The sequence below is a fragment of the Symsagittifera roscoffensis genome, chromosome 4 (genome assembly GCF_963678635.1).
Source record: "Symsagittifera roscoffensis chromosome 4, txSymRosc1.1, whole genome shotgun sequence".
NCBI lineage: Eukaryota > Metazoa > Xenacoelomorpha > Acoela > Convolutidae > Symsagittifera > Symsagittifera roscoffensis.
Genome location: NC_087065.1, coordinates 67,874,177 through 67,945,898, shown reverse-complemented (window position 1 = coordinate 67,945,898; position 71,722 = coordinate 67,874,177). Strand labels below are relative to the sequence as shown.

The 71,722-nt window shown below is 35.0% G+C and overlaps 5 protein-coding genes across 5 annotated transcripts; 1 reads left to right on the top strand and 4 right to left on the bottom strand.

The window, feature by feature from the left end:
* Positions 1 to 25,053: 25,053 nt before the first annotated feature.
* LOC134844495 (hydroxysteroid 11-beta-dehydrogenase 1-like protein B) lies at positions 25,054 to 26,827 on the top strand. Its single transcript, XM_063861201.1, has 2 exons — positions 25,054 to 25,528; positions 25,738 to 26,827. Exons 1-2 carry the CDS (start codon positions 25,325 to 25,327, stop codon positions 26,581 to 26,583), a joined length of 1,050 nt encoding a protein of 349 aa, XP_063717271.1. The 5' UTR covers positions 25,054 to 25,324; the 3' UTR covers positions 26,584 to 26,827.
* Positions 26,828 to 37,403: 10,576 nt separating this feature from the next.
* On the bottom strand, positions 37,404 to 38,483 carry LOC134844341 (protein N-lysine methyltransferase METTL21A-like). Its single transcript, XM_063860978.1, has one exon. The coding sequence runs from the start codon at positions 38,185 to 38,187 to the stop codon at positions 37,441 to 37,443; it is 747 nt and encodes a 248-aa protein (XP_063717048.1). The 5' UTR covers positions 38,188 to 38,483; the 3' UTR covers positions 37,404 to 37,440.
* A 374-nt stretch (positions 38,484 to 38,857) lies between these two features.
* On the bottom strand, positions 38,858 to 43,519 carry LOC134844218 (inositol monophosphatase 1-like). The gene is made up of 5 exons (XM_063860799.1): positions 43,286 to 43,519; positions 42,121 to 42,222; positions 41,307 to 41,433; positions 39,653 to 39,791; positions 38,858 to 39,306 (listed from the first exon to the last, which is right to left on the bottom strand). Exons 1-5 carry the CDS (start codon positions 43,437 to 43,439, stop codon positions 38,962 to 38,964), a joined length of 867 nt encoding a protein of 288 aa, XP_063716869.1. The 5' UTR covers positions 43,440 to 43,519; the 3' UTR covers positions 38,858 to 38,961.
* A 1,804-nt stretch (positions 43,520 to 45,323) lies between these two features.
* Positions 45,324 to 50,501, bottom strand: LOC134844192 (inositol monophosphatase 1-like). The gene is made up of 4 exons (XM_063860760.1): positions 50,338 to 50,501; positions 49,152 to 49,292; positions 47,853 to 48,109; positions 45,324 to 45,818 (listed from the first exon to the last, which is right to left on the bottom strand). The coding sequence occupies exons 1-4, from the start codon at positions 50,495 to 50,497 to the stop codon at positions 45,471 to 45,473; spliced, it is 906 nt and encodes a 301-aa protein (XP_063716830.1). The 5' UTR covers positions 50,498 to 50,501; the 3' UTR covers positions 45,324 to 45,470.
* Positions 50,502 to 54,260: 3,759 nt separating this feature from the next.
* Positions 54,261 to 59,235, bottom strand: LOC134844567 (peptide deformylase-like). The gene is made up of 4 exons (XM_063861304.1): positions 58,908 to 59,235; positions 55,255 to 55,343; positions 54,850 to 55,013; positions 54,261 to 54,451 (listed from the first exon to the last, which is right to left on the bottom strand). The coding sequence occupies exons 1-4, from the start codon at positions 59,091 to 59,093 to the stop codon at positions 54,300 to 54,302; spliced, it is 591 nt and encodes a 196-aa protein (XP_063717374.1). The 5' UTR covers positions 59,094 to 59,235; the 3' UTR covers positions 54,261 to 54,299.
* Positions 59,236 to 71,722: the final 12,487 nt, after the last annotated feature.

The window sequence follows — 71,722 nt, the reverse complement described above, 5'->3', positions numbered from 1 at the left end:
GAAATAAATAAATATAAGGTATTAATTTCCTAAGTTTGCTTTCTATTCCCGATTGTGACTGTTTAATACAGTATTTTTCTGCTTTTTGAACGGTGTGAAATAAAAGTTGTCTATTTTTTGACCGCACACCACCTAAATTTTTATGGAGCAGTGCTCGGTTTAAATAAAAACTGATAAGAAAAACTATTGATCGCCCGCGCTACATAAAGTACAAAGTGATAGATTTGGCTTCTATATACCTAGCAAACTTTTGGATCACATTTCAAAAAATCCTCTAAAAAATCGAAAATTGTCTGGAAAAAACCACACGGGCACAAATATTCTGTCACTTTCTTTGAAATTTGGGGAATAGAATAATTAAATAGTCATTCATTAGAATTGTCCTCGAAGCGAGGCTGATCAATTAAAACAAATATTATTCGATTGCATAGACTAAAAAGTCGAGTAATGGATTATGCGGCTCAATATCCTTCAAAGTTTTTTTTGCAAAACTCAATAAATTCTGTTATACTTATTTGAAAACAGTGTTTTTCAAAATATATAGTTGGTTTGTTTTATAAAAAAACCTATGAAATTGAATTTTTTTTTTCGGAAAACTGTTTTGCTTACTTGCTTGAAAATTAGGCACTTTTCATCAAATCCCTAACGTTCATTCAACCTCCAAGCTGCCCTATCAGTGCCGCATTAAAAGTTGAAACTGAATGAAACATCGATAGCCACCTTAAATTTAAAATGATTAAAAAAAAAATATATTCTGACAAAAACAAAAAAAAATTTAAATTTTCAATATAGTTGATAAAAATAGATAAAAGTTTGATACAAATCAATAAAAACATAACATCAGATTTCAAAAAGATGAAAAAGTAAATATAAACAAACATAATTGATTAAAATGGATAACAATTTGATGCAAAAACATTGAAAAAAGAAACATAAAATGGTCAATTAAAATCAGTTGAAATTGAAATATTTTCCTGAGAAAAATTTCAAGGTTAAAATACGCTTTCCAGCAGTTTTTGTCCGAGTATCGACGAAAACGGAATAATTATGTTGGGGTCGGTTTTTTTATTCAGTCAGTTTTTGACTGTTTAGCTGAAGAAAATTTTGACGGAAATTTTTAAAATCATCTAGAAATAATTGCTACCGGGATCTCAAAAATAAGCAAGAAAACACCTGTTTTTTTATATAAAGGTATTGGGGGTTTAAAAATTGCTATTGGCCTATCTGGGAACAATCATGGGATGCGATCATGTTTGTTATGATTTTAGTACAATTTTGACAACAAAGTTCAGTATAATTGACTGTTATCGTAAATGATACAGTGCAAGACTGCGCTTAGCTTCTTTAACAGGCAACAAGTTTTAACAATTATTAAAAATTTACTTGTTAATCGATGCAACTTAATATCAAATTGAAGGTCCAACAGCTCTGTAGTTGTGTTTATTTTATGAAAGAAAACAAGGTATCTATTCCTGTAGTGTTGAGTTCGAAAAGAAATTTAAAATTTGTTCGCTGGATAGTTTTCTCATAATAAATCAACCAAACAGTTCTCCCCAACCATAGAAAAAATGCGTACAATAAGCATGTAGAATCTCAATTCAGAGGAACAATTAGTATAAAACTACATTTTAAAAAAAATTGTTTCCGGTCTAAGTAAGGTTTTGGAGATGTAATTTTAGCGTAAAAAAAATAAGCCTGTTTCTCGTGAAAACATTTGAGGCCAATCTGTGCACTAGATAGGCGCTCTACTTTGAGTCTGGAGTGTACGGGATTCCAGAGAAAATTCTTTAAACATGTTCCAAAATTTAATTGGATACCACATATAAAGTTTCCGTGAATTCCGCGTGAAAATATTTGTAACGTAAATTTTGTCAGCGCTTTAATTTTGTTGCGGAATCCGCAAAAATCGAAGATAGGTAGTTGTTCCGGATTCCGCAAACTTATGTGGATTCCGCAAATGTAGTGAATTCCGAAAATTCAAGCGACTTCTGCTTACAATTTACGGATTCCGATTACGATTTGCCGGATCTGCTTGCAATTTGCGGGTTCCACTTACATTTTGCGGATTCCACTTACAGTTGCGGATTCCTCGACAGCTTAAATTTACTAAACATATATTTTAATAATTTTTCTCGGATTCCGCAATCTTTTTCGGATTCCGCAAAATTTGTAGCTGATTCCACAAATTTTGTTGCGGTTTCCGCAAAGTTGCCTGTTTTTGCAGCGATTTTGAGCAATACAGTGTTATAGCTTTTTGTCTGTGAAATCCAAAAGGGCCAAGAAGATCAAAGATTAGTAGCTTAAAATAGCGCGGAATTCGATAACAATTCAAAAAATGCACAGTTTGGCCTCGCAATGATAAAAAAAACGAAAATGTAAATTATTGGTTTTTTCTCTCGTGCATGAAACATTGACCACAAGCCTTCATACAATTTAAATATTAAATCACAGCAGAATTGCTCGTATCTAGATTAAACCCTGATTGTTCTGACTGGGCATTTAGGCGTCCATCAAAAACGACTGCCCTTTACGGTTTTGTTTGATTTCAGGTTTCAATTTTATCTGATTGTGTTTTCGGGGTCTCTCTTGCTTGCTCACTGGTAGCTAATATGAGAGGGAAAGTGTTTCGTCTGCGGAAGCAAAAAAATTATTTACCTTCTGGTTGGCTATTTCTTTGTGTGAGTCGCTCGAGATCAGTTTTCCATTGTAATTTTCGCCTCGAAAACCTATAGTCATACAAGTTTCATATATGAGAAAGTTCTATATTTACAATTTTCATATATTAAAAACGCTTGTCATAAAGATTTCCTACAATTTTCTGTACGTATGAAATTGTATGGAATTGTATGACAAGAAGTTTTTCATACATGGAAATTGTGTGATATGAAGTTTTGGTCAACCCGGGAGTATTCTACGCTTAAATATTCAGCATCCGATAGAAAATTTTGAACTAAACTTTAAGTTTATGAAAAAAATTAGAGAACGTTTTAGCCGTGAACTAAAATTTTAGAGTAAATGACAATTTTTTTTCAAACAAAACGCTTTTTAAAATTAGGCTGATTGTTTTCAATAACAATTTTGCAATTGATTTGATATTGTTTGCATGAAAAAACCCTCACTGTCTTTATGGAGAGTAGTTAGGCAAAGGTTTCAATTAAGTTTTTGGCAGAATAATGACATAAAGTCGTCGTGTCTGTTTTCCTTTTTCAGTAATTGGCTTTCTTTCATAAAAACGTTGCCACAAAAAATCAATCAAGATATACACTGTTGATTTCATACATTTACCCCCCCCCCCCCCCACAAGCGTCTAGAAAATTTTGCAGAGCTGCAAAATTTTAATCTTAGGGGTATACAGAAACTTCTTATGTTAAAAATTGTCTAAAAGGTTTTATAACAAATTTAGTTAATTAAATAAAAAAAGAAATAGCAAGAACGATAACAAAATAAGTTCATGAAAGGTTTGTGCAGAAACGTAGCAGAATTTTGCTTCAATTAAGGGTAGGAAAGTTTGGCTGTCGGTCTTTTTTCTCCCGCAAAATAGTTCATAATTATATCAACAACAGAATCGTTCTATTTTTTCCTTAAATGAAAATTAAATTATTTCTTTTACACTTTCTTGTAGATGCATTTGTTGTTCAAAGATAGATTGTATGCATTCAAACATAGATCAAATTAAGTAGTTTGGCTATTTTTGAATATTTCTTCAGTGACTGACTAATAGCAGGGCAATTATAATCTAAACATTTTATTTCGATCACGACCATAATTGCCCCATTTCACAAAAGGAACTTAGACAAAATTTAAATCAAAAATCCTTACAAACATTTTTATTATCTAAATATTCGTTTCGATTTTTTAAACCAAAAAACAGAGTTTACTCTTCGTTGCAGTCTTATTCAAGCTTTTTGAAGGCTTTTTAGTTTCGTAGGTGGAGTTTTTTTGTCAAAGAAGGCGGCAGATGTTTAGGCAAAAACTATTTCCACTGAAATCAAAAGAATTAACCAATCACAAAAACGATGCTTAACTCAAGTCGCTTGAGATTGCGGGGACCAGTAAAATCGCAAGAAATTAAAGAGTCCTGATAAAAAAGTGTTGTCCTTTCGTAAACATAGCCGAAAGACAGTTGGCACAAACATTTGGTAAAGTCGATAAAGTCAAGAAAACCGAAAGCCAAAAGTTGATGATTAATTGAACTCTGATTTTACTTATATTTTGAAATTTCGAAAAAAAAATCTCATCCTTGTTCAGACCAAGTTTCTCAATTATTAGGACCGAAGTGTAACTCATAGAGTAATTTCGGATAGGGTACACCGTCTGCTCGTCACGCTATCTTATTTTTGGCCGGATAGATTCGTGCAACTTCTTAGTCGAATACCGATCCTAATCTTACTCTTAAATCTACTAGTCTCAGGGTGTTTAACTAGTCTCTGCTAGGCTCAATAGATCTAGAGTATACTGGCTTGTTGCGATTGCTAGAAGGTCTCTTGGAAACTAATTTCTAAGTTAAATTCAAATCTCTCTGGTGCTGAAACTACAAGTAATTTCAGCACTTACAAATAAGTGGGTTATTAGTTAGATGGATCATGATTGGTTAATATCAAATATTTTATAGTGATAAAATATCCAATTTATAACCAATAATAAAAAAATAGTTTAGAACTGGTTCCACCCAACCGGGGTTTACAGAGTTTTGAATCTTAGATGAAGGATGGATGTTGGTCGTTGTTATTTGGCGAGCATCATTTCTTGTTTTGTTCTTGGAGAAGAAAACTCCGGGAAGCTAGAATCATCGACATGAACTTGTTAGTTGTTTGTTCGATGATGACTGCGACCGCCGGTCAAATCAATCTGATTTCAGAATGTTTTGCTACGATTGTTTGTCCTGCTTGGGTGGAGAAATTGATCGAGTATCACTCTTATCTGGGAATGGCGTGAAGATCGTGTTTGGAGGGGATGCCTTCTAACTCAGATCTGTACGTATAGTTGAACATCGAGGTGGTCATTGGTCTGGTTCAATGAAGTCCTTTTCTGCGAAGTCAGGTCGTACTCTAAATCCTTTATGAGTCGTGATTGTGAGCGGCATGTCAGTTGTGTTTATCCATTCTGTAGGTTGTGTGTGATGGGGTCGTCTAGTCTTTGGATGCTCGTCTTTGCGGTTGTTCGTGATCTATGTACTGCATATTATAATTTACATTTTATAAAATTTCGTTAATTCTATTTTTAGTTATGATTTTGGTTAATTGTTTTCGCAAAAGCGTTTTAGTTTTAGTTCAGTTATTTTTAAGAGTTACTCACCCTTGAGTACCTCTTCTCAAAAATATTTATGTGGTCACAAAGCGTGGATGTAGCACGGTGGGTTAGGCCGGCTATAGAGCATGCTCAGGACGTCCTCTCAGGACGTCCAAACATTTTTATTATCTAAATATTCGTTTCGATTTTTTAAACCAAAAAATAGAATTTACTCTTCGTTGCAGTCTTATTCAAGCTTTTTGAAGGCTTTTTAATTTCGTAGGTGGAGTTTTTTGTCAAAGAAGGCGGCAGATGTTTAGGCAAAAACTATTTCCACTGAAATCAAAAGAATTAACCAATCACAAAGACGATGCTTAACTCAAGTCGCTTGAGATTGCGGGGACCAGTAAAATCGCAAGAAATTAAAGAGTCCTGATAAAAAAGTGTTGTCCTTTCGTAAACATAGCCGACAGACAGTTGGGACAAACATTTTGTAAAGTCGATAAAGTCAAGAAAACCGAAAGCCAAAAGTTGATGATTAATTGAACTCTGATTTTACTTATATTTTGAAATTTCGAAAAAAAAATCTCATCCTTGTTCAGACCAAGTTTCTCAATTATTAGGACCGAAGTGTAACTCATAGAGTAATTTCGGATAGGGTACACCGTCTGCTCGTCACGCTATCTTATTTTTGGCCGGATAGATTCGTGCAACTTCTTAGTCGAATACCGATCCTAATCTTACTCTTAAATCTACTAGTCTCAGGGTGTTTAACTAGTCTCTGCTAGGCTCAATAGATCTAGAGTATACTGGCTTGTTGCGATTGCTAGAAGGTCTCTTGGAAACTAATTTTAAGTTAAATTCAAATCTCTCTGGTGCTGAAACTACAAGTAATTTCAGCACTTACAAATAAGTGGGTTATTAGTTAGATGGATCATGATTGGTTAATATCAAATTTTTTATAGTGATAAAATATCCAATTTATAACCAATAATAAAAATATAGTTTAGACCTGGTTCCACCCAACCGGGGTTTACAGAGTTTTGAATCTTAGATGAAGGATGGATGTTGGTCGTTGTTATTTGGCGAGTATCATTTCTTGTTTTGTTCTTGGAGAAGAAAACTCCGGGAAGCTAGAATCATCGACATGAACTTGTTAGTTGTTTGTTCGATGATGACTGCGACCGCCGGTCAAATCAATCTGATTTCAGAATGTTTTGCTACGATTGTTTGTCCTGCTTGGGTGGAGAAATTGATCGAGTATCACTCTTATCTGGGAATGGCGTGAAGATCGTGTTTGGAGGGGATGCCTTCTAACTCAGATCTGTACGTATAGTTGAACATCGAGGTGGTCATTGGTCTGGTTCAATGAAGTCCTTTTCTGCGAAGTCAGGTCGTACTCTAAATCCTTTATGAGTCGTGATTGTGAGCGGCATGTCAGTTGTGTTTATCCATTCTGTAGGTTGTGTGTGATGGGGTCGTCTAGTCTTTGGATGCTCGTCTTTGCGGTTGTTCGTGATCTATGTACTGCATATTATAATTTACATTTTATAAAATTTCGTTAATTCTATTTTTAGTTATGATTTTGGTTAATTGTTTTCGCAAAAGCGTTTTAGTTTTAGTTCAGTTATTTTTAAGAGTTACTCACCCTTGAGTACCTCTTCTCAAAAATATTTATGTGGTCACAAAGCGTGGATGTAGCACGGTGGGTTAGGCCGGCTATAGAGCATGCTCAGGACGTCCTCTCTGGTGGGTTTGGCCAGGAGTGGGAGTATGATTTCGTGCTGGTTTTTCAAGGGGTCCTGTTTTGTGTTAACGTTTTTGTTATATTATTTCTAGTTTTCCTTTTGTTATTTTGGTTGTGTCCTTTTTTCAAAAATCAAACTGTTTTTTGTTGGAGTTTGTCTTGCGACTTTTTGGAGTTTTATTATTTCTTTTTTGGACTTGGTAGTAGTCTTCAAAAGAATAAATTATCCAGTTTTAAGCTCGTTTAATCCGGTTTGGGTACCGTAGGTGTTTTTTTCTTAGTCATGCTGTTAGTTTGTGGTTTATGGAGTTTAGTTTGCTGCATTGGTTAGTTTGGTTATGAGATAATTCCATTCCAACCGGGTTAAAGGAAAGTTATTGCTTATTTGAGTTGTTGTTAGTGAAAACTTAAAACTTGAATTCACTATTTTAAACAATTCTTCGTGGGCGAGCTGTGCGATTGTGGATACAATTCTTGTGCGTTTGAACAAAAGATATAGAAAAGGTTAGTTCTGCATTTCTTTTTTATGAATTTACTTACTGCTTTTAAGACTAAATTTTACTGCTTTGTGGTTATTTGAAAATTATTAATTGATTATCATCGTATTGAATTTTACTACATTTAGGGAAAAAATTTATAGGTGAATTTATTGCCTTCGAATTGATTTTTACTGCATCATTTAGTGCTATAGATTTAATAGAGTTTTTGCCAGTAGAGTTTTAGCCAGTATAATTTTATTTGTTTTTTCATCTTGTTGTGATCACGGGTGAAGACTAAAGAAAATGTAAGCTAATTACAAAGAATGGTTAGTTTTATTTTAAATTAGTTAGTCGTAAAATATTAAATTCATACTTTTCTTAGTCGTCGGGGAAAAAGCCGTGAGGGAAAACATCGTGAATAGCGTCTGATGTAGTTAGTAATTTTGCTAGTATGCGTATGATGTTTTTAGTTTGTGGCAGTGGCCAAAGCAATTGAAGTGCTTTTTATGGTTTTTAGTTCTTCGGTGCCTACTGCAAATTCATGAGGTGTATTTTGGATTAGATTGTAAATTTTATGATTGCATTTAGTGTTATGGTTGAGTTCTAAAATGGGTACTTCTATAGGTTGAATATATTCATGCGGAATGATCAGGGGTCGGGATTCTTCGTCGTTGAAGGTCTTCGTGAGGGGACAAAATATATACATTTGAGTGATTGGTCATAATTCCGGAAGATGCCTTGAAAATTAGTATTTTAATGCAATACGTGAAGTTTAGGAAAAACGGTGAGGTGTATTTGGAATTTTTGAATTGAAATCTGTGGTGGGATTGTCGCGATGGTGTGTGTAAATGAAAATGATTTTGGATAAATCGATAATAAGTGTAGGTGTGCGTTTGTTTAGTTCGTAACATGATGTCATGTGAACAGTACAAATCACGTTCCTTTGGTGTGAGAAAATAAAAGGTTAGTGAAAAAGTTTGAAATTTTTCGTGAAATGATTCGTATGCTTGAATATCTGAAAGTGCTTCTGAAATAATGTGATCATGTTTTTTATCTAAGATGTTAAGTGTGAATAAGTAAGGTATTTTTATGAAAAATTTCTATGTGAGTTGTGGGTTAGCAAACTGATCGTCGTCAAAAAATTGGTCTTGATTAGATCTAATGATGTTATGATCATAATATTCAATCGAAAAGTCGTTAGCTCGGGGTGCAGTGAATGTTTTTAAAAAATTTATATATCCTACATTAATTGGTTCAGGTCCTATATTTAAAATTAGATTTGCTGAGACTGCATTCAAATTATCTTCTACGGAGTATTCAGGGTCTGTACCTGTAAATACCATCATTGGTTTATTTGATGTTATTGATGATCCACCCATTAGGTATGGATTCATTGTCATTTGTAGTGATTCTGCGGCATTTGGCATTTGTGAAAAATTTGTGAGTTGATTTTGTGTTATTTCGTGTTGTTGTAAATAATACGGTAATGGTATTTCATTTTGAATTTGTGTTGGTTGATAAGAGGGCATAATGGCTGGGTTTTGTGATTGTACTGGTTGATAGGATTGTGTACTTGGTTGATTTTGTATGTTCATCGGTTGATAGCTTAGTATATTAGCTAATTTTTGTGGGTGATATTTTATATTTTGAGATACTTGATTTTGTCGAGGTCTTTGTGTACGATATTCTTTTGTGTATGGTGCAAAAATATCTGGTTGGTAATAATCGTCATCATCTGATGATAAATAGTTTGATGTGTTATATGGTGTTTGTTGTTTATTCCTATTTTGTTGGAAAAATGGAAAATTTTCACTGTGATCTTGAGAAGGATGTGGATAGTCATGAAATTTTACTGAATTTGTTGATGTCATTGGAAAAATCGACTTTTGTGAAAATAAATGATTTTGTTTTTGTATACGGGGAGGATGAGTTGTTTTCGATGGATTTACATAATTATAATTGTGTTCTGCGAAATTACTTCTTGTAAATGTTCTTTGTCTGTGTGTTGGTTTTGTCATAGGTCTATATGTTTGATAATCCATATGTGAATTTTTTGGAGCAACCGAGGGTTTAACCGTAGATTGTAATGTTACTTGTGGTAACGTTTGATTTTTAGTTTTTGGTGTTGTTAGGTTTGGATGTATTGGTGAAATACTTTGTTGTGTAGTTGTTACTATTGTTTCAACTACCTCTTCATTTACAAAATGCGATGGTGTTTGAATATCTTGTTGTGTAAGATTTCTAGTTCCATTCAAATTTTCTTGTTGTACAAGGGTTGAATTTAAGCTATTATTTTGTCTAATTTCAGGTAAAAATGAATTATAGTTCAAAGGTGTTGCATCTATCGTAAGTGGAAATACCTTTACATAGTCTTTGTGAATAGAAATTGTACTAATTGCTTGACTTGAGATGTCTATTGGTATGTTAAGAAATAATGGATGAGACCATTCAGGGTCCCAAATATAGTCTGATTGTTCTGCAATGACAGTGTCGTCATTCGTACTTTGAGGTCTGAAATTTTTTCTTGCTTGTGCATTTAAATCAATATTATGTGCAAAATAATCAATTATGAATCATGCTAAGATTTTTTGTAAATCGTGTTTAACATTTTGTGAAATTTCTTTGCTTGTAAAATTTTCACGGATTGTGTTTAAAAATGTTGAAAATGCGGCAATTTCATTTCTTACTTTCGTGTGTCTTGATGTTTGTACTGGTGATGTACTGTCAGTTCCTATATGTTCTAGTATAGATACATAAATATATATTTGTGAAAAAACATCGTTGGTGAATTTTGAGTTTGCTCTCTGTGATTTTTGGTGTTGTATGTTTTTAATGAATTCTGTGAATACTTTTGAAAATTCTATGTCGACATTTTAAAGAACCATGACTAATAAAAATTTTTCAAATCACTCTAACCATTCTAATTAGTCTAAACAGTGAAGAACTTTGGTTTTTCATCCTTCACTTGTAAGTCAAGTGAAGGATGAAAAACCAAAGTTCTTCACTGTTTAGACTAATTAGAATGGTTAGAGTGATTTGAAAAATTTCTATTAGTCATGGTTCTTTAAAAGGGTTGGATAGTGAATCGACGTTTGAGGTCGTTAGACACTTTATTAATAGGGTGGGGGAGAACAAAATTGTTCTATTCGATCCAAGGATAAGCCTTGATGATCAGGTATAAATTTTAATGGTATAAAATGAATTAAGTTAGATAATTTAAGAGATCCAAGGAAAGCCTTGATGATCTATATTTAAGGTGTAGAGAAATTTAAGTGAAATATAGATTAAATTTAGGATAAGCCTTTTAAAATAATTTTAGGTTTTATTTAATGGAAAAGTTCAGTTTTTAATGATGTCAAAAGTTTTATGACTGCTATTATGTTTACGTGATGAAGCTAAGATGACACGATGACTTATATATACTAACAATTTATAATCATGTTAACAAATTTTTATTTTCCTTTTAGTAAATTATTTTTCAGATATCTTTTTGAATCTTACTGCAGATTTGGAGGAAACAATTTGAGATGTTTTTATCAATCGTTATTGTGCAATAGTAAATTTTGTATAGCGCCTGAATTAATCATTGAAAATTTGTCTTCAAGTTTTTATGTTTGCAAATGAAAATCTAAATTCATTGCTAGTAAAATTCTAAATATAAAAGTTTGTTCTGGCTTTCGCCGTACGACCATGAAATTTAATGGTAAGTTTCTTCGTAGTCGTAGATCGTCTCTTGTCCGAGGTCTTCTTCGAACACCTGGTAGTTCTAGTATTGTACGGAATAGCGGCTCTGATCTATTGAGTCGTAGAGACATTTCAATTAAATTCTTATCATGTAACAATTCGGGAATTTTTTTTTGTCTATTTCTAATTTATCTTGTTAGTTCTAAGCTAATTTTGTTTTTTAAGGTCTTTTTTGAAACTTATGGTCGCACCAGATGAGTTAGGACCGAAGTGTAACTCATAGAGTAATTTCGGATAGGGTACACCTTCTGCTCGTCACGCTATCTTATTTTCGGCCGGATAGATTCGTGCAAATTCTTAGTCTAATACCGATCCTAATCTTACTCTTATATCTACTAGTCTCAGGGTGTTTAACTAGTCTCTGCTAGCCTCAATAGATCTAGAGTATACTGGCTTGTTGCGATTGCTAGAAGGTCTCTTGGAGAGGTAACTAATTTCTAAGTTAAATTCAAATCTCTCTGGTGCTGAAACTACAAGTAATTTCAGCACTTGCAAATAAGTGGGTTATTAGTTAGATGGATCATGATTGGTTAATATCAAATATCTTATAGTGATAAAATATCCAATTTATAACCAATAATAAAAGTATAGTTTAGATCTGGTTCCATTAGGACTGAACAGAATGAAAGATCGCTTTCAATGACTTTACTATGAACTAAAACAAAAATTTGACAAACAGATGAATGTGAAATCAAATAATAATATATATTGACAAAATAGCAATACCACTCTAGTGATTAAGACTGTATTGTGAAGAAAACATGTGGTTGCTTAAAATGAGGGCAACTGACTCAACTGATTTTTTTTTTCATCTTGAGCAGATGCTTTGTTTTTGCTTACGATACTATAAATTGCAAAAACGCGTTGTGAAAAAAAAATTGTTTGGAAGAGCTTTGCGCTTTTAAGAGCAACGCAATACAAAAATTGACAAAACCGGCACAATTTTTGCACAAGTTTTTTAAGCTAAACAGATAAAAAACTTATGGATGAAATCTTCGTGTTTATTGTCCCTATCAGACACAGTTGTGCACACATACAAACAAGCATGCCAATTGTCTGTTTGAGTTTGTTGAAACTTGAAAATTTTGACGAAAGGGCGTAGGATGAATGTACCAACACGTCAGAAAAAAAACCCTTTTGGTTACTTTTTGACCTTCCCATAAAAACGCTTTATGGATCATAATCGATCATATCCGATTTTCGTGGTCAAAAACGTTGGCATTATAATCGGTTCTAATTATACTTTGGAACGACGCAATAGATCATAATCCGTTATAATCTATCATTTTAAAATAAAAATAATCGCTTATAATCCCTTTAAAATCCATTATAATGGATTTTAATGGATTATAATCTCTATAATTTTTTCGAACTTTCTTCAAGCTTTTTAAACCTATTAGTTCACAGTTATTAACACAGTTAGTTTTTTTTACAAACCATTTGTTTGCACATATCTCACCAGGAGCACCCAACCCCTCTCATCTACCGTACCCTCACACACCCCTGCCCCCACACGTACTTGAAACGTCTTCTAAATTTTTTTGGCGGCGTAAAAATCGAAAATCGGTAGATTGGGGAGGGGGATTGTTAAATGTGTGTGTGCATTTTATGGGGGTAGGGGGCACGCGTAAATATTTTTCACGTATTTTTACGGTAAATGTAAGCAAGGGGTAAGTGTAGGGAGAGGAGGTGGTGGTACGTTAAGAAAGTAAGAATGGCGGGAGACAAATAGAAAATTGATAAATAAAGACAATACTTTTCCCTGTAGTAAAAAAAAACACAGTTTAGCGATTGCAATGTTAAAGTTTTGAATATTTGATTTCAAAGTTTTGAAAAAACCAGGCTCGTACTCATAAAAATGTATTTTAATTCATTCAACTCTTTTATTATCCATTATAATCTATTATAATGGATTATAATGGATTAAATTGATTTCTACTTTATTTGTCAAATAATCGCTTATTAATCCATTATATTCAATTATTTTGGAAACTTATGGAGACAGACCATAAAAATCCATTATAATCGATTATTATTCATGAAAACTCATTGCGGGTTAATTTGAACATTTTGAATATATTGTTTCTCAGTAAGAATGATCATTTTATCATTTTTCTGTTCAAATTGAAAATCGCTTAGGCAAAATAAAACTAACCAAAATAAATTTCCTTTACTGGAGACACCGCGTTTTTCTTTTCTGTCTTCAGATGAAAAAGGTTTCAAGATCTCAAGGTTTCTTTTTCAGCTGTCCACCTAATTTACAAATCTGATGAATTATAAAGACTTAACATTTGACGTTCGGCATATGACGTTAAAAAACGACTATTCCTCTAGTTTTGAATGGAAGGCTATAAAAATATCGCTCCCAATATAGAAACCATACATGAATGTTTAATGCTCGGTCAATTATTTTAGAAATTTATAGAAACGAATCAATTGAATCAGCTGTTTTAAGCCGGGGCTAAACTTTATCAAATCAATCAGATGTAGGTGAGCATCATTTCAAAGAATCAATCACTTTTTATTTTCACAGTTTCAACCAGAATACCAATAGGATAATTAACTGTAACTTTTGGTGACCAGTTCGCAACATTTTTCGTTCTTAGTTGAGTTTATTGTATGAAAAGAACACAGGCTCGGCTGGATGGGTTACTGGATAAACGCCTTTTTCAGAGATTTTAGGGGATTTGGACAGGGGCGGACACCCCCCTCCTCAGGGATTCGTTCACCTACCCTCCAAAAGGGTCCCCCATTTTAAGATATACATTTTTGGGTGACCGAATTATTATATATATATTGGCGCTAAAGGCGCCTTTCGATAAACTTTCGAAAGGCGCCCGTTTCTCGAAGGGCGCCTTTAGCGCCAATATATATTAATTTTGAGAAAGGAAATGCCCACCGAAAAAACGCGATTTTCTGGTCAAAGTTTTCTAAAACGGCTTTTTTAGACTTTTTTTAAATAAAATTGGCCTATGGCGCAGAAAATTTAGTCTATATAGGGTCTTTATAGTGATTTGAGAGAGCTTAAAAATTCAATTCGGTCGACCTATAAAAAGAGGTTTCTGATTTTTTGGCAACAGAGTCTGGTTTAAAATATCAAGCTCGTCTGGGTTTAGGACAAGGTCATCCGCCATTCATCTCCCCTGACCAAGTCCGTTTAACCATTGCTTTTTTGCATTGGAAAGGTCGAAAAGCATCTAACGTGTACTAATAAGAATGAAAATCGATTAATACACTCGAAAGTTTTCTCCTCTGTATTTATAAAATCAGAGCAGCACAACAAAAAACTACCAAATTTCGAAACTATATATCTCATCCAATTAGTATTCTTATCAAACAAGACTGCTCGTATCAGGGCGAAGCCCTGAATGTTCCGACTGCCTTTTAGGGTTTATGGAGCAGCAGTAATAACATAAAAAAATTAAATGAAATAAAATAAAATGAATTTTTTTTTAATTTGAAATTTTTTAATGAAAATCATCCCCCCACACGCCATATAAAGTACCAAAAGATAGATTTCGTTCCTTGTTACAAATCAATTATGGCAAATAAGCTTCGTTCAACCAATTTGGAACGATTTATAGGACGGATTACATCTCCGCTTACGCGTTAATAGCGCGAATTATATCGCTCGTTAATTGTCCCAAATTGGTCAAAATGGCAATCTTTAAACCCTCATAACTTTACGAAAAATGATCACAGGTGAAATATCTTTTCAAATTTAAGCTCAAGACAACAGTACCTTTTCAATTATATAAAAAAATTCCGTCAAAATGGCTAGTTAAAAAGTCGAAATTTGTCTGAAGAAAAAAGCCCACCCCGAGCACAAATATTCCGTTACTTTCGTATCGAAAGTCGGAAAAATAAATTTAAGATAAAATAAGAGTGATAATTGTACTTTTTCCTAACGGAATAAAGAAACAATTTGTATGAAGAGTAGAACCAAGTAAGTATAAAGTTGGTTATCGACAAAAATTTGAAAAACTTTTGCGTATTTGTATTAGCCTTACGCCAGGAAACAGCCTCAAACAAGTTGACCGAAGTATTCCGTTTTTAATTTGAAATTTCAAACATTCTTTTTTTTTGTTTTCAAAAGCAGATGCCCGAAAAAGAACCAATACATTTTCAATTTTAGTGCAAACTGCCAAAAAGTACTTTCAACATAAAGTATGGAATTATGCAGAAGAGTGTTTACTCAGAATACAGAATCTTTTTGTTTTCAAATTTTTTTATTTGAATTCCGCATAAAAGTAAAAAAAAATTCCGTCAAAAATGGCTAGTTAAAAAGTCGAAATTTGTCTGAAGAAAACAAAACCCACCCCGAGCACAAATATTCCGTTACTTTTGTATCGAAAGTCGGAACAATAAATTTAAGATAAAATAAGAGTAATGATTGTACTTTTTCTTAACGGAATAAAGAAACAATTTGTGTTAAGAGTAGAACCAAGTAAGTATGCATAAAGTTGGTTAACGGCAAAAATTTGAAACACTTTTGCGTATTTGTATTATCCTTACGCCAGGAAACAGCCGCAAACAAGTTGACCGAAGTATTCCGTTTTTAATTTGAAATTTCAAACATTCTTTTTTTTGTTTTCAAAAGCAGATGCCCGAAAAAGAACCAATACATTTTCAATTTTAGTGCAAACTGCCAAAAAGTACTTTCAACATTAAGTATGGAATTATGCAGAAGGGTGTTTACTCAGAATACAGAATCTTTTTGTTTTCAAATTTTTTTATTTGAATTTTCCGTAAGTCATAATTCGAACGAGTCCATCTGTTCAACAATTGTTTGGAAGGTTATCGATCTTTCGTGCCAAAAACTTCAGTATTCAGCATTCGATCTAAAACTAATACAAGACTGCTCGTATCAGGGCGAAGCCCTGAATGTTCCGACTGCCTCTTAAGGTTTATGGAGCAGTAACAAAATTAAAAATTTTAATGAAATTTTAAAAAAAATGAAAAAAAAAATTTTCTAAAATTTTTTAAAGAAAACCATCTCCCCACACGCCATTTACAGTACAAAAGAATCTAATTTGCTCGTTGTAAAAAACCAATTATGACAAATAGGCTTCTTTGAACCAATTTGGAACAAATTCTAAGACGGATTAACTCTCCGCTTACGCGTTAATAGCGCGAAATATATCGCGCGTTAATTGTCCCTAATTGGCCAACTTTACGAGAAATGATCACAGGAGAAATATCTTTCCAAATTGGAGCTCAGGACAACAATTTGGACATAGGCTTCTTTGAACCAATTTGGAACAATTTCTAAGACGGATTAACTCTCCGCTTACGCGTTAATAGCGCGAAATATATCGCGCGTTAATTGTCCCTAATTGGCCAACTTTGCGAGAAATGATCACAGGAGAAATATCTTTTCAAATTTGAGCTCAGGACAACAATACATTTCGGATGAAGTAAAAAAAATTCTGTCAAAAATGGCTAGTTAAAAAGTCGAAGTTTGTCTGAAGAAAAAAAACCCACCCGAGCACAAATATTCCGTTACTTTCGCATCAAAGTCGGAACAATAACTAAAATATGAACTTAGACAAACAAGAATAATTGCTTTTCGTCGTGAACTAGTGTTTTAAATTGATCGATTAATCGAAAAACTGAATGACTATGCTAACTCAACCAAAATATTTTTAAGATTATTTGGATCCCTATGTTGTCTAGTAAAAATTAACCAACCTTATAAAAAAATAAGACCAATGGCATATGGATTTTGCACCCACAAAAATTTTTCCCCCTTTTGCAGTAAAAAAGGATCATTAAAAAATCTGACTGCATAAATCAATCTCTTATCTTTTTAGGTGACTATTTCGCAGAACAATTTGATATTAGATTAAACATCTTACGTAAAAAAGCCACAAGTCGGTTGTATAAAATTTGATCAGCCTTTTTGGCAATTAATTGGCCGTAAAATTCTATGAAGTCATTCTTGTCAGTTTTCGTATTTTAGCAATTATTCAAAGCATTTAAGATCAGAGCTGTCCATCCAAAAAATGTCGCCGCAAATTTTCAAAAAATCTTAGAGGGAACTAGTTCTTAGGCTGAGCAATCGAATAGCTGAGTAATTATCCAAATTCAACTATACTCAATCCAAGATTATTCGGATCTCCCCGACCCCCCCCCCTATATAGTAGCTAGAAAAGATTAATCATCGTATACAGAATTGCACATGACAACTGAATTGCATTCAAACACAACTGGTTCAGCATGTGACAATTTTGTACTTGGTAACGAAATTTCGGATCAATTGAGCAATCTCCCCCCCCCCCCCCCCCACAAAGACGGTAAAACGCTACAAAAAGACGTCAGCAAACGCAAGAAGATTGTTGATGTGTTCGTAGCACGCTATCAATTGACTGACTGAAGTTTATTTTATATGAGCATCGAGAAAAATTTTGAAAAAGAAAAATATCGAAATTTATTTCCAAGTTTTTTTTGAAAACTTTTATTTGGGCGACCATTGGCTCATCGAGCAAAGCGACTTACCAGGGTTGGTGCTCTAGCCTTGTAACTGAATATCAAAAACTGTTCTCTGCAGCACAAAAAAATTGCTTCTTTTCCATTAAGGGCAGAAAAAGGCGCTTAATGCGACTAAAGTTGTTTCAGTTTCATTGATCCTTTTTTCACTCTGAATTTAACTTTTAGCATCTCGAAATTTTCCCTTTTTGCAGTAGAAGTTAGCATCTCGAAATTTTCCCTTTTTGCAGTAGAAGTGTTTCTTAAAAAGATCCGATTACTTAAATCTAGTCTATACTTTTTTGGTAACCAAAACACAAAAATGATATAACGTTTGCATGTCTTTTTTTTTTAATTCTTCAGTGATTTCTTGCCTAGAGGCGCGTGTATGACTTCCGAGGTTATTTTTGGCAAACAATTGGCAGTTAAACTCTTTGAAATCCTTCTGTCAAATTTTCAGACTTTTATTCAGATGTTCTGTCGGTTTTAATAATTATTTAGAGCATTTTAGTTCATACCTGTCAATCACAAAATTGACGTCACTAAATTTCAAGACGTCATAAAATGTTTCCGCATAAATTATGTTCAACGCATACGTCTAAAAAATTACAGCGCTAAAAAATTCACAGTTCAGGAAGCATGAATAAATTTCCTAATTATGTATTGCTTGAAGAGTTCTAAAATATTCATTTTGACAAAACACTAGAGGGGAAACATAAGCTTAATGGAGCAGTTTGCAAGAAGTTTTGTGCAGAAACGTATGACAGCTTCTCGTGACATTTTAAATGGTTTTTAATTAGCATAAAGTAAATAGGAGCAAAATAAAAAACATTATTCCCCAGAAAAAAGTTCAGCTTTAACAATTAACTTAAGTAAGCAGTTTGTTTGACTAGAGAAAAAATTTCAATAAATGAAAAAACCAAAAAATAGAGAAAATTTAGTTCAATATTTGACGCGTATTTTATGTTTTGTTGTCTAGTTCTAAGGGAGAAGGGTTTGCTTTGCTAAAGCAACAATGGCGTAAACATAAAACAATTATATAGTTAGGTTTAATTTTTTTAAAACTTTTACAGTGACTGATTAATAGGGCGGTTACTACGCGAAATACTCAAAATTATCTAATTTTCTTTTTTAAAATACGGTTCTTTAAAAAATTGAATTGTTTAATAATTTCTCAAAACAAATTTTGAACCGCAAAAAAAATAAAAATTTACTTGTTTTGCGGTCTTAGTCAAATATTTGAAAACTGTTCATAGGCTGTGATTTTTCTAGCCTTGTGAGTGATGTCTATCAATTAAGGAGGAAGCCGTTCAGACCATAACTACTTCCATGGAAGGTTTACAATAATAATTCAAGATAGCGTATCTGCAAATCACTTGTGACACAGATTTAGTAAACTTTAGATTACTAAAGCCTCAAAACAAAATTTAAAAAAATGGACAATTAAACGTATCTATCAGAACAAAGTGTGGGCAACCGGAGATGGAATTCTTATTAAATAAAAAAGAATGGCTGATTTTATTCAAATTGGAAGTAAATTAGAGTACAGCCGCTAAACGCTTCTTGTAAATCTTTTAAAGAACTTTCTTGAAAAATTTTTATCGAACAAAAACTGAGATCAATTTACTTGATGTTTAAGACAAAAGAACATCAATGAAAAAGTCTTTCCTAAAATTTCACAAGTTACTGAAATAAAAATCTGACATACAAGTGAATAAAAAGTCAAACTTGAAATCATAACGAGACCAAATCGAGTTTTTTTATGAATTGTAAGCAGATTCCGCAACAAGGAAGCTCTCTTTGTTCTGCTTTTGTTCTCTCGTTTTCATTGATTGTTCTGACAAAACTTAAACATGTTGAAAGACTTGTCTCTGGACTCCAAAAACCTTCAGACGCCAAAATGTGCACCTATCCAGTGCTTAGTTTGCCAATATTTCATTTAATGATTATCACTACAAAATCAACGCCTCGTGATGATCACCACAAATTAAAAAATTTAAAGATCTTCAGCTTAAAAGAGTTGATTATTTAAAACAAAAAAAAACTTAATAAAATTTTGAAATTCAAAATTAGTTTTCGCTAGTTGCCCAGTTTATATTGCGATTCTCTAAAGATTAACAAAAAAGCAAATCAGCTGATAAAAACTACGCGAATTCAATTTGGCAAAAAAGCCTTACAAAATGTATGTAAGAAGTCTACTAATGACTTATAAATCTATTACTCTACAAAAATTCTTATAAAACATCAAAACTAAACATATTGTGAAAGAGTATCGTTATCCTACCTCAAGGTGCTTTTAGTAGGTGTACTGAGTCAAGCATATAAAATAACAAGACTGCTCGCATCAGGGCAAAACCCTGAAAGTTCCGACTGCCCAGTAATTGGTCTCGAATAGTTTTTGGTAAATGAAATATAGGCAAACTACGAATTTTAGGCTGACAATATCAAAGGGTTAAAATTTGAGTTGTTTGTGGAATCAATAAGACCAATCAATTTGGATAGATTATGAGAGCGGATATGGTTCACATTATTAAAGTATTATTCCCTCAGCAAAGACGCACGTTAGTCTAGTGCAAACATACTCGCTTGGCAATTCCAAGTTTTCCGGATCAAAGCCTTACGCAGTCAAATTTTCTAAAACTGGTCTGAATAAAAAAAACACCTCGGGCATATATATTTCTCACTTTTTTGAAAGTCGGAAAAAAAAGATAACTAATCAGATGAAAGGAGAATTTACTTTTTTGGGAAGCTCGACCGCTCAATTCAAGTTTTTAAATGTCTTTATTATTTTATTCTTCAAAAGTCTATAAAAATCGTAATGAATTGATCCGAAAAATCAAACATTATATAAAAATTTTCCTCAAAGTAAATTCTACTTGTACATTCATTTTTTAAAATTTTTGCAAGTTTGAAATTCAGTTTGAAGCAATCCAGCAATCTTGTCATTCCGTGAGTTTCCGCATTCAATTAGCCATTTTCTCACCTCATTTTTAATGTGTGAACCGTATCTATGGATAAATCTTCTGCAGCTTAATCGTGATCTAAATAAGGCACTATATTATGGCTTTATTCGCCATTCAACTCTATAGCAAGATTGTCAAAATGAGGATTAGAAGTATTTATTTCTGCGTGAATGGGTTCTAGATCTAAAAGAAACCAAAAGATGTTTTGATATTGTTTCAGCCAATAACATGTGCTTCGCATCTAGGTAACATTGTTTGGCATGCTTTCTTCTTTTATTTGAATATCTAATATAATTTTTCTTCGCTCGCAAAAATAAGTGACAGTTTCCGTTCGTTTTGCTTTCTTAGAAAACAGTTTTCTTATTTTGGTTGAGTCAGAATTCATTTTTGATGCTGATCCACTAAAACTAAAAATATCCTGTTTTTTCTTTTTCTGTCTAAGTATTTGCATGCCAATTCTGTCCTCGTTCTTCTCTTTCAGTTAGATATTTTTCTCCATTCGTAAAATTTTTGGTTGCTAGCTTTGATCCTTGCCCATATCAATTATCTAGTTTTTTTAAAGCAGACATCAATTTTTGAAATTTCTAGGCACGTGTAATTTCTATATATATTTTCTGTTCCGACTATTCAAAATCGGGATGAACTTAGTATTCGAGGATAATTTAGTGTTTTCTTTTTTTTGCTTTCCATGCAAAATCAAGTACCAAAAAACATCGGAACTGGTTGAAAGAGAATCATTATAAAGCCTTTTCAGTCGTGGTTTGAACAATGTTCAAAAATTTTTAAAACTGTTTCAGTATCGAGAAAAACTCTTTGGAATTTTTTTAGATTTTGTCCAATTTTAAGCTTGTAACGCATTCGAGTAACGTTCGTGGTATAAAAATTGATGGAGACTGGTCAGCTGAGTTAAATTTTAATAAAAGAAAAACTAGTTGTGGAAGCTTCATTTACGGCTCCTTTGGCGATAAATCTTTTCTAAAAATATAAAAACATTATCGTGCAAAAAAAAAAATTTTAGAATTTTTTTGAATAATTTCTCAAATTTGTTTATTTTTCATTTTTGAAGATCTCTGTTGTTATGACTTTGCTTACTTCGCTAGTTTTGTACGCGTTTGTATAGTTCTGTCACCACGCCACTTACGAAAACTACTTTATATAGAAAAAACAGAAAAAAAAACATGTTTTTTTTATGAATGTGGTCAGAACATTCTGTGCTAGATGCACAGCAACCGGTTGTCTTTGTTCATAATTGAGAATGCTAGTTTTTCTTGTTAGTGAATGATTTTCACTAAACTTTTCTCTAACCAATAACTAAAATTTAATAGTTGATCCGACAGCGTGATTGATCGTGACGGCAAAGAAATATGGCGTAAAGTGATTTTTTTGCACAATTTTAGGTACCTCAAGGAATGTTTGTTCGTCTTTAGAACGGTATTGAGTTCAAAACCTATCGTCCATATTAAACGGAAATATGGATGAAACTTTGCTCCCAATTTGCAAAATTTAATCTATTTCAGCAATTTTAATCCATTTTGTAGCTTCTTTACTACTTCAATTGCTCTTTTATCCGAATGATTTTTTCTGAATTTGAAAAAAAAATTATTTTTTTAAAAGTTTTTTCTTGGTCTTTGATTGCATCAAAAAAAAATAGTGTGTTGTCTCCCAAACTCTCGCTGAAGAAGTATGCAGCCACTATGCAGTCAACCAAGTAAGCAGACAGGTCAAAGAACAGACAAACCAGACAAAGTCAAATTAATTTGCCGAAAAATAACACCAATTTCACTTTCAACATTTTATTGAGAGCAGGTTAAAAAATTAGAATCGGCCGTACTGTCTCCTCTCTTAAATGACCTAACGTAGAATCTTCCCCTAGCCATTTATCAATTCTGACAGTTGATTTTGCATTAAAATTTTCAATTCAAAGAAGCGCACAGAATACACTGTTTGAGAAATTTTTTTAAAAGGAATGCCTATTTTAGTTAATGAACCAAAAATTATTTTTGGATGAGCTTTTAAATTCTTTTGACCAGTTGATTTTGCCCTCAAAGTTAGCTAGGAAAAACCAGTTTTTCCCCTAAATCGATTTGGATGGCGAGGAGGGGAATTGTACATTTAATAGGAAAAATACTTTTTGTTTGGAAATCATTCGAGATATTGTTGAGAAAGAAAACAAGACTGCTCGTATCAGGGCGAAGCCCTGAATGTTCCGACTGGCTATTTAGGTTTATGGAACAGTAAAAACATTAAAAAATAATTTAAAAAAATTTTTCTAAAATTTGATATTTTTTATGAAAATCATCCCCCCACACGCCATATAAAGTGCAAAAGGATAGATTTCGCTACTTGTAACAGATCATTTATGGCAAATAGGCTTCGTTAAACCAATTTGGAGCGATTTCTAAGACGGATTAAAATTCGCTTACGCGGTAATAGCGCGAAATATACCACGCGTTAATTGTCCCAAATTGGTCAAAATGGCAAGCTTTAAACCCCCATAACTTTACGAAAAATGATCACAGGTGAAATATCTTTTCAAGTTTGAGCTCAGGACAACAATACCTTTCAAATGATATTTAAAAATTCCGTCAAAAATGGCTAGTTAAAAAGTCGAAATTTGTCTGAAGAAAAAAAAACCCACCCCGAGCACAAATATTCCGTTACTTTCGTTTCGAAAGTCGGAACAAAAAGTTATTTAGAATTGTCAGGGGCTTCCTATGCACTTAACGGCCCAAAATCAATTTTGCTACATCTTGATATTGGTTGAGTCTGATTGGCTAATTAGCCAACAAACTTCAAATAACATGGTTCAAATAACATGGAATTTCAATTAAAACCTCAAATAGATAAAATGAATTAATTGCCGAAATAACCGAAAGCATAAAATTTTCGTTCTGTTGAAAAAAATTTACAGAATTTTTTTTGGCTGGACGAAATTTCAAAAGTGACCGAAAATTCGTTGGATTGAATTTCACGTTGTTGGTAATTTCGGCTTATGTTTTCATCTACTGGAAATGTTGATTGAAATGCCTGACCTTCTTTGCTTGGTTAAAATTAGGCAATTCAATTCGACCGCATAAATTTCAGCGCAAGATGTAGAAACACTGATTTTGGGCCGTCTAGTGCATAAGACCCTGTCAGGGAATTAATATAGTAGTTTTTGCTCGGCAAAAATCACCTGAACTTTATAAATTGTCTAATTATTGACCTGTGAGCTAACTCGATTGTCTGCTTACTGCTTCTTAACCGCTCAAATTTCATTGGCTGAAGTTGACGGCGTTGCTAGAAGATAATTTAAACAACTTGTTCAACAATCAAATGGCGCGTTGGCGTTGGTAAGTTATTTTGGGGGCGAATAAGTAAAAACACCTACGTTTTTGTATGGCTATTTTCGTTTATTTACGCATCCATTAGAAAAAAAATATTTTTAGAAAAATATTAATTTTTAACTCCTTACTTGTTGTGCTTGACATTTTCTTTAGTGCCTTTATGTAATCACCACATATAATTTTAGATTTTTTAAGCATCCACTCGAGATATTTTTTGAGTGAACTTAATTCTCTCTCCCACTTAATGTCCTCCAATTTTGATGAACTAATTTCGCGCCTATACGTGATCGCTCGTCTACCGTTCGACCTCAGGGAGAGCACTATGTCTCAATCTCACTTCAAGAGGCGTTCAATTTGGACGAGCATTCAGTAAGTCGAAAATTTTCACAAAATAATAAAGTCGAAAAAATAAACTAATTATAATGTAGTGTAGAAATGCTTTATAAGTTTTCTTCAAAAAAAAAAGATTTCTAAATCGGCTTATTTGTAGCGGATGTTTTTCGGCCAAGGGAACGTAGCATTGAAATACAAATTAAGTACATTGAACTACATACTTGTCGTGCTTACAAATATACTACCATCCACCACGTACTACGCAAAAGGGGTGTGCGGCCTATATGTACGTGAAGGTCACGAGCAGACAAGTCAGCATGAAGACAAACTTTACAATATTCCAATCTGATTGGCTGAAAAAAGATATTAGACGTGATTTTGAAATATTTAATCAAAGCACTCAGAATTTTACTTTTTTCGAGCCGAAATTTTTCAAATTCAGTGATTTATGAGATAAATAATTTAAGTATTTGTTAATTGGAATTAATATGCAGGTTTTTGTTTTGCAGAGAAATTGGAAGTTTTGTCTGCTTACAACCTGTCTGCCTACAGACCTGTCTATTGGTTGGTACGTAACCGAGAAAAGGTATTGTATTTCATCAAACAAAAGACGCCTTTCGTACTGAAATAATTACATTCAAATCTATCAGATTGTTCAAGTTCAAACAGCGATGTCGGTTATGCAAATGGAATATCTCCATTTTGAAATCGCATCCAATAAAAATAAGGTCCTCTACCTATATAAAGGATCGTGCCCAATCAAAAGTAAGAATGGTAAAAATTTAATTTAGAGGCATACAACCGCGAGACTATTTAATAATTCATTCAGAGCTACCAGAAACACTTCGCAATTTCCTCTCTAGAAATCAGTTCACTATTACTCAGCAGAAAACGCCCTCAATAATACCATTGGAAGTAAATAGTATTTTGAAATCAGTAGAGTTCAAAATACGAGAAAAACGCAAACATATTTCTTTGCTACTTTCAATACGTCGAAAAAGTTCGTTTTATCTAATTTAGAGGAAACACAGAAAAATGTTTTGGAACAATTCGAAAACTGAATCCACCGATACCTCGAAGACCATTAATGGTCTAACAATGACCATGACTATGGCTCTTTTTGACGTGAAAGAGGCGTCACTATGGTCGATCATGGTCGCGGCTCTGCCTCTCATCCTGCTGACGTGGCTTATTCTTGTCCTACTGAAGAAAGTGTCGAAAAAGAACTTCTCAGTTCAGGTAATTTATTCCTTCAATTTTAACAAAAGAACCCTAGCCTTAAAGCTGGAAAAGCTGGTAAAAAACAAAAACAAGAGTGTTGTTTATAAAAATAAATTGCAAGTACCAAAAAACGGTATTAAACTTCTATAAACTATAGTAAACCAGTAGTCCAATTTTTATGTAGCAGGAGTCCAAAACCGTTTTCTCATATCTTCCTTATTGTTTAGGGTTCAAACATCGTGATCACTGGAGCTTCCCGAGGAATTGGGCGCCAAATTGCGTTGCAGTATTCGGCTGCGAATGCTCGGCTTGTAATCTCCGCAACTAACAAGCGACTCCTCGAGAGCGTCGCCGAGGAGTGCCGAAACGCAGGAGCGGCCGACGTCTTTGTTTTTTCGCAGCGACTCGGAGGTCGGGACTCGGCAGCTGCTCTGCGGAACTTCTCCCAAGAAAAGTTGGGAAGAGTTGACACTTTAATTTTGAATCACGTGCTACTCCCGTCACTCAATGGAAACTCGCATTGGAAAGAAGAAAAGGACTTCGATGACCTAGAATCGAAAACTCTTGTGAACTACATGAGCTACGTCTATATAGCATCGTCGTTCCGGAACCTTCTAGAAGCTTCGTGTGGAAAAATCTGCATTGTCAGTTCCATAGCAGCACTTGTGCCCATGTTCAAAAGCAATACCTACGCAGCAACGAAGGCAGCTCTTAACGCTTTTTTTCTGTCCTATCGCGAGGAACTTCTGGAACGGAGATCCAACATTACAATTTCTCAGGTTTTCTTAGGTCTCGTAACAACTGAATCCATCACAAATGCCATCGGAAAATTCATGAGCAATGTCACTTCAATCACCAACAACGTCGTGTTCAGACAGTTCGTCCTGCCGCCAAAAGTAGCCGCTCGCCGAGTGATTGAGGCGGTCGAGACCCGAACCGAAACGACCTACTGTCCAAAAAAGACCATCTTCACACTGAGGTTGTTGTACTTCCTCTTTTCAGACTACTTTCTCAAGTTCTTCCGAGTCATCCACCAGGAGTCGGAGAAACAAATCTCGGCTGATTCTGACTAGAGACAGATTGAACAGACCCGTTTTCATATCACTAAATGACAACGTTTGAACTGTTTCGCTGCTTCAGCTTCTACAAAACTATCAATTGAAATAATATTGAAACCCAGTGCAGTACCGTAGTGAAAATAACATAATCATTTAAACTATATGATATACAAGTTGAAATCCATTAGAACTTAGTCATATTTTAGATATTCAAACCTTTCCCAAATTAGTTGAGAAAATATTTAATCACTGTGCTAAAATCTACCAATATTTCGATTTTGTATTTTTTACAAATAAAAGATCTTTCAATACGTTACTTTTGTTCACAATGAGACGAAGCTGCGTTTAGCAAACACAAGCGAAAAAACGGCAAAAAAATTATCTGAAAGAAGGGCGAAAAACTTTGATTAATAAAAAAACTAGCCAAATGCTGCTGGTATCGAACCGTCGAACCGGAGACTAAGAGTCTAATGTTGTTCCAACTCCGCCATGTAAACAATAGTCCCAATAAAGCGCATCGAACACATGCTGTTAAATGCCAGTGCTATGCGGTGGTGGAGCGATTAGCATGTGTGTCAATAAGCATGTGCAATTAAGCGAACGATGTAGTAAACACCATGATCGGTATAACGCGCCAATCGGAACACAGCAAACAACTCGTCTGTACAAATAGAGCAGCCGGAAACTAACAAAAACTCAAAAAAAAAATCGTTTTTGGATAATTTTTATTAGGATACACATCATATTTTGGTTTCAATTTGTTTCAAATCAGGCAAATACTAGACCAGTATTCTTGAATAGTTATATCTTCAATTCCATAAAGACAAAGCAGCCGTCAAAATTTGAGATTCAACTGTCGCTATTTGAGTACTTTGATCCAAGGCCTCTCCCCTTGTCAAAAATTTTGAAGAACAAATTTGGCAGTTTTTCCGGGCTCTCAGGATGGTGAAACATTGTTCAATAGGGAAGGCCATACCCTTCGAACAGATCAAGACCATAAAAAATGCCAACTTTTGCAAAAATAGGTCGTATGCAAATACGCGGGTCGACTATGAGTACTCTACAGTCGTGATCTAATTAAAGAAAACCAAAAACTTTTGATGTAGCTGACAAAATAGTTTTTCCAGTTTTGCGCACTTAATTTGCGGACTTATTGGCTGGATATATGATCGGTAAAGAGACATTCGGATTCATTTAGAAGCAAAAAATCTTTAGCTTTAAAATTTGCCCCGAAATTGGGTATAATAGAAAAAGCAACCATAATTCATTCTCTCCAAAAACAATTGGCGCACATAACTAATAAATTTAGTTTCCAAATCATAAATAAACTAATATTTTGGACCCTAATTTCGGTTAAAGCTCAAATTTCTAAAGCTCAAATTCGAATGGTCGAATAAAGCTCAAATTCTTAAGAGCCAAGCAAGAAGTAAGTCTAGATAATGCATTGATACAGATTATTTGCTAAAAACTGACTGGCAAGCTGAAATTTTTAACTTGCCTGCAGCTTAAAAAAAGAGAATAAAACTACAAATATGGACGGGGAGCTTTGCAAAAGTTCCGTTGCTTAATAATGTGTTCAATTCGGAGCTTTGATCAAAAATATTGGTTGTAAAAGTTTATTCAGGGGTAGAATTTGAACTATAGATTTATTCAGACCGAGCAAGTTTCTTCATGCTGTTGTTGCTTTTTTTGCGCGACTGTGGCGGTCACTATTTTATTCATTATGTTTGTTGAAGAAAGGACAATTCTCGGCCTGCCGGCTTGTTAAAACAAATATTAATTGGGACTGTTTTTCGGACTGTTTTGTATCGGACTGTTTTGTATGGGACTGTTTTGTACAGACATGTTTCTGTATCGACTTAAAGAACTTTTATGTCATTCTTTGGAAATTGGGAAGCAGATAATTTTCTTAATTTTTTCGATAACTCAGCTGAACATAGACACTTTTTCAGTAGCGGATTTAGGGGGGAGACGCCCCCTTTCAGAGATTCGACCCCCTGCCGACCCAAAGGGTCCCCTTTGTACTAATTTGAGAGATCTATTTTAGTTACCCTAAAAATTTTCTAATTTTCTAAAGGCGCATTTAGCGCCAATATATACTAATTTTTGAGGAAGGAGCGCGCCGAAAAAAACGCGATTTTTTGGTCAAAATTTTCCAAGTGCCTGAAACGCTTTTTTTGCTTGTTTTTTTTCAAAAAATTTCCTACTGCGCAGAAAATTTGGTCAAAATGGGTTCTTTATAGTGATTTGGGAGAGCTCAGAAAATCAATTTGGTCGACCTAAACAAAGGTCGACAAAATTTTCAAATTTTTTTTTGAAAATCCGCCCCCTCCCCTCGAGAAATCCTAGATCCGCCCCTGCACTATTTCAAAACTGTTTTAAGTGTGATCCCATTATTAGACCATTTCAAAAAACCTTACCCCAGTAAAATGATTTTTTTGTTTCTCAGACTAAATTAAATAAGAAATTAGACAGGAATTAGAAGCTGACCTCCAAAACTAGTGGATTTTTTTTCAATTAGATTGGAACATTCTGGGATATTTACGCTATTGTTGATATTTTTGTTTCCTGCATTCTGATTGGCTGAAAAAATTGGTTTAGAAAATAGTTAGCGTCAGAATGCTGGCTGAAATTACTGAAAGTTTTCATTGGCTGCAAAGATAAACGCGGTTCATAGGAACTTATTTGCTCCTCTTAAGCTTACTTTAGAGGTGAAAGTTCGACCTGAGATTCTGACATTGAACTGCAGTCCAAAACGTGACCAAATAATTGCGACCGTTTGAAATAATTGCTTGAAATCAATTCTATCTTCGAAATGTTTGCTAGCGGCGGCACTGTTCGAGCAAGCCTTGACCTTTTATTTGACTTACGAATGGTTCGATGTAGACAAATAAACAGTTTATGTAAAGAAAGATTTGGAGGTCAAAAAGCTATCAATAATGTTGTGCCTTGAACTTGGCAAGTTGACATTAAAGGTGAGACCATGATAGCAAATATTTAGACTCACCTAATCCAATAAATCTCTTTAGTGATCATTAAACTTTAATTTACTTGAGGTAAACAACCAAACAGATACAAAAATTCCCGGTGACACAAAGTTCAGTTCAAGCACGTGATCAAAAAGACAGACCAAAGCTCCGATTTCAATCACTTCCACATTAATCGCTACTTTTAGTAGCTTCAACTTCATCTAATTGAAGCCAATGTCATGCAAACACTAAACTTAATGTCTTCGAGGCTAACCATCGGGGAGGATTTAAGGGGGAAGGCGGACGCTTTCTCTTCCCCATCAGGGATTTGACGATCTCACCAACCAAGGGTCACCCCTTTAGTTTTGTTTGATGGCATCCATTTTAGGCCGACCCACACCAAATTTTTTCTATAGGCGCCCTCGGCGCAAGTATATACTAATTTTGAAAGAGAGCGCTTGCCAAAAAACGTATCTTTTTGGTCAAAACTTTCCAAAAAGAGCCTAAAAACGTCTTTTTTGACCTGTTTTTTTTTCAAAAATTTGACTGCTGCGCAAATTTTTTGGTCTTTATAGTGTTCTGGGAGTACTCGGAAATCAGTTTGGTCGACCTAAAAAAAAGGTCGAAAAAGTTTTCGAAAATTTTTTGAAAATCTGCCCACCCTCGAGAAAATCCTAGATCCCTCCTTTCTAAACATGCCCAGTTTTTCAACCATATCTGCACCGCAAAAAAACTTATGAATGAGGGTTGACGGAAAGCGTATTGTATCATTTAACAGAACAATTTACGGCTTTTTTCGGTTATGCACCCCCACCCTAAATGATAAAAATAAATCTAGAAATTTTAAGGAAGATGCGAAGCTGAGCTCTGCACCACTTGCGATACAAAGATGAATTTTCATTATGAATGATATAAAAATGTAATTAATATCAAACAAAAAAAAAACTGAATTTTTTTTTTCAATAGAACGTTTTTGTCAATTAATATTATGAAAATTGCTACAAAATATTCAGAACGAAAATACGCGCACCATTAAAAACTTCACAAGAAAATAGAAAGAAAGAAGCCGAATTTTCAAAAAAAAAGTTTTTTCTAGGGAACTAAGCAGACAAATATAAGCAGAAATACCGTAGTCTAAACTGGCCAAAAATTTTCAATTTGCAAAAAAAAACAGGTCTGGACTGGAATCGAATTTCTGAGCTTCGTCCTTCTAAGCATGGGTGTTACAGCACCTTGGAAGAAAACTGACCCTTCAAAAATGTCGTGCTACGGTAACTAAGCCGACAAAAATACACAGCGGACTTTTGTCCGAAAAATCACAAAAACTCTTCTTTGCAATAAAATAACTCGCGTTCGGACTCGAAATACAAAACTTTTCCGTCTCAAGCAGTTGTGTTACTCCCTCCGGCAGATGTGGTGGATGGCTCATTGATTTTGAATTTATAATTATCAACCGGTTACAAAGCTGAAAAAAACTTGAGCAAAAAACCATGATGAAAAAATTTGAAAAATACTAATATGAAAGAAATTGTGCTTTCTCCCCTAAAAAACTTTTTTCGACCATCAAACGACGCAATGAGGGGCTTACAAGGCGATATAAAAAAAATAGAAACATATTGAGCCTACAAAATGTTACAAAAAATTGAAACTTTATTAAATCGAGTTGGTAAATTTACAACCAAATAAAAAAACTAATTTCGATTAGGCCATAGATTTAAAATGCTTGCTTAAAATATCTCTGTGGCAACAAAAAGGTCCAGTAGATTGATGAGTGAATGAGTCCTATGAATAAAGTTATTTACAGGAAAGTCTAGTACACGATTGCAACCCCCTTGCCTATCGCAAGCGTAATTACAAAACTGGATTTCATAATTAGGTCTCAAACTGGCGCTTTTCTCTTTTTTCCCATTTTCTCCATATAAACTTTTAATGTGAGCACGAAAGCCTCTAAAACTGTCATAACAACAGAAAAGACTAAGAAACCCGGCTATTTATAATTATCAAGCGGAATATATTTAAGAGGAATAAAAAAAATCAACTACAGCTTTAAGTTTCTGTGGTGTGTTCTCTGCTTTACAAACAAATTCATTTAACGTATTAGCTTCATCTCATCCGATATACTTTTATATTGATCACGAAATTTAATTTCACTTCTGGGGTGAAAACATTTAGTTGTCACACAGCTACTTTAGATACCAAATTGTTGTTGAGGGATACCATGTATTTCTTAAGCAAGGACACAACGGCTGTTCTCCATTTTGAGCTGCACAGCTCATATGTAGGTCCTTCCCTTAGTGGATATTGTCTTAAAATATCAATTAGTTCTCTCAGTTTCATAGATTAAAATAATCTGGGCAAACCTAAAAATAAACCGAAAATCTTGGGTCGTTCCAATTCTCGATTTAATCATTTGCGGTCGTTGATGAAGTTTTACGGGTAAATAATCGAGAAGTCCCATGGTACTTTTGAACAATAATGAATGGGGTAGGTATTCTTGATTGATTCATTTTCATGCACCATAAATTCTTTCAAAAGTCAATAAAGATTATTACCCCATTTTTGACCTATTTACGAGTTAAGTCGCTTAAGATTTACGATGCGCAAGAAGACGCAAAAAAATGAAGAAAATTTTGGTTTTAACATTATTCATACCAAATCTACGTCAACTATTAGGCAAAAGACACAAACCACTCATCAGTTTATAATTCCTAATTTTAAATTGCTCCCAAGAGACTAAATCAACGAGAATAACTTAGGATTTTTTTTTCACCACGTTAATGGTCAACACTTTGTTAATGATGGTGGTTGCATTGCTTATTTTGTCAAAATCATCTTGAGATTTATTTGTCTTTCATTTTTTTGACAGTTGATCAACAAAAAATAATTATATTCAATAAAACTCAAGTGAACCTTATCAAAAATATGTAGAAAGTGACCACTGATCAGCGTTAAAATTGAACATGAAACAATCAAAGTTTGAAAATTTTTTGCGATACACGAACAAGTATGGTAGTTAGGTCCCACAAAAAAGCAGGTGTTATAAGTGGGCCCCGCAATTTTTGTGAAATCTTCAAAAACACAAGTGAACAAATGTGGAATCTAATTTCAAATACTATAAGGCCTAATATAGGGGCCCAACTATCACCTTTGCGTACCCTTTACAAGCTCCTGACATTTATGATTTATGTTTGAGTAAGTACTGGACTTGATTCTCAAAACTGTCATAAAAGATCCATTTTTTTCTCATTAGTTTTTTACTTGAGTAAGTACTGGACTTGATTCTCAAAACTGTCATAAAAGATCCCTATTTTACTTCAGAATTCCCTACTCTCTTAACTTAAGAATTTGCAAAATCCCTCAGTTTTCATAACAATTTTCTAGTTGTTTCTTATTTGCTTAGGCCAAATCAATTTTCATAACGTTACGTAGTTGTTTCTTACTTGCTTATCTTCTTTTTGTTCATTGAAACTCTTCAAGTGTGGAGTCTACGCAAAAAAAATGCAGGTACTACCTTAAACACTTTATTTACCATGGTTTTTTAGAAGTCAATATGACCCGAAAAAGCTATTTTGTATATATCGCTCTTCTTTTCAATGAAGTTGGTTGGTGTAACATGCAAAAATAGTCAACTGTAGCCGGCTTTTATGTGGAATTTTTTGAAACTCGTCTTCCCAAACGCTAAGTAAATAAAAACGTGATAAGCTTCGCATATAGCAAAGTAAAAAAAATAGACCAAATAGCATGCCTCAACTCAATTTGCAACAATTTTTAAGACAGATTAAATCTCCGCTGACGCGTTCATAGCACGAAATATATCGCACGTTAAAAATCTCGCATTGGCCGAATAGCAAATCCGTAAACCCTTCTCGAACACTTTACAAAAGTTGCTCGCAAGTGAAATATCGTTTCAAAATTGAGCTCAGAATAACAACACCCTTCGCAGAATAAGATAAAATTATTTCAAAAATTGCTAATTATATAGCCGAAATTTGTGTGAAGAAAAACCCAAGCTGAGCACAAATTTTTCGTCACTTTCCTCAAAAGTCGGAACAATAATGTTTAGCAGTGGAATACATGCTGGTTACAAAGTGGAAACTGTTGTAATTGGAGCCAGCTTATGAGCGAACCGCTCGGACGACTACATACAACTTCCGAAACAAAACTCAATGCACGTGCCAGGACATATTACCTTAATTGTTCTGACTTCCGAAGAAAATGAAGAATATTAATGCTTGGGGTGTTTTTTTTAATATTCTGACGAACTTTACAAATAAAAAGGACAGCCATCAAATAGGTATCATTCCTGAAATTTTTGGGTTGCCATGCGATTACGCTTGCACAAAACGAAAACGCAGCTGCTCGATTAAAACAAAGCTGGTCGATTAATATTTAATAGTTTCTTAATACTCAATCTTAATAGAAACAGAAACAATCGGAACTTTGAGTGCTTTTCCCTGATATACGAGCTAGTTTGCTGTTTATTTGAAACAAAGATTGAATTCTAATTTTTAATCTTTCAAATAAGAAGATACAATTATCAAAAAAAACTTCTAAATATATGCTTCAATCTTATCAGATTTTTTAAATTAACAATCATAAATTTTACTTCAGATTTTTACATGTTTAAAACGCTTCATCAAGTCCTTTAAAGAACAAAATCATGTCTTCCTCAGACAAATTACTAATAAACAATATAAACAGCAGCAAAGTGATATTTTGATTCTAGCCAACAAATTGTCATCCGACAGAGTTTTCACAGTGTTCTATAGAACCTGTGTTTTATAGTGTTCTACAGGCCAATTAAGTTCACAGATATTAGAAAGCAACGCCACTAAAAATTACAGCTAAAACATCTTGTTTTGAAAACAAACAAGACTGCTCGAATCAGGGCGTAGCCCTGAAAGTTCCGACTGCCGTTAAAAGTATATGGAGCAGTATTAACATGAGAACATTAAATATAATTAAACAAAATGAAAACATTTTATTTAAAAATTGAGGTATTTTGTGAAAATCATCCCACCATACCCCATATAAAGTACAAAAATGATAAATTTCACTCCTAGTAAAAAATCAAATATGGCAGATAAGCTTACTTAACCAATTTCGAACGATTTCTAAGACGGAGTAAATCTCCGCTTTGACGTTAAAAGCGCAAACTATATCGCGCGTTAATTGTCCCGAATTGACCGAAATGGCAATCTATTAACACCCATAATGAAAAATGATCACAGGTGAAATATTTCGTTTTTAAATTTAAGCTCAAAACAATAATACCTTTTGAATGATAAAAAAAATCTATCAAAAATGGCTAGTCGACATTTGTCTGAAGAAATAAAGCTACCCCGAGCACAAATATTTCGTTAATTTCGTTACGAAAGTCGGAACAAAAAAATGAAATTCCATCACACGACCCGTTGAACCACAGGATTCCACATGTAACATAGCAAAAAGAAAAAATGAGTACGCCTGAAATTTTGAGTCTTTTTAGTTTAAAATCAAGCTGATATTGCAATGACACCAATATTTCGGGGGTTCACAAAAAAAAACTATTTAAATTTCAGAAACTTCTAGAATCTAAGTACACTATGGTTTCAGAAGAAATGGACTGAAAATCTTTAAAAAAACTCTAGACCAAAAATCTAATTAGTTTAGCTCTTTTTTACGGAAAATAGTACAAAAAGGAGCGTCATACAGCATTGAAAAATAGAAAAACCTGAAATCAGTTTTAAATTTTAACCTCAAGACGAATTGCAGACTTAGAAATTGTATGCATATACATAGGCCACATCTGTAGGCAATATTTTGGTTAATTAAACTCCCCAAACCGGATTTGAAAAAAAATGCTTAGCCAGCTTGGTTCGTCGCAGCGCTACGTGTACGTTAAGTTCTGATCATTTTCGGTAAAAATTGTCAGTTCCGTTTAAATTAAATATTCAAAATTAGCCTTTAAAGAACTTTCCAAACTTTTCTATTTCATGGAAAACATATAGGTGAATCATTTTTCAAATTTTCAGCTCAGATATCTATATTTTTCAGTTGGTATCAAAAGCGAAGTTATTTGTTAAGAAATCGAAATTTGTCTGTAGAAAAAAATATACCGTCACGCTCTTCAAAGTTGAATCAACTACACGGCAGCAGTGAATGCGCATTGACTGAGCGGATACAGCCAATTATTTTTGAAATTACAAGTGATGCTTGAGTCAACAGTTCAATCAAAGAGTGAAAATGATATCTACGAGCATATTTTGTACAACATTGCCAACTTACCTACAACTTTTAACCTTTGCTGGGAGCGAGAAAAATTTTGTGTTTGGGATTTTTTTTAATTCCACGCACACAAAAATCAGATAGTTGTGAGGTCGAAAATGAATACTACGTTATTGATGAATCAGTTGTCATTTGAGGAGTAAAAAATCGAATGTCCAAAGAAATTTGAATTTTTTCAAAGTCCAATCACCAATTAAATCAAAAAAAGTCAACAATTGCTTCAGTATCGAAGCTGCAAAACCTAAAATCAGCTGGCCAGATTCTGTTAAGCTTGCCAGAAAGTTAAGCTTAATTCATTTTTCCAATCTAAAAATTGAACATAGGCAAGCTGAACTTCGCGAGCATAAGCGAAAAGGGGCAATTAGTAGCTCTCAAACGAAACAAAAATTAGAAAAGGCAAAAGTAAGCTTTGCAGAAAAGTACAAAAATCAAGAAAAAAAAAACAACCAACTTTTCATCTCATAGAAAAATTTTGAATTTCCGAGCGCACCGTATAGATTGAAAATATAGAAGCAACTGTTTTTTTGCTCATAACTTCTTGTCCCGTCTCATCATCCAATGCAACAGAACATTCTTTCCTACTGACACATATACCGGGTGATTTGTTTCAACTTTGAAAAATACATAGTCCCATAAGGGTTAGAAAATCACCAAAATTTTGAAATCAAGGAAAACTAGTTTTTTTAGGGATCTGAAACAATTTGCGCCACTTACACTAAATATGAGCTCCACCGCTGGTGGCTGACAATTTAGCAACTACTTGCACCTTTTTGATTATTTTTTTTTTGCGTTGGGTAGTGTTGCGTCGCCTTCAAGCAAAGCGCACGCGTCAATATAGGCCACGAGCTTCCGATTGACAAGCGGAGACTTAGCCACTTTTCGAGCGCTCCCGTAGTCCAAACATTCATGCGTTTCAGCATTCTGAGTCATGATTACGTTTCTTACCATGCTGAGAGGGTAGGCCGCTATTTGAAAACAGCCATTTCTGACTGACCATCCCTAATTTTTTTGAAGGCTCTTTCATCGCCAATGTACCACAAGCTTGGTTAAAAGCTTCCAAAAAAGGTAAAGGACGGCTATTTTAATTTAAAAACTTGCCTACCGCGCAGAAAATTACGCCAAATAGTTCATTCTCGGGCTCAGAAGTATAGTTTTTCAAAATTTAAATTTTCATTATTTTGAACAGGGGCGGACGCCCTCCCCCCTTAGGGATTCGACTTCCTGCCGACCCAAAGGGTCCCCTTTTGGCAATTTTTAAGAAAACCGTTTTTGACCGACCGACCCTAAAATTTTTCTAAAGGCGCCTTGGACGCCAATATATACTAAATTTGAGCGCGAGCGCGCTCCAAGAAAACGCGATTTTTTTCAAAAGTTTGCCTGCGGCGCAAAAAATTTGGCCAAAACCTAGTCTTTTTAGTGCTTTAGGAGAGCTCGGAAACAAGTTGGTCGACAAATTTTCGATAACTTTTTGAAAATCCGCCTCCCCTCGAGAAAATCCTAGATCCGCCCCTGATTTTGAACATGTTTCAAAAATCTTCCTCTTCTCCTTTTATCGAAAATCTTAGATCCGCCCTTGATTTTCAGGATACTAACTTTAAAGACCTGGAAACGTTTGTGATATCTTGTAAAAATCTCATTAACTTTTCAAATGAATTTTATAAATATTAATAGATTTATCGGGAACTGATAAGAGTACCTCAAACTCGAAACCATTTATTCTCAACAGTTCATAAAATTTCAAATCTCTATCATATCTAATCTTACTGCAGAAATAAACCACAGTTTGTTTGGAAGTCACTTTCAGCAAAGTTTTCAGTAAATCGTCAAAAAGCTCGTCAATATAAACTAGATCTGCTCCTAAAATTATGTCCGGACTGAATGTCATTTCCCACTTCGTGTCTATTTCAGTCCAATCGAGAATATTGACAACCACTGAGTCAGAAGAATTCACATCTGAAAAATTCAACTCGACGTTTTCTTTCAAAGCGTGAATCACACTTTTTCTATCCGTAGCGATAACTTGTTCAGCTCCCAGGTGTTTGCAGACGATTGAACAAAGCCCAGTTCCCGCTCCTAGCTCCAAAACACGCTTGTTTCGCACTAACCCCGGATACTTTGAGAAGTAGATCGAAAGAATCTCGGCTGATTCCCAGACAACTCCAGCGACGCCCACCGCGTCCCAGTCTTGCTTTATTTTTACTTCAAAGAAGTGTCCAGACGGTCCAGATGAAAATGAGAAAGTTTTGAATGACTTTTTAAACTCCGCAAATGGATGAGAGAATTGCTTTTCATCGTAGATAACCACAGCTTGGGAAGTAGAATCACTATCGCTCATTTTTGCATCCGAAATCAAAATCACGCAGGTTAAAAAAGACACAATCATGAAATCCAATTGACTTTCATTTCTATTCTAAAGAAACTTAAAAATGGGTTGTTTTTCTCAAATACGAAGTGCAGGAACAAAAAGTTAATTTAAGTTAACTTAAGTTTAATTTATGTTAATTTTAAGAGATTAATCACTTCGTTAAACAATTTTTTTGAGGCAATCAAAGTTGAGCACTGCATGTTCACTTGAGGCTTAAATTTAGCCGATGACTCATTTACAGGGACGATCATTCACTGGGTCAGATCAGAGGGGAATCTCCTGCTCAAGGAGAAGACTGCTTGCCAATTGGTTTTTTTTTAAATTGGCGTGCAAGTTGACTAAGCTTTCAGAAGTATTTACTCAATTCTGACTTTTGTATTTGACACTTCTGTTTAAAATAGTGTAATCATGAGGGTATCCAACTAACCATTCAAGTGCTAATCAAGGCCTAGGTAACCTAGGAAGTCCAAAAAAACTTTCTCACTTCCGATAATTTTGAGATTCTGTGCCGATATAAATCTTTAACAAAATTATTTTGCGGAAATAAACAGAACCTAATTTGTAATTTTAATTTTAGCTTTGTTTTGTGGGCGAAAATCTCCCTCAAAAAAAATTAAGATGCAATTATCAGATCAAACGAGTTTCTTTGAGAGAACGCAAACAACTTAATATTGCAACTCAAGCTTTTGCCTTTAAGACGTATGAGCTATGATATCAAATTGAGCAAATCTTGGCTAATATATATTCTGAACTTACCAATCAATGCATTAAATATTTTTATAAACCCAGAAATCAGTCTTCTTTAAATTCAGTTGTTGATTTTATATGAGTGCTCAAAGCACTTGCTAGATTCATACTGCAACTGGCTAAAAACTTTCGCTTGGTTAGCTTCGGTTCGCCTAGCGTGAAGGGATCCAGGAAGACACCGCCGGCTTCTCTGACAATGACAGCTGCTGCAGCTACGTCCCAGAGGTGACAGCCGGCAACAAAGAACGCGTCCGCACATCCCTCGGCAACGAGACAGAAGGAAAGAACTGAGCTGCCCGACATCCGAATGGCGCAAATGTGGTTCGAGAGGAGATTGTTCAATGTCTCAGTCGCCTCACAACACCAAGTTGCATCTCTCACAAAGGGAAGCTAAAGTAAGCGCGGTTTTAAAGATATGTACAGAAATTTTTTGCCACGACCTTTCGATTTTCTTATAAATCGAGTACTTCAGTAATTTTTTCGCTTGAATCAAGGGAATCAAAGTTGGCTTTTTCGGCTTTTCTGTAATACGCTCCAAAAAACCAAAATCATCATAAAAACTTGTGAATGAAAATTCATAATTTATTTTGCTGGAAATAATTTCAACTTTCAACCTTTGTATAAATTCAGGAGCAAATGCTTGATTCCTACATAGCCAAGATTCTGTTTTTTTATCTCTTTTAGATTATATCAACTAGTAATTCCGATCCACAGCCACAAGTCGCCGAAAGCTTACCTCTAACATAAGCATGCACTGCTGCATCTTCTCACAGGACGAAACTTGGATCTTGTTTCCATTGCAGAAAGCGCCTTCAGATTCCACAGCCGAGTACATTTTGTCACTCACAATATCATACACGACACCAACCACAGATCTAGGTTAACATAACTGACCTAATAGTGAATACTAATCAATGCTTCATCGGGATGTTCCTCACTTTTAGCGAAATTATGCATTTGGGGCACCTATTTGTTCCCGATTTTAGAAAACCACAGAATACACTTGTTCGGGATATTCCTCAAACATAGCCAACTGCCAGTTGGAAAAAAGTAATGAACGCAAGGAAACAAAAAAACACTGACATGTTTTTTGAAAAAAAAACTTCAACTTTCGAATCGCAAAGAAAAAAATATATGCCGCTTAAACTCTTTTGAATTTCTCGAACAAGTTATGATTAGTGCTCTCTTGATTAAGTAACCCAATTAGACCAAAAGGTAAAGCTTTATTTTGCTGGGAAATCTGATAACTAAATTCCACTTTCGAAATTAGAAATCGATCACGTTTTTCGTGATCGTTTCACTTTTGCTGTTGGGTAGTGGAGTTTGCCTTCCTTTCAGCAAAGGAAATGAACAAAAATTAAAAAAGTTAAACCGCAAAAAAAAATCAAAATTGAACGGGGAAAAAATTTAGACTTTTTCCTAAGAACGAAAAAAAAACTTAAAACATCACAAGACCTATCAAAGAGTGCTCACTGCGTTCATTACTCTAAAAAAGATGGGCTCTTTTCTCATGATAGAAGGACCAAATGCACAAAAATGATCAACCAATCAGCATCTTTTCAACAGTCCCAAACATACTGATTTTTCTGCTTAACTCGTCAGATTTTTGAATACTTAACTCTGATTCGCTAACAAAAATTTTGGGGATCCGGTCCTTCTGACAGGAGATATTTCTCTCTGGAAACTGGTGAGCAAAAACAAGATATTTGCTTTAGTTCAACTCTATTTACCAGAAGAAAAATAATTATTATTTAAAACGCCATTTTAAAGGAATTGTACCGATAAGCATAAAGCTCGACAAGCAAAAAATTTTAAAACTGCAAACTGTATCGACTAGCATACAAAATCAAACACAAAATTCATTTATTAACAATATTAAACATTATACGAAATGAAAACATTTAACGAAAAAATATATGTACATCACAGTTTTTTCATACATTTCCGAATTTTCGCGGCAATCAGTGTTTGGTTTAAGCCATTACAGGTCGGGAGGTAAGTTATCACGATTTGTGTGAGAAGGATTTTAATTTTCTTGTTGAAAGCTTATTTTCTAAATTATTCAATTTTCTCATTCTCAGATCAGAAATTCAAGTTTCAATTTGAGCTGATTATTCTTCTTGTTGTTTTGTAGTTCTGAGAAAAAAAGCTGTCAAAATTATGCTAGTCGATACATTTTCATGTTTTCAAACTTTTATGCTAGTCGATCTTTTTGCTAGTCGAATGGTCACCATTTTAAAAGCTACTTCTTAAGTATGTAAGTATTATTCAACGGATTCTATAAAAGATCCCTCACAAGTTTTTCTCAGCATGCATAATTGTAAAGGAGTGGAAATATAATTATAGTTGACAGCGAACTGCTAGTTTAGATTTATTAAATCCATCCAGACCTGGCTTTGTAAATGACCCCGATGGAAATGCAATATCCAGGGTAGCCGTGAACAAAATTCATAGTTCCATCAATGGGGTCCACAACCCATGTGGGCTCCACATCACTGCCCGAGAACTTTGTCTGACCTGAAAAATGTTAAGTTTATACTTAAGTGTGAGGTTAGACACCCAACATTTCAATCGAGCTTTGCTAAAATAAAAATAATTACCCGGAGTTTTTATTAGAAAATTTCGGGTAATTGGAGGCAAGAATTGCAACCACTGACATCAACCAATCATAGGGCTGAGAAGGACTAAATTGGATGCCTATATTACATTCACGAATTCATGGCATTAAAGCATAAAGAACATCACTTATATTTATCAGTGGTTATTGACAGTTTGTGTCCAACTTAGATCAGCAAATTAAAATAAAATTGTTTTTCAAATTAAGATTAAAATCGAATCGCAATTACCGGATGCTTCCTAATACAAGGATACATCTTCACGCTCCTTTTTTCTTTGCATTTTTTGGGTCTTTCCCATTACGACTAAACTTTTTGCCGGAAACGTTTAAATGTTTGAATCACTACTAAAAGGGCTTTAATATACATTCCATATACTCGACAAATTCCAAGTATACTTCCATATAATATACTCTACATACACTCGACCAATCCCGATGATTATTTGTGAGACCTGATTTTTCAATGGTCGAAAAAATTTCGCTACTGATAATCTCTCACTTGCTACAATTAATTTCAACGCCTATTTTTACTTATTTTTGAAACTAAAGCCAATTTTGTTCGCTAAAGCTATTAAATCCTTTCTTACCCTTTGCGGACTCTTCGCCTACAAATGAGTGAGTTGGAAAAGAAGTGCAAATAGCCGACTTGATGTTGTCTTCCACCAGCTGATCAGCTTCAGTCACTAAATCTGTCAAAAAAGAGAAGTATAAGCAAAAATAATGGTCAATCTGGTCTTTTGCCAGAGGTGGAAAAATTTGTAATGGCCGCCCAAAAAAAGGCCGCCGAAATTTTTCAAAAGCCAATCGTGAAAAAAGCTTACACTCTGTTGCCGAAGGCGAGAAAGGCTCTTTTCCTGCCCCCTCCCCCCCCCCCCCCCGCCTCGATTAGACATCAATTTTACAGTATAACCAGGCGTTTTACAAGGTTATGTATGAAGACCGAATATGTTTGCCACATACCAATTTTTGTAGGAATCGAACAATGTGAACAAAAATTAAATTGTAAAAAATCGCAGGTGGGGGAAGGGGGTGGAGAAAGAGCAGAGAAAAATAATTATGATAAAAAAACTAACCTCTTTGACGACAAAAAGAACGGCATGTTGAGAAGAGACTCAAGCACCCTAAAGAATTTTTAGGTGCCTTTAGCCTTTAAAAATGGAAACGAAGCAAACAATTATAAGACTTCGAATTTAAAGTTTTGCAATCGATTTATCGAAATTTTTGAAATGATTGCTGGTGGAGTTAATAGGGATGGATTTATTAGGCAGGGAGTGACCGCCTCCCATTCTCGGGGGATCGTCACTTTAGCAAAAAACTGCAAGTTTGAGTACTATTTAACGACATGATCTATTTTTGGCCGGCTAGTCTTAAAAATGTGCCAATTTAGACTTATTTTTAGAAACGGGGTAGACATTTTTGCCAAATTATAATCTACTGCTTAATTATTTTGAGAAAATTAAGGAAAATCAATTTGCTCGGTCCAAGAAGGGTAAAGAAAACTTTTGCAATAAGGGGGTGGGTTGAGGAATAGTTACATGGTACAAAATTCGTATATGCCTAACTGTTCAGTTCGTTCCCTATAGCGGGGATTCGTTACAAGTTACTATTGGGGGTATAGTTAACAAGATCCAACTTTTGATTTGATTAAACATTCGCTCTTGCTTGCAAAAATCTTAGATCCATCCTTGACAGCTATTGAAATAGCACGTATATCACTTCGTTGAAACTCTATTTTTATCTTTTCAACTGTACCGGTGAAGTCAAGCTTTGTGTCCACTTTGAAACTATCTTCGTCCAGTTTTCTTCTCTCTTGGAACCCTTTGGCCACTGAGGCATTATGTCTGCACAACTTCACAGCGAAATCTCGCCATAACAGAAAATCATCCTTCGAATAGCCATTTTGCATGACTAGATCCAGAAAAGAAAGAAGTTTTGATCGCTGCTAGAAGTGTTGCAGAACAAATACTGTGAATTGATAATCAGACTGAATTTCGTGGCCAACTGACCAGATAAGAAACCAGTCCATAACGGTAGCGAGCAGTTATTTCATTCATTACATTCAAAATCAAGCACTGCACCATTCAGAGTTTCCGAAAGTGAAATCACGCATTTAACACTCCTGGTTCAATCTTTAGTGCAGAACAAAAATTTACTCAGGAACAAGAAAAATTAGAATCAAAGATCCCAGGATTTTTTCTTTCGGATTTTGAGAGTAATAACAAAAATTGGGTTTACTCGACTTCAAACAAGTCATTTTTAGAACTCTCTAGAACAAAAAATAAGCATTAAGAATAGGAAAACAGAAAAATTAGAAAATTTTTGTTTAGTTATAGTTTTTGGAACTAATGCAATAAAAGCACCACCAGTTCAGTGGTTGGAATACAAAACTCTAATCAGATGTTTTCACGCATATTTCTAATATATGAGGAGTAACTACCGAGACAAAACTTAAAGTGATTAAACAAACAGCTTTCCTCATTCCGATAGCATTACGCTGTAAAACAGAATCTGCAATTCCCCTATGTATATAACATGGTCAGAAGATTGACACAGGGATACAGCGGAGCGTTGCCTCACTTGCAATACATTACAAAAACATCGCGTGGCAAGCTAGCAGACCGAAGATGACAGAAATCCGCTTTTTAAAATTTTGAAAAAAACTCATTAAGTTCAAGGCCAGGAAAAAAGTCTAGAAACACATTTACCAGCGCTAATTTGGCATTCATGCAAAATTATCCAGCAGTGGCTAAGCCGACAATACATGTGCAGACTCCCGTTTAGCCGAAAACAAAATTATTCTCACAAAAAAAAATCAGATACACAGCTTTGACTTTATCCAGCCAAAGCACAAGTCAAAATTTCGACGAGTATGCCGATATACCATCAGCCGAAACTGATTAAGACGAACAACATTTTGCGCCAAAATCAAACTTAATGAAAACTAAACGATAACAAACTCGCTTATGAATCGAGATCATTACCAACCATATTTATGATATATACAATTTTTGTAGCGCCGATTTAAATGGACGCCCCAAGGCAACAAGCCTGCTGGCAGGTGCCATTTGAGAGCTATTTTGAGAAAAATATCTATATGGTTTGTTTTTAGTCGTTGAAACTCAACAAGTACTCAAAAACCGTTTTATGTTGAGGTGGAAAAACAATGTATTATGTATATCAAAATAATTGTAGAGTATCAATACAAAAGCAGAAAATATTGAAGCTTAGTTTAACAACAAAAAAAGTAAAAGTTAATGATATCACAAAGAGAGGTCATCAAAAACTCACAAATTTATTCTTGCCCAAATTTTACATTGTGCTGGTTTCAGCCTCTAAATGTATGCGCAAGATTAACTTACTTCATTGTTTTGTATGATATTTAACAAAACTTTATAGTAAAGTTCGACAAACATATTAGAAAGAAGTCACTCTATCACTTTTTTTGCTAGTTTTACTCATCACATGTCTTGCGTGTGTCATTTTCTGATTCGTGTATCAATTTGTAATTTTTTATTCATTTTCTTTGATGTAATAAACATAATTATACCTATACTACCTTCTTTTCTCATAACTTTTTTTGAAAATTTAAGCATTTTTTACTAATACATTTCATAAACTAAGAAAACGAACAAAGTTTTCTCAATTTTCTTTTTTCGCTTCTTCGAGAGCTCTAAAATTAGGCACCAGTGGTATATAGTGTGCAAATCAGTATTTACCTCTTAATTTACTGCTACGAATTAACAAGTTACGAATTTTTGCTTCACTTTAGCAAAACAATTATCTGGAAAAATAAACTAACCATTCTAAGCAATAAAATAGTTTCCTTCAAATAAATACACACAATCATACAATTTCTCAAGATATAAATTGAAATCACAATCCAAATACAAATATTGGTATCACCGTTAAAAATTTAGCAAATTTAGCTATTTTAACTTTAATCAGATTCAAGTTGAAACGACTTCTCTACGTGCGGACTAATCAACTTCGCCAACTCTACTTTTTCACCGACTGCTAGAAATTCTCGCGCTTCCAAAGCCGCTGGTTCTAGAGTCTTCGGATGCAGCAAATGTCCTCCGGCTTCCGTTAAAATGACTGCTGCAGCTGCCACGTCCCAAATATGGGGTCCTATTTCGTAGTAGCCATCTGCAGAACCCTCAGCCACTTTACACACGTTCAGAGCAGCACTGCCTGTCATCCTCATTGCGGACAGACCGGCTGCGAGCAGATTGGAAATGGTCTTGGTAACGTCGGAGATTGATTGTTCGTCTCGTCTAGAAGTTGTCTAAAAAAATTAATCAAATTTGAACACAGGCAAGCTGCAATTCGGAAACACAAGCCACACAGCGCCAAAAATTGGCTCTTAAAGTAAACACAGAGGCGAAGCTGTGCTTCGCCAACACTAGCGGTAACACGACAAAAAACAGCTTTATAAAGTGAAATGAGAAAAAAAGAAAAAGGGCTCGAATTAGTAAGACTTTGCTAAGTATCGGATTCGAACCTGCGATCTCGAGATTTGGAGTCTCACGCCCTGCCCCTAAGCATTTCAAAAATATTGCGAGATAAATTGAGTTGGAAAATTCTGAAATCGGGCCCTTATTATTGTACTGATATTTTGGGTTCATTAGAAGAATCAGAAATGCATCAGCTGTGTTAACGTATTACTAATCGAATTACAAAGCACATGCTATCGAAAGCTGTACAGGTTCCCTAAAGTGGCATCAATATTTGCGTCTCAGGTTAGGAAAAATAGAAGTCGTACTATTGCATTACGCTTAAAAAAGTTCGCTAGAAAAAAAGGAAAAAACTAAAAAAATAAACCTTGAAAAAAATAACTGTATCCAAGATTCGGAATCGAACCCCTAAATCAAGAAATTGAGTCTCACGCCCTCGAATCTGTGTTATGTTCTCTTGAAATAACCCAAACAAGCCAACAATAGGCCGGATAAACATATGCCAATGAATTGCCAAATTTTTTACCAAATGAGCACTACTTTGAGCTATATCAACTCGTTCTATAAAAACATTGATCAAAAGCTCACATATGAAAGCAAAAAAACTATGAATAGCCAGATGCTTTGCAAGAAGCACAGAAAATTGTGACCAGAAAAGTTTTAGTAAAGCAATTCAAAAGACAACGAAAACGTTTCATTCTTTGTTTTTTAAACTCAGATGCGATGTAAATGCGATGCAAGCTTTTTTTCATATTTTTTCGTCCAAAATCTTAAAAAAACTTGCTAAAAAATTCAAAACACGGACCTCAAATACAATCATTATTAGAATTTTCACAGAGAACAGTCATTCTGTTAGAAGAAAAACCGAATTTCCATGAAAAACATTGTGGGAACTAAGCCAACAAAATTCAGCAGCCGGACGATAGTATAAAATAGCACAAAAAAATGCAGTTTGCATTTAGAACAGATGGAAAAGAGCTTCCCATCAGTTGCGATACAAAACGAATGACTACGATTACCAGCAAACTTAGAAAAAAATCGAAAAAAAAAAACATTCAAAAAATTGTATAGAAACTGCACTTAAAGGACAAAAAAATCCTGGAACAAAATTACCTGCGCCAGTAGAAATTTCACAAAGAGCTTTCAGAATGCCAAAAAGAAGCTGAACGATTCTGCGGGGTGTAGGCCGACAAAATGAGCAGACACAAAAGTCCAAAAACAGTCGAATATTTTCAGTTTCTGACAACTTAGCTGACAAGACTTGAGCAGACACCAGTTGGGCCGAAAAAAAATGATATTTTTTTTCTATATCTTCCAAGTTCCCCCTGAAAATAAAATGAACAAGACATGTACTTGCAACTGCAATGAAAGTTGCTTACAGCAAAAGCAAAATCCCGAATGCGACATTTTAGCCGACAAAACTTGAGCAGTTGAAACGAAAAAAAAACATTTTATGAAAAAAGTTAATCCTTCAAGTCGCCCCTGAAACTAGAATGAACAACAATTGTACTACAGATATTCAACTGCAAAATCCGTGATGTGGCAACTTAGCCGACAAAACTTAAGCAGACAAACGAAAGTCCGACAATTCAATTTTAACAAACAATTTTGTGTCAATTGCATACTACTGAGAAAAAAAGAAGATCCGACTTGAACCCCAGACTTTACGGTGCAAACACAATGGCGTTACTGGCGACGGCGCTACTAGAAAGGCGACGGGGCTACTGAAAGATGTTACGAGAATATGTAAAAGTAGTTTACGGGAAAAGTCTAAAAACTAGTCCTAACCGGATTTGAAGCCAGGAGTTTTGTTGCTTAATCCAACATTTGGCCATTTGACTTTTCTGAAAAACAGAACAACTTACTTCAGTCATAAGCAGACATTTCTCCAGTTTATCACAATCAGTTACACTGAGTGATTCTCCGTTACGATAGGCGCCCATTCCCTCCACTGCCCAATAGAGGTTATCCCCAAACACTTCATACACTACGCCTACGACAGGTCTCTTGTTGTGCAGAACCCCAATTGAAACACAGAACCCCGGATTCTTATGGACGAAATTAGTTGTTCCGTCAATCGGATCCACCACCCATGTTGGATTATTGGTTAGTGAGAGCTTTCCTTGACATAAAAAAAAACATGTTACAACTTAATATCAGTTGTACGTTTGTAATATTTGGAATTCAGGGGCGGATCTAGGATTTTCCGGAGGAGGGCGGATTTTCAAATTTTTTAAAATTTCGTCAAAAGTTTTGACCAAATAACGTGTTGTTTTTTTAATCAGCGCGCGCTCGCCCCTCAAAATTTGCCTTTAATGACGCACACAGAAAACATTAAGGTTCGTTGAGCAAAAATGGATCTCCTAAAATCGTACCAGTTATCGACCCTTTGTGGTCAGGGGGTCGAATTTCTGTTTAAATCTGCTACTTTTTTTTACAGCTGACTTAGATTGCTGGCCTAAAAAAGATATGGACAATTTTTTCATATTTCGAATGGCTCTATTATAAAATAAGAGTCATTCGAATTATGAAAAAATAGTCCATATCTTTCTTTAGGTCAGCAATCTTTGCAGAGCTGACCTTTATTTCCAGAAAAATCCTATATTACATATAAATTACGTAACGCCGTATTTATAACTATATTTATATAAATTTGAAAAGGCCGCAACCAAAAAAAGCTTTAACTCATTTTCAGAATTACTGTATATTTTCACCAAAGCAGCCAACGGATATAGTCGACTTAACAAGGGGTTTGATCATTTCTGGAAAGTTTTCACCTTTTGCCTATCAGAATTGTGTGTAGTGAATGTGAATCCATAAATAAAATGGGTAGCCTTCCAGATTATATTTCTAGAAATTGTGGGGAAACACCAGTAAAAGTGTGATATAGGAATCCCGGTAAAAACCAAGTGAGAGAGGGGTGCCAAAGTACATAATTTTTGGGCAAATACCACAAATAAATAACTCAAATGCTCCGGTCGGTCGTTTCAAAGCTTTTTCTCAATCGTTATTAACCTAACCTGCCTCAGTCGTTCAAATTTATTCGATACTTAAACTGACATCAACAAAGCACAAAATTGAACAATTTTGAGGCTTTCTATTTACATTAGGGACCCGTTTGGTTTCTTGCGACCCCTCTATCAGAATTGTGACGAAACACCTACCTCCTGTTTCTTCTGAAGTTTCCTCCCCTACAAAGAAGTGATCGGGATAGTTCTGTTTGATCATCTCCTTGATCATACGCTCCACTTCCTGGTCTGTTTCTGTCACTAGGTCAGCAACTGTACTTTTGATACTAACTACTCCTAAGAAAATTTTTCAATCAGCGAGCTTCATATTTTACCATTTTTAATGTCTATATAACCAAGCTTTATATTCAAAAGTGTTTCATGTTTTACATCAGCGAAAAACTTATGTTTATGACAATACACTGAATTAAAGATTTTGCATTGTTCTATACAGTAGTCATGACCATCAATTTTAAAAAATGCCAAAACGAACAGTAGCTCCAATGCAAAAGAACTCAGGGTAGTGCTCAAATAGCACAGAATGTTCCGACCAGTCTTAGAAAATTACAACGAAATTATTATGAATTTTTCAAATTAGTGTCGTTTTTTCGGCGAGTTGTGATAAAAAAAATCTGAGCGAAAAAATAGAGCTTAGACATTTTCGTCACTTATAGTAAAATCTGCAAATTGGAAAACAATTTTTGAAGACAATTAACAAGAAAAACAAAAAAGCAGAAAAAAAATATATATTTTTTTTTATTTTCAAAATTTTTTCCCAAATTTTTGAAGTGTTTGATTCTTAAGATGAAGCTTAAAACTCTAACAACTAACTTCATTTGAGAAAAAAAATTTCAAGGCATAAGTTAAGCATAAATAAGCTTATGTAAGCCTGCTCACTCGCTCGAAACTAGACGAAAAAGCAAAAATTTCAAACCGGTTTTTCTCGAAACTGGGAAATTTTTTTGGAATTTCTAAATGTCTTTCGAATCACGACTAAAAGGGCTTTAATATGATATATCACTCAACCCAGTCCGGTTATTATTTGTGGTACCTGATTTTGCGTGGAAAAAAAAAGAAAATTAAAACACCCGAATACAAAGTTCCTCTCCATTTTCAATGGTCGGAAAAATTCAACAGTGATTAAATGAAGACGGTAATCACATCCAGCTACCTATTCAACTAAAATTGTGTTTTGCACGAATTTTCTGAAAGGTTCCGACGAAATTTTGTTTGGTACGTAATTCCCAAATAAAGCATGGTAAGCTCGTCAAAAATGTACGACGTTGAAAGTCAGAAAAGCGAACACTCGGTGCGCTTAATACCTTGAGATATACTAGCTCACCTGTTTTCAAACTTCCACTTGCAAGGTCATTCGAGTGGCTCTCCAAGTAATTTCTCTTGTTCACGTCTTCCATAATTTTGCTACCACATAATTTACACATTTTAACCGCAAGGTCCTTCCATGTCCTGTACACTTTTACTGAATCAACACTTGAAGACATGCTTGCAACTGAAACAAATAAACATAACCATCTTAAGGTTATGAAGACACCCATCAGAAGGGCAAATCATACGACGGAGCAATCTGTATGGTCAAACAGCCACAGTTATTTCAGCACCATATTTTAAAAAGTATCATTTGTCACAAACTTTTCGCAGAATTTTCAAAGTCGATGCCTGCAGCTATTTTCAGGATTTTTCTTTTAATTTAATCTATTACACACCAATCAAACAAAAGCGTTCAAAATTTCACGGAAACCATCTTATACGACGCAAATAAAACTATGCTGCTCGTGTCAAGACGAATTTCTGAGTGTCCTTTAAACTTTATGCAGCTTTCAAGGAGTTGATACAGAAATTGATACAATTTCAAACATAGCCAACTCACAGTTGGAAAAAGGTTTTTAAAAAATGCAAGTAAACAAAAAAAAAACATTTGACTTTGAAAAAATCTCGAACTTCAAATTGAAAATTTTCGAATTCCAAAGAAAAAAAATAGATGCCCTTGAAGCTCTTTGAATATCTAGAACAATGTGTATTTGGCAATTTTCTGATAAAATTAACTTAACTTGAGAAAACTGGATCAATAGGTAAAGTTTATTATTATTTCGAAAAAAGAAATCGTTCACATTTTTTTGCGCCATTTCCACGTTCGTATTTCGAGGGTACTATTTACGTAATTTTCAGGAGATGAATTTTAATTGAACCCAAACGTACATATATACCTAAGTGCATTCATAAATGCATTCATATGTATGAATGCCTATCTGTAGTTATTAGAGCATTTTAGGACTTTTTCCTTAACAAAAAAAAACAAAAAAAAACAAGACCTAATTAAGAATCTTCACTGCGTTCATTACTCTTAATCATGTGATTTGCTTTCGGCAAGAGTCACGACGCTTTAGTTCATTTCACTATCTTTGAAACCAAAAAAAAAGACTGTTTGAAGGGCAGTCAAAACTATCAGACCTTCGTTTTGACACGGGCAGCATAGCTAGAGCTCGGTTAGTTTGCTAAGCCACAAAAATAATTTGCAACTTTTTTTTCTTTATTTTACTTACGGACGCCCTTAGGGTATGGTTATCTTTTTGCTTATCACTTTTTGAGGTCAATATCAATATTTTTTGAAAGTGAACGAAATTTTTTGACATCTACCTTTCAAGCCGACCTCAAAATAAAAACAATATTTGTATCATAAAACACTTTGAGCAATAAGTTCTGAAATTCTAAGTTTTTCAAAATCCTTTTGTGTGTTCCTGAGGCGCACGGGGGGTTAAAAATTATGTATCCCCTCAAACAGTCACCAAGCAGATCAAACATAAGCTCAAATGACAGGAGCGAATCAGAACTTAAATATGACAGGAGCGAATCAAAACAATTGCAACTTCAATGATAATAGCTTACTGCAGAAAAAAATTCTATAATGCGGCAACGAAGCCGACAAAACATTATCAGACGGACTATAGGCCGTAATTTTTTTTTGAAACGGGAAACTTTCGATCTGAAAAAAAATCAGGTCCTGGCCGGATCACGCTTAGGACTTTTGCAGTTCGAGGTCCTTATCTTTGCCGTCCCAGTCGTTACATCTAAATCAAAAAGGCTGAAGCCAAAAAATTTGAAATTATATTCGATATCAAGAGTACTAATACAACTTCTAAACTGTACTGTAATATCAGCAGTTCAATAGTATGATTTAAATTTTCAAAAAATTGTACATGTCAGCACGTAAATGGAGTGCACGTGTTGTCCAGTGATTAATTGGATATTTTTATACGAGTTATTAGCCCGAAAAAGTCAAAATTGAATTTGGTAACGCATTCTAATCGCAAGCAGGAATACTTGAAACTATATGTACACTTTTGCACCATTAATGTTTTTAAAGTGTTAAAGTGTTTTTGCAACAGGCGTAAACTACAATTACGCCTTTGAGCGGAAAACAAAAAACGTCATAAATCATGGTCATTTTTTGAGCGCATAATTTCATAAAATGTGTAGCTTTTATTCCCCATTTCCACTGAAATACTCAAAACAAAAAAATATAACGTTTGCTTTTTAAACTCAGCACAATAAGCTTGACTAAATCGATGAAACAAGCTTAAACGATTTAATTAAGTTTTTCAATTAAAAAACTTCATGCACTCGGATTTTTAGAACCCGAGTCGATAAATTTACAAACAACAGAACGAATGTCAATTGTGACAAAAATTGTCTAAAATGGAAAAAAAATTCCGTGTTTTGGCAATTGAACGACAAACATAGCCAACAGACAGTTGGAAAAAAGTCAATGAACGCAAGTCAATAGAAAAGACAATAAACGCCAGTCAACTTCAATTTCGAAGAACAAAAATAAGATGGCCTTAAAGCTCGTTGAATTTCAAGAACAATATGTGACCAAAACTGTTTTTGATAAAATTAACCCAATTTGAGAAAACTCGATCAATAAATAAAGTTTTCACTCCGCTGGGCAATCTGAAAATTAAAATCTAATTTGCAATTAGAAGACAATCGCCTTTTGCGTGACCTTTACACTTTTGCTGTTCGATAGTGGAGTTTGCCTGCCTTTTAAAAAAATGAACTGAATTTATAACGAAATCAAAGTCACACCGCGAAAGACTACTTTCATCGACTCTTAAAAATGAGCAGACAGTCCAGTCCGACAAATCAATTTATCCCAGAAAAAAAAATCAATTTCACACAAACTGAAGAAAAAAACAAGATCCGGCCGGCATTTGAACTACAGACCTAGGGGTGCTAAGGCGCCAGCATTACCTCTGAGCAAACTGATAAGAATCATGGAAGTTGCTTAGGTTCAATAATAACGCAATTTCAGTTTCTTACATATTTGAAGAAAATTTTCTTACGAGATAAAAAGTTGTACCTGATTACAAGTCACTTGCTCTCGCAAAAGATAATAAAACTGAGAAACTAAAATCTTCTCAAAACCTCTTTTAAAACTCCAAATAAAGATAGACCAAACTTGAATATGACACCACAGGAACTTATTATCTGGCTCTTTAATATGATTTAACTTTCAAATTTCTATTAGCAACTACCTAACATTCTCAGTTGGGAATAGTACGGTAGATACCTCGTGACAAGCAGGTAAACCGTGATATATGCCAACAGAAAAACAGATCTTAGTGTGATCGAATCCTTGGTCAGGCTCCCGATCTTGATCTCGCCGACAACCAGTTTAGACCACAGCTGTGAAAATCTGCAAAATAGGTTTGTGATCTCAAGTTCAATGGAAAATAGGAACATTACTATAAAAAAAATTTTGGTGGGACCATTATATTTACCTTTCTATTTCATTAACTTTTTTTCTGCATATGAGACAATTCTAAAACATCATCCCGTACGTAACAGCACTGCATCAAAGATTCGCTTTTTATTTGCTCTGAAACTACCAGTTTTTTTTTTTTAAAAAACTCGCGCTAAAAAACGGAGCTGTCGTTGATTATTTTCAGAGAACGCTCATTCAGAAACCGATGTGTTTGAGAATAATCAGCCATATTCACTCTAACAAGAGTTCAAATTAGAACATCCTTTTATAAACTTTATTAAGCTGAAATTGTGTAAAAACTTACATGTCAGTGGCCAACCTTCGCCTTGAAAAACCTATGACAGCAGCATTTATTTCTATCTCAAAATCAACATTAACTAATTCTAAATCTGAAGAGAAAATTCTGATCAAAGAAAATTTGAATTGAAGACCAAAAGTCTGGAACTTAAGCCCGAAATGTTTCTTCTCAATTGAAAACAGTGTGAAATAAAACAGTCTATCATTTAGTTTTATCAGGTTATTTATTTAATAGGAGGTGAGTAACGAAGAGTTTTCGTGGATTGCAGATGGTCTAGGAACACTTCCCCTTTCAAATGGTCCATTTCGTGCTGCATCACTGCCGACAAAAGACCTCTGCAATTGATGCTAACAGGTTGCCTCTTTTCATTTTCAGCTAACAATCAAAACATTTCATGACATTCTTAGTAAATATTGGCAACTAAGGAATTGTATGATTTATTATCTTAACTTTCATCTAAACTAACATAAATATTTTTAAAAAGAAGGTCAATGTCAATATTGAGTAATTGAAAAGTTTTTTGCATTAAAATACAAGAATTTAAGTTAACTTTGATTTACAACGGCTATATATTTGCTTAATCAGAGCTAAATATCATATAAATCCAGTTGATCATCACGAAGTCAGATATTGGACAAAGATTCGGGCTTGTTGAAAATTATGTGTTCCAATTTAATAGATATTCAAAAGTAATATCTTCCCACTGCAAATTTTTATCAGGAGCGACCACTTAAACCAAAAATGCCAATAATAAAAAGAGTAAAAGTCCTCACCTTCAATGATGACGTTTGAGTACCTCCAAACGTCACCGTCTACACAAGGAACACTAACACAGGACTCTCTGCTCGTAAATTTGGCACTGTTCACGATTTTCATTCTGGGGTTGACGAACACAGAGAAGGGCAATGGCTCGCCTCCAGAATCTCGCAGCACTAATCTATTACAAATACTTTTTGTAGTGCCAGGAACATGAATCTCCTTATTAAAAACTGAGATATAATCTGATTCAGTAATGCAAATATACACGCAGAGTAAATTCTGGGTGCAGATCACAATGCCAGCTTTTAAAAACAGTTTATTGAAAGATAGAAATCAGAATCGGACGAAAAAGGAGATACTCATAGGGATAACATCATTTGTTTTCGTGTTCAGGTTTCTAACAGTGAGGACAGACTTACTCACGAGGTATGTGCACTGCAAACATCCTTTTAGCGTGACCCAACTGATTGGCAGAAATCCCAATTGGAACATCACTGCTGTTGCTCGACTGCAAAAAAAACAGCAAACAAATAACACAGGGAAACACGTATAGACATGTGTTTCTAGAAACAGCAAGTAGGTAAGATGATAACCGATAGGCGAATTCGCCATTTTCGTTAAAATACGCGCCTAAAGTATACGTATAGCTTGTACTCCGCTATTGCCTTAGCAGCCGTTTGAACACCAGGGATAAAAATAAACACAGACAACAGACACAGATGGTACAGCATCGTCAATAAACGCAAGGAAACAGAAAAAAGACTGACTTGCTTTTTAAAAAAAACTTCAACTTTCAAAATTCAAATTAAAAAAAGACCTACAATCTCTTTGAATTTTAAGAACAATTTATAATTGAAACTTTTCTGATAGTGTTAACCTAAATTTTGAAAACTGGATCGAAATAAAGTTATCACTCAGCTGGGAAATTTGAATTAAAATCTACTTTGTAATTAGAAGTCAATCACGTTTTTCGTGACCTTTACACTTTTGCTTTTCCTTTTGCCAAATTTGAGCATTATAAAAACAGTAAAAATCAATAATCGAGCGGCAACTCAGCTGATATTACTCAGACTACACCACTTGTGCCGAAAGGTTTTCCTAGACAATTTTGAGCTATAAAATTTATAAATACAATGTTTTACACTAAGTGAAAAAATCTACAAGGTAACTAAACAAAATCAGAGTACCTAAACTTACAGAACGGCCATCAAATATAGCGATAATTGCTTAAATCAGAAAAAAAGATGCCTTGAAAAAGCCATGCTTTGGAAAGTAAGCCAATAAAAAAGCAGACAAATATTAGTTCGATAATTCAAGTTATCCCAAAAACAATTCAATTTTCATCATATCAAAGAACATCAAGGCGCCGGCGAGAAACCTGTATCTTACCTTCCGAAGGCGCGTGCTTAACCTCTTGACCAAAAGAAAAGTTGCCTAGAAGATGTCGAGGTTCATTGATGAAACAAGGTCAATATCTAATAGTTCTAAAAAAAAGTAGCGTACCATAAAAAACGTATAGCCCTGTAATACATGTATACTTTCTCTCAGAAGTAAAACAATTGATTCTTTTAACTTCCATACGAAACGAAACTGTTAAAACTATTGCACTAACTTGAATGAGTTTGATCGTAGACTATTTTATTGTTTACGAGTTGAAAACAAGAGAAACCTGAAAGCTAACACCCAAAATTGTCCAACGGTCAATCAAAATCTAAACCCCTTTAAATCTATAAAACATAGCCTACAGAGAGATGAAAAAGTACAAGATAAGTACAATTCAATATTTCAAAAAAGTACAAGATAAAACGTCTGAGACAATTGATAAAAAATAAATGACTTGCAATTTGGCTTTAAGGGTTGTAGATCAACTACCGATGCCGTTTTTCTTAAGGGACAATTGAAGGAACTATTTGCATCACATAAATGTTGATCTCGAAATGGTCCTCGACCGTGCTCCGAGGGAACTGGTCCCATGGGCTGAGGCAACAGCGAGTTCCAGAAAATTTGGTACGACTAATTTTGTGTCTGTACACCGAGTCGAAGACCGATTTCGCCGAGTCTGCACACCGAGTTCGCCGACCCAAAGAAGGATTACTTCGAAATTAAACTAGGCGTGCATCAAGGATCGGCACTTCGCCCATTGTTTTTTTTAATAGTAATGGAAGAGACCACGAGAAAATGTCGTTCCATGGTACCATGCGATATGCAGATGACCTTGTGATATCCGCTGAAACGGAATTCCAGTCTATTGAGAAGTTTAATTCTTGGAATGAGGCTTTGCAAAAACGCAGTTTAAAGATCAACGTAGATAAGACAAAGCACTTGACTTCAGGCCAAAAATGTATTCCTCAAAAAATAGGAATATTCATGGGCTTGTTGTTTAATGGGAGTCGGCGCCAATTCAACACGCTGCAGGTTTTTGTAACCAATGGGTGCATAAAAAATGAGGTGGTCTGAGGAAAATACGTAAACAAAATACTAATTATGTTTGTTCAAGATGCAATAATCCTTCCAATTATCGCTCAAATCAGAATGCTACTCTACCGATCAATCAATTTGAAACCATGAGTACTGACAAAGAGTTCTGTAATCTGAGTGATATGATTTTTCGATGAAAGTAATGCAATACGTGCATCATCGGTCATAATAGCAGCTTTCTGGACAAAATGGAGGCAAATTGCGCTTCTGTTGCTGAATAAAGATAATGACTTGATTAGAATGCGTCATATCTACTGAGCTTAACTCTGCCCAGTTCTGATTTACTGCTCTGAAATCTGGGCGCAGACCAGGGCAATATCCAGCTCTCTTCAAAGCTGATGTGAAAGATCTGCAGGTTACAGGAGTCACTTATAAAGACAGAGTTACCAATAAAGTAGTAATTAAAATAACAGGTCTTGTTGATCTACAAGCTAAAAACACGGTCGCGGCTACGATAGTTTGGCAATTTCCTAATGTCCAACTCCGCCACAATGGGAAAACGCACAATAAACGCATTAATAGTAGTAATTTGCAGCAACCGTTCAAACAGGAAGAACTGACGAAAAGAAAGCAGTCAGCTGATTAAGAAGAAAAAAATACATGCAAATTTGAACTTTTAGACTAATTTGGGATCTAAAATTTGTATGAGAAATTTCTTTTTGCGTGGAAAAATTTTTTCGCATTAATCCATATTTTCTTTATCTAACTATGTCTGTCGAAAATGTGGCAACTCTCTTTAACTTGAATCGGTTGGTGAGTATTAAAATATTTTGAGCACGGTATAACAGCTTAAAGTTCTTGTCTGAAACGAACAGAAGGCATCAAATTGAGGTGATTAGATAAACAATCTGTTGAGACATTTTACCTTGCATTGTGCGAGCTTACTATATCTTGAACTTTTCTTGTGTTTATTTTAATCAATTTCCTTAAACGTTTGGCGGGCTCAAAGATTAAATATAGCGCCCATAGCAAAAAAACGACTATTAAATAATAGATTTTGATTTAGAAAGCTCGACAATTTACTAAAAACTTCAAAGGGTAAAACAATTCTGTGTTTAACAAAAAAGAAATAGAATTTCACATTTTGACGATAATCCCAATTTCAATGCTTAACAAAGCTCCAGTTGGTTTTCAGTGCGTTTTAGTTTGTTAGAAAATTATATAATTCAGAAAATGCACATGTTTTTATGTAACCATATCAGAAAATGGACTGCACCGGCAACTTATCAGTCAACGATTTCAATTTTTCTTTTTAATCTTTTCTTCTCTTTACTCCCCAATTTTTTCTTTTTAATCTTTTCTTCTCCTTACTCCCCAAATTCAAAAACATTTACATGTCATGCACACCATGGGTACTTCTTACAATGTAAATCATTCTTTATTTTGACTCAGCCAATTAGGAGTAACAAACGATTCTACACACACACACAAAATGTTTAATGAATTGCAATTACGGCAGCCGCCTGACAATAGTTAAGGTAAACTTGGATGTTGAAGCAATTTGGCTAACTTCCCAAAAGCGTGGAATGAAAACTTCCGCGGCTCGTATATTCTTTGCTTTCGAAAAAGATTTTGTTAAAAAGTAAATACTAACTCTTCTCCACGAGATCAGTGAGCGTTTAGGTAGCTGCAGAATGGCTTTCATTTTCGACACGAGAATTGAAACAAGCTCTTCGTCTTTCTCCCAAACTATCGGCTGACACTTTTCTCTCAGCAATGGATGACCAAGATAGACACAAAAGTCAGTGGCGCGTTTAAGCTTGAATAAATTTTGCAACATGTTGGTCTTATAGATGAGAAATTGGCAAAACTTTCAAATCAGCATCGTTGAGAACCGAGATTTTTCAGGCAAATCAAATACATATTCTGTATGCATCTCCTGTTTTCTAAAAATCCAAGTCTGAAAAAATCATCATCATCAACGCAAGCTAGCGAACAGAGACGGTAACAACTAAGTCGAAAAAAAGTTAGGAAACTTTTTTGGAAACAAAATAAAATCAATTTCAGAAAAACAAGCGGTAACACAAAACACCAGCATTAAATATTCTTTTACTATTTAAGCTGGCAATAAGTGGTAAACGACCGTTGACCCAAAAACAGAAAACACAAAAACTGGCAAAAAAAACAATCTTAATATGATTATTTTATTGATGTAATAATTTCATCCTATTTTAGTGAATAATTTAACCCATTTTAAGCAAACTTAAAAGATCACTGTTCGTAGAAATGGGAGGTTATAGACCAAGCTAACTCCAACGTCAAGCTACTGACAATAGAAGCACTTCAAATCTGGAAGGTGAGACCGAGATAAACACGCGCGATGAGTTCAGGAGCAGGGAACTGACCTTTAAATTTTTGTATCGAAAACTTATTTTTGGCTTTTTGAAGGGTAATCAGATGGTCAAAAGTATCATAGTAACCGAGGTTACAGTCAGGAGTCCCTTCATCACGTATTCCAGTCAAAATCCTTGTAATTTTCTAGATATGCAAGTGATAATGATAAAAGAAGATGACAAGTGTTTAAATCCTTTTTAATTAAAATCGATACGGGTTACGTTTCTTCAATAAGAACACGCAACTCGACACGAGAAAATATAATATACAAGTGTTACAAATAAAAAATTTCGTCGAAAGTTATTTTGTCATTTATTGTTCCGAGTACGCAAGCGGAGTTCGCAATCTGCATTGCCAGGGAGATTCTGTTTTAAAACGCTGCCTGCTCTGGGTTCCTCAGTGCATATGCTTAGGTTCTTCCAAATCTTGCTCAAAAAAGTTTCTGGGCTGGGGTCGGCCGCGCCCTGAATTTCAAAAGCTAGCGGTTGAAAAAGATATTCATCATTTACAAGATCTTCATACTTGTCAATTTTTCGCTCTTCCGCTTCAGCGGCAGCCGTACCAGGGTTACAAACAGACCCTTGATTAATCCTACAAGGAGCTAAGGAGTCTACTACCGTTACATCCCACAAGAGCTGCTTACCAACAGCCCATGGAACGAGCGTCAAACCTTCTGGTCGCTTCTGATTGGTCCTGTAGAGGTGTCGTGGTTCTAAAACAGACGGAATGTGAGTGGGAGATAACCTCTGCTCTATAAGGGCATTCAGGTTTGAATGCCTAGAGAATCTCCCTGCACTTTTGAGTCAAGAAAAACCATGCCAACCATCCTCGGTAACGTCTTTTCCGCACACGCACTTATGCCGTTCGCATATTTGTGAGCCTAATCGAAGTCCTATCGCAATTCTGAGTTGTTGGTTCGACAGTTTTAACCGTAAATTTTTGCACGGGATGACGTTCAACCATTGGGAGCCAAATCAATCTTGGAACGCGTTGAATCTTTTTACGTGCGTTGGTTCGAGTCGTAAAATCAAGTCTGAAAATTCGCTGTCAAAAATTGGCGGCTTCGTCCAATTTTTTTGGATTTCTTTCAAAGTTCAAACCACCGTTTAAGCGCATCATCATAGGTTCCATCCACATGCTCCAAACCAAAGATTTCGCTCAAGGCATCTTTTGCTCTTACTGCTGAGGCTAAGAAAGCGGGTAAAGCGAGTAGACGAGCGGAAGAAACGCCCAAGCCACCGTTGGCAGCCGGGAGAACTGCTTGTAAAAACTGGTTATCTTCCATTTTCACGTTAGTGACCTTGCATAACGAATTTCTTAGTAATTTGTCGTAGCGTTCCAAAAAATCATTTTGCAAAAATCAAGGACTCGTACGCAAAAAATATAGGAGTTTTGGCATGCTAAAGCAGTTTTTCAGGAGGTAAGAACCATAATGGGCGTCTAGTTTGTCAATGACATCCGAGATTTTTTCAAGCTCCATAATTTTTTATTTTTATTTTGGGGCATATTTTTCGAAATTGTGTTAAAATTGAATTATACTGTGTACTAGTAGTCGGTCCCAAAAAACAAAGTTCGCACTTCTCAGTGTTCAAGCTCAGGCCGTAAATTTGTTCCGATTTCAGAATATTTTTAAGGTCTCGGAGTACTACCTTATAGTCGTCGGCTAAATTTCCATCATCTAAATACCAGATGTTAATTTTCGACTCCAACTGTTTGACTAGTGTATGAATTGTTTCCGCAAAAAGGGGTGGGGGTTCAGGATCACCTTGCTGAGTTCCGTCTTGTGACATTATGACAGAGCTTCCATAAAAAAGGTAACTAGGTTTAGCATACGCGCAATGGGTGCAATTATACAATTCGGGGCGATTTGAATAAACATGATTCAGCATTGTTTCTCTATTTAGAGAGTTAAAGGCATTCTTAAAATCTAGTTGTAAAAGAACAGTACATTTTGGGTTGTCGTCGCGTTCAATTAGGTTTCGAAATGAGTGCGCAGCTTTTTCTGCTCCTCGTTTAGTACCGCATCCGACCTGTACGTTACCGAAAAAATTTTGTCGCTCGGAGAGGGCCTTGCTTCCAGCGCATTTAGACGCGATACCTCTCAGCGTGCTGCCTATGCCAATCGGTCTCAACCCTCCGTCTATTTTTATGAGGGCGATAAGCTTTGCGCCAAAAAAAGGTCTTAGGGGTTCGGGTATTTTGCCATCTCCAATGAGGTTTATCAGCTTGGTAAGCGATTTCAAAAAATTAAGTCCTGCACTGCCATTTGCCTTACTAACAAGATCTTTAAAAATTTGAGGAACAATTTTATCAGGACCTACTGCTGATCCGTTCGGAAAGGACATCATCGCTCTGTATAGGTCGAAATCGATTGCGAAAAAACTATCCAACTTTTCTGGATTTGAAGCTGCAAATTTGGCTCGCTGAGGGTGCTTAGACAAGAACTTTTGATAGTTATCAGTTGAAAAAGGAGCAATTTTGTCGTCCGTAGCAGCAAGCCTTATTCCTCCCTTTACATTTCTTTCATACTACTTACTAGCTTACTACTTATTAGCTTTATTCTCTGCTCGAGGTCACTCAGAGGCGGGCTTGAAACTTGGGGATGGGGTTTTGGAAGTGACACGTAATTTGCTCGAATTTTTTTATTTATCAAAGAGCTCATGCTTGTGGTCTGTTTACGTCCACTTCTTTTCGGTTGCTCCAAAAAAAACAAGAACGACATTAAAAAAATTAGCCATTTTATAACATCTTCTACATTGTAGACGATGTCATTTATTTTGTCTGACAGACTTTCCGCCAAGGGAACACGCGAGTCTTTTGGTACTCTCTTGAGTACTCGGACGTTTGAGATGCTTGTAATAACGTAATTGTCTAGCACAAAATCATTACCTATTGTTGCTTTATTAACAGATTTTACATCAACGCATAAAAGACACTGAAACCATTGGGTTTTCTTAGAGTCGCTAAGAGAAATTTTTACACAACTGATATGATACCAACTAGAACAACAATCACATCTAATCCAATTTATCAGTCCTGAAGGTTTTAAGCAATCTTTGCTTGTACACTCTTTGTTATTTTTCCTCATCTTGACTCAGCATAAAGGCAAAAAAAAAGGATTTTGACTGGACTTTAGGGGACTGAACTAACCCATGATAATCGGTTATTGGGAATTTTATAAATCAGCAAACTAAATTAAAAAAATAAAAGTCAATTAAATTAATTTAAATTTTAAAATCGAATTATAAAAATTAAAAACAAGGAACAATCTTACCCGAGCTCAGTAGGTCCAGCGGTGCAGCACCAGACTCTTCGAGCCAGGTCCAGTTTCCCAATTCCCCACAGAAAGCCACTTGACAGACCTGTCTCTAAAATCCCTCAGAGGGTTTTCCACAAACAGGCACAAACATCAAACATAACAAATCTAATAATAAGTTTATCACAACAATTATAAAAGCCGAAATTTCGAAACAAACAATTGACATGTTTCGAAATTGGAAAAAAAGACAGGTCAAAAAGTTAAAGTCAAAATCAAAATTAATTTCATTAAAAGATAAAATTAAGAGAATGTCTCAGAAATTTAAGTCTGATGATAAAATCTTGATGTAATTTTAGCGCGAATTTCAAAGCTGCAAACTTCTGATTGGTTGAATTTTGAGTATTTTGAATAGCCAAAAACTTAGGATGCTTTTATGATCAATGATCATTTTCAATTATTGTAAACAACATCCTGTTGATTCCCATAGTAGCAAAAACGTTTGAAATTTTTATTTTTATCAAAAACCTCTTCGATGATCATTTTTTAAAGTTTTAATTCTTTTAAACTTGATGATGCACAAATGTGCAAAAACGTTCGTAATTTACATTTTAAACTCCCTCTATAGAAGATTAACGAATCGGAATTTACACTTATGATTATGTTTCACGAAAGAAGACAAGACACGAAATCTTTTTTAAAAATAAAGAGCTCTAGTAACAAAACGACTAGAGTTAAAATGTGACAAACCAGCACCTATTTAAAAACCAAAATACAATGTAAAATCACGAAAGAAATTTAACATTCGCCCGGAAGTACATATCGACGGAAAATAAAACTAGGTTCTAAAACGACTGGCTAGCGTCTAAACACAGCTCTACATGCTTTTCACCGTCTCTGCCAAAGCCAGATCTTTTAGCGGTTTTCCTAACATCGGGTCGACAAAAATGTTAGTCCTTTCCGGCTTCGACCAGAACGCTCAAATTAACTTAATTATATGGAAAAATAAGGAGCTCATGGCTGGGTCTCAGTATCACCAGACCACGAGGTCACTCCTAAAAACAGGGCTACTACTATTTATTATTTTACTATTGTTTTTGCTCAGTAGATAAAAATCATCATCTCCATCGAAGATGGATCAACCCTTTCCCTCACTCCTAGCTTCTCATTATCTGAAAATGAATCAAGATGTTAATTAAATTCAATTCAGGGCATGACAGGGAAGCTAAAAGTTTATATATATCAGTTCGAGTTCTGGGCCCGAGACCCCTATGGATTCTGGAATCCGGGGAAATAACGTCCTTATTGGTTTAGGGAAGGCTGGACACGCCATCCCAACACCCTTCCTCGTTCGTGTGAATTGCTCAGTAACAATTGTAGCGGCACAATCGTTAAAACTCGGAGCGGTTTCTGACAATTCCCAGTTCTATCTGTCGTTATTTTTTCGTAGTTGTTTTCACTGCTACTATTGTTGTATTGTTTTTTTTCTTGTTTTTTCTCCAAAGTTGCAAACTTCTGATTGGTTGAATTTTGAGTATTTTGTATAGCCAAAAACTTAGGATGCTTTTATGATCAATGATCATTTTCAATTATTGTAAACAACATTTGTAAAATGAGGTTTTATCCTCATTCAGATAAGTTCAAAAAAAATCCTGTTGATTCACATAGTAGCAAAAACGTTTGAAATTTTTATTTTTATCAAAAACCTCTTCGATGATCATTTTTTAAACTTTTAATTCTTTTAAACTTGATGATGCACAAATGTGCAAAAACGTTCGTAATTTACATTTTAAACTCCCTCTATAGAAGATTAACGAATCGGAATTTACATTTATGATTATGTTTCACAAAAGAAGACAAGACACGAAATCTTATTTAAAAATAAAGAGCTCTAGTAACAAAACGACTAGAGTTAAAATGTGACAAACCAGCACCTATTTGAAAACCAAAATACAATGTTAAATCACGAAAGAAATTTAACATTCGCCCGGAAGTACATATCGACGGAAAATAAAACTAGGTTCTAAAACGACTGGCTAGCGTCTAAACACAGCTCTACATGCTTTTCACCGTCCCTGCCAAAGCCAGATCTTTTGATGTTTTTCCTAACATCGGGTCGACAAAAATTTTAGTCCTTTCCGGCTTCGCCCAGAACGCTCAAATTAACTTAATTATATGCAAAAATAGTGAGCTCATGGCTGGTCTCAGTATCACCAGACCACGAGGTCACTCCTAAAAACAGGGCTACTACTATTTATTATTTTACTATTGTTTTTGCTCAGTAGATAAAAATCATCATCTCCATCGAAGATGGATCAACCCTTTCCCTCACTCCTAGCTTCTCATTATCTGAAAATGAATCGAGATGTTAATTAAATTCAATTTAGGGCATGACCAGGAAGCTAAAAGTTTATATATATATCAGTTCGAGTTCTGGGCCCGAGACCCTCTGGATTCTGGAATCCGGGAAAATAACGTCCTTATTGATTTAAGGAAGGCTGGACACGCCGTCCCAACACCCTTCCTCGTTCGTGTGAATTGCTCAGTAACGATTGTAGCGGCACAATCGTTACAACTCGGAGCGGTTTTTGACAATTTCCAGTTCTATCTGTCGTTATTTTTTCGTAGTTGTTTTCACTGCTACTATTGTTGTTCTGTTTTTTTTTCTCATTTTTTTCTCCAAAATGGCCGTGTCAATCATTTCTCAGAAATGTGACGTCACAATTCGAATTCTTGAAAATTAAAACTTCCAGAATATTTTGACCTTCACGATTCGTCTAATCGTTCAAATAACGTCGCTGATCTGCTAAAACCGTTAATCTTCCAGGTCAGATGTTTTTTTTCTGGTCGATAAAAACTCGAATACGAAATTAAATTTTCGTACATTCTGGTCGAATGTCACAAAAATTAATATAAGATCAAAGTGATGGAAGTTTTAATCTTGGCTGATGTCGGTTCTCCACTTCCGCGTTTCCCTCATCCCTGTGATAGCTGATCGTAGCAGCGAGAAAGACATCTTCAGCCGGATTTCACTAAAGGCATTGGAATAGGGCGTATTACTCTCGTCGGATTTCTTCTGAGCGAGCCTTTTCACGAACTTTGAGGCTTCTTTCCCCATGCCACCAGTAGTTGAAAAACAGGGGACGTGAATGTTCCACGTTCAACGTTAATAATTCTGTCATAATATGCCCTCCTCTTTTCATTCTCTTGGTTAACATATAACAATTTGACTGATTTTCCAATATAACTTGGTGCGTTGAGATGAACTACACGGACATCTAAATAAGTCTTAACGCTTCTTGCCCAGAAATTGGCGCTTCGTCAGATGAGTTCGCAGAACCCGGTTGGAGAATTTCACCGCTGAGAAGCTGCAAATGAGGCTCAACGCCAACTCCTCGGCAAACAGATTCCAGGGTATGGGCGAAAAACTTTCGAATCCCGCCATGTCGCTGCGCAACAAAACCTCCGGTTTTACAAACTATGGCGTGCTCCACATTGAAGGACTGGCCACAAACGCAATTGGTCGGCAGATTCTTGACAGGTAGGCAGTAGCGCATTGCCAACGCATCACGAAAGTCACCTTTATGAAGTGTGTATACGTTTTCTTTGATCGGAAGGGTATTCAGTCAATTAGAAGCTCCTTTCTCGGCTGTTAACTCCAACATTCGTTTTTAGGAACTAGTGGAAACTGATAAAATGTACTGAAGAAGTTCTTCTGAACGTTCTCACTTCTTTTTCATAAGAGTACGCTTCTGTTTCGCCTGCTCATGGCGTGTGTCCACTGTTAACGATGATTGCTATTGTTTATGAGATTCATCAAAGGGGTAGCCAGAATAAAAGAGCTCGTTAGCTGACCGAGGTAGACATCACGGTGTTCTGAATGTCAAGTCAACCCAAACGGCATGGGAGCGTCAATATGTCACGAGGATTGGGTTGCACGGGTGCCCCAACAGAGCAGGGATAATCTGATTCTCGATTGTTTCCTCTAGGCAGTGCACATGATCACTGAAAGTGTCCATGGTACGGCCAAGAATTTTCCACTTGTTCCGCACTCCAAAAGTGAAACCAGCATAGGCTGCTTGCGGGTGTATCGACGCAATTCCTGATAGTTTCTCAAGTTGATTCCCAATTTGGTCAGCGCGGTTGGTCAAGAACTGGTTTTCATACTTACTTTTTGCTCCCAAGTGGTGTGCCTAATTACGTGGCACTTTCGGCAGTGATGGCAACAGCAGTTTCTTCAAAGACAAGTTTCGCTTCATTCAGCTGTTCAGGTTTGACAACCTAATGGTCTTCTCTGCATTCGGATAGTAACCTAAGCTCGGTCCCATCTGACAAAGAAAATCCCACCAATGTCTTAGTTGCCTCAGTTTTCCGGCACCTCCAGCATCATCCGCATACCAGATATGCTTGCCACAGTTCAAAAGAGCAGAGTGGATAAGCAGAGTAATGGAGAGGCCATAGTCGTTCCCTCTTCACAGGACAATTCTTCGGCAAATATGAAAAGCCTGTTCGCATGGCGGTAAAGATTGTGGGCAAATTTTAACACAAGGGGGCAGCTGTACTGGATGTTATGTAGAGCTACTCTACGGATAAGTAGGTTAAAGGCAATTTCTGCGTCTACCAGAAGAACTCCGTCACTGTCAGAATCGTTGAAAAAGTTTCTCATAGAATGAATTGCGACATCAAAACTACTCATATCACCAGCAGCGAGTTGTAGGTGACCATATGACAGCTCCATTCCATTTTTAAACTTCCTGCAAACAGTCTTACCAATGATGCGGCGCATAACTTCCCCAATGCCGATTGTGCGGACACCAGGATATTTATCGAGAGCAACAAGGCGACTGGCAAGAAGGGCCTCAACGAATGACGGATTCGTATGTGTCTTGCAGAGTTTGCGGGACATCAGGGGAAGAGCTGAGCAACGATCATTTTTACACCTAATTTAAACCTACTTAAAAACAGTTTCTCAAAGGATTCCTTGCAGATCTTGGGGAGCAGATCTTGGGGACATCAGGGGAAGAGCTGAGCAACGATCATTTTTACACCTAATTTAAACCTACTTAAAAACAGTTTCTCAAAGGATTCCTTGCAGATCTTGGGGAAATTACAAAAACAGCATAAAATTCTACATCTAAATTACAGGAGTTTAATAAAACAAAAATCTCGTCTGAAAGAACAAGTCAAAACTTGTGGAGTGAACTTAATTTATGAAATCACTGAGACATGGTTTCATGACTCGAATGACAACAAATTATTGACACTAGACATTATTTATTTTGTCGCTTTCCGATATGGGAGTTGAAGAGTAGTAAGTGAAAAGGCAAAAGGCGGTGGAGTGATATAGCTCATTACCAAGATATTGAATCCTAAACTACGCACAAACTTAAACTTGCTCCATCAGAAAACTAACAGCATCTGGGTAAGTTAAATTCATTAAGAAAACAAAACAACCATCAACACAAATAAACATTTCAAACAATCCAAATGAATCTAACAAAACAGATTCTATTGAAGAACTTTCTTTATCAATTGGTTTTGCACACTCATATATTTCAAACATTATTCTTATGTGAGACTATAACATTTCAAAAAAAAACTCCGAAAAAAGATAATTTTTGGAGAAATTTGTAACAACATATAGCTTAAAAGGTGCCAATGAATCAATACAATGCATTCAAAAACGCTAACTTATTATATTTTCATAGATTTAAACTCAAAAGACTATAAACTAAAGTTTTCATTTGCATCGACCCAATTTAAACTGATCTTTACAATACACTTTTAGTATCCGAATTGAAGTTAATTTATAACACTATGCGGTTTAAACGTTAAATTAACAAGAAAACAAAACATTCAGAAACCCATTTCAAAGCTGCTGCTACTACAAGCAAAATGTGGTAAGCCTTCTAGAGGCAAAAAAAAACAAATTGTTCATTGTTTTCAATTCAAACAGTTAATTGCTTGAAAACATGCGCGCCACCAAAAGTAGTAAGTACAAATCAAAAGTTAAATTTTAAGACTGTTATTTCATATCAAAATTATTTTGCCCAAAAGCAACTGAGCGGCAGATATGAAGCATTTTAAATCACACTAGAAACTCTAAAAAAAAATCATCCAATAAATTTGCACTGCTGAAAATTTATTTTGGTGAAACGATAAAAAAAATTTTTAAAAAAAGCGAACTTACTAGATTACAGTTTTTCCAGATTGAATTGTTTTTTTTTTTGAGAAAGAAAAGCTAAAGAAATAATCAACGGAAACACTAGATCAATTAAACATGGCAAACATCAATTTTCTTTCTGGTTTATAAGTGAAGTTGAGTGAAAAAAGAATGAATAATCTCAATGCGAATAAATCACCCAGACCATCTGACAAACCAACGTGGGCTCTTAAAGATTATTGGCAAAAAACATTAAGACAAAATTCAGCAACAAAAGCAGCAATACGGAATTCAGTTTTATTTCAAATGATAAAAAAATAGAAGAAAAACCACCAATAAATTATTTGTGGGTTACTCTTGAGCAAATTCTCCCATTCCAAGGTGAACTTGGAAATATTGAAAAAATGGCCTGCGGAATCAAAACGTTACAATCAATAACAAAACCGCTGACAATCCAAAACAGGTTACTATTAAAGAATACTCTGGTGACAATCCATTAACTTTACCCAGCTGTACTCTTATGCGGTATAATAACAAGGGATAACAATATCACTTGAAAATCAACTAAGCTGGGCAATTAAGACTTGATGTCACAGAAGAAAATCTGATCTTAAAATAAAAATACAAAATACTACCAGTTTCAAAATTTTTTAATTGAAAAAAAGTCTGTCACCATTGGAAAACTATTATTCTACTACCAGCATAGTAAAAACTAAGAACAAAACGCGCACTATTGATTAGAACAAGAGAATTAAAAACTATAATTCCAAGAAAGATTCGACAGTCACTGTGTCTAAAACTGTTTTTTTTTCTTCAAAAAATCAGTTTTATTTTGGAACCAATTTGAAAGCAAAAATGCAAACCTCACCAGCAACAGCTTAACTTATATTATTATGAGTATTGAATTTAAGAATTTTATTCTATTGATTTTCAGTAAAGATCTTTCTATGGCAACCTATGGAAAAACATTGTTGACACAATTTAGTTTTATTTGAAGTCACAAATAATTTTGTAACTTTAAAGTTCTGTAAATATTTTTTATACTAGACAAAAATTGAATAACCTACACTTGCATCACATTATTGCTTATCATTTTGCAATTAAAGTTTTCTTTTTTCTTATTATGACTCGACCTTTCGCAGCCAAACTGACCAGTATTAATTACAAATGAACAGTTTTTGCCCTTCTTTTGTCCCATTGTTCTCAAAAGAACGAAACCAACTCAGTAGAAGCGCGGTAAATCTCAGAGAGCCTTAACCTTGAGCTCAATGAAAACGTGATATCTGTAAATTTAAAAAATTTGTACACAAATGTACCACTGAAAAAGCAATTGCAATAGAAAGCTGTAAGATCAAGATGAACCACCACCAGTTGCTAGGAAAATATCGAAGAGACTGTTAAACATGGCAGTGAGTCAAGTCCATTTCAAGTGCAACGAAACATGGTACGGTCAAAAAAATGCTTGCGCGATAGGTGCATCTTTTGCTGTAATTCTAGCTCATTTTTTGCTGAAGCAGTACTAAACTGCACTAACGAGGGATATTCCTCAACTGTGTATGCCCGAAAAAGATCTGATGGAAAATGTCCCGAGTGCAATAAAAAAAAAGTCATGTACAGGTCAAAAGATGTTGAATGTGAAAAGTGTTTGAAATCGTATCACGTAAAAAGCGGTGATATAGCGGATGATGAGTACCGAAACATAGGTGAAGCCGTATATCAACTGTAAAAATTGCATTGCGATAAGGGAGAAAAACAAAACAGTGCAGCAAGTTGAACTTTTTTCCGTTACGTTCATGATATACTGAAACAGTTCTTAATAGAGACGCCGAACACTTCTGAAAAGCTGGCATTTTTGGATTTACCGATTAAAATTGATAGAAACAAGAAAATTAGTTGTGAATGTTATCAGAAAGCAACAGATACAAGTACCATTTCAAAATTAATATTTAGAAATTGCTCCCCTCTTCAGTGCAAGAAAATTTTGATCGAAATAGTGGTTCACCCCGTTTTCCGCAGTAGTTCCACATAGGAAAGTTTTGATTGCGATAAGCTTTTTGAAGCCATTGAGCATATCTGCGCGAAGATGAAAATCTCAGTCTCTACAGGCCCGGACAATCTTCCAAACTGCATTTTCAAACATTTGTACCTTGTCATATCACCGTCGCTGCTGCTTCTCTTCAAAACATGTATGAGCAAGGGTATTTTCCCCAGTGTCTGGAAGGAATCTGTGATTGTTCCAATCTTCAAAGATGGTAACAAGTCCTTGGTTTCCTGTTACCGACCGATATCACTGCTACCTGCGGCCAGTTAAATATTTGAGCGTGTAATATTCAAAAAGCTTTACGATTTTGTGAGACCTAAGCTTTCATCGAATCAATCTGGATACCTGCGAAATCGGTCTGCTGTTTTGCAGCTCCGTCAGTACCTCGACAATCTGTATGATAAATACGATGATTTGAGCGTCAATGAATTACTGACGTTGTACGTGGACTTTGAGAAAGCTTTCGATCGTGTATCACACTCTGTACTTATTCGCAAGCTCCACCAAATCGGTGTAAAAGGAAAGCTACTCTCCCTTGTCACAAGCTACCTGACTGGTTGTTGCCAAAAGGTTAGAGTTGGCGAGAAACTTTCACAGACGTTGCTTATCACAAAT

Excerpts from the sequence above, each read along its gene's own strand:
- LOC134844495 (XM_063861201.1), top strand. The coding sequence starts at position 25,325 with ATGTTTTGGAACAATTCGAAAACTGAATCCACCGATACCTCGAAGACC. Across the intron at positions 25,529-25,737 it reads AAAAGAACTTCTCAGTTCAG|GGTTCAAACATCGTGATCAC; the intron begins GTAATTTATTCC and ends CTTATTGTTTAG.
- LOC134844567 (XM_063861304.1), bottom strand. The coding sequence starts at position 59,093 with ATGTTGCAAAATTTATTCAAGCTTAAACGCGCCACTGACTTTTGTGTC. Across the intron at positions 55,014-55,254 it reads GCAGTGCACATACCTCGTGA|ATTAGTGCTGCGAGATTCTG; the intron begins GTAAGTCTGTCC and ends TATTTGTAATAG. Across the intron at positions 54,452-54,849 it reads CTCAAACGTCATCATTGAAG|CTGAAAATGAAAAGAGGCAA; the intron begins GTGAGGACTTTT and ends TTTGATTGTTAG.
- LOC134844341 (XM_063860978.1), bottom strand. The coding sequence starts at position 38,187 with ATGATTGTGTCTTTTTTAACCTGCGTGATTTTGATTTCGGATGCAAAA.
- LOC134844218 (XM_063860799.1), bottom strand. The coding sequence starts at position 43,439 with ATGCAAAATGGCTATTCGAAGGATGATTTTCTGTTATGGCGAGATTTC. Across the intron at positions 39,792-41,306 it reads GGGGTCATTTACAAAGCCAG|ATCTGTGGTTGGTGTCGTGT; the intron begins GTCTGGATGGAT and ends ATGTTAACCTAG. Across the intron at positions 39,307-39,652 it reads AGTGCATGCTTATGTTAGAG|CTTCCCTTTGTGAGAGATGC; the intron begins GTAAGCTTTCGG and ends CGCTTACTTTAG.
- LOC134844192 (XM_063860760.1), bottom strand. The coding sequence starts at position 50,497 with ATGTCTTCAAGTGTTGATTCAGTAAAAGTGTACAGGACATGGAAGGAC. Across the intron at positions 49,293-50,337 it reads AAGTGGAAGTTTGAAAACAG|GAGTAGTTAGTATCAAAAGT; the intron begins GTGAGCTAGTAT and ends AAATTTTCTTAG. Across the intron at positions 48,110-49,151 it reads AACTTCAGAAGAAACAGGAG|GAAAGCTCTCACTAACCAAT; the intron begins GTAGGTGTTTCG and ends TTTTATGTCAAG.